Raw genomic sequence first — 68512 nt, 5'->3', positions numbered from 1 at the left:
CATTTTTCACCACCAGTGTCCTCAGTCAACCCCCCCTTTCCCACCTGCCCCCTGCCTCCATGGCAGACAATTTCCCCCATACTCTCTAATTTGGGGCATTATGGTCTGCAGTATAGCTGCTGAGGTTTTCATGTTTGGTCCTTTATCTACTTTCAGCACACATCTGTCATCCTGAACGATTCCTCCAGCCATCTTTAACTTAGTGATTCCCTTATTTATTATAGATGTCTTCTCTCCCAGCTCATGAGACAGGCTTCCAACTATGGGGGAATACATTCCTGGCCCTTGTGTCGACTGTCCTTGGATGTCCATCTCATATTATGTTATTTTATATTTCACAAATGAGTGTAGTCCTTCTATGTCTGTCCCTCTCCTTCTGACTCATTTCAGTTAGCATGATACTCTCCATGTCCATCCACTTATAAGCAAATTTCATGACTTCGTCTCTCCTAAAGCTGCATAATATTCCATTGTGTAGATGTACCAAAGTTTCTTTAACCAGCCATCTGTTCCTGGGCACTCGGGTTGTTTCCAGATTCTGGCTATTGTGAACAGTGCTACAAGGAACATATAGGTACAGATGTCATTTCTACTGTGCCTGTTTTGCACCCTCAGGAAATATTCCCAGAATTGGTATAGCAGGGTCATATGAAAGCTCAATTTCTAGTTTTTGAAGGAATGTCCATATTGTTTTCCAGAAAGGCTGGACCAGTTGGCATTCCCACCAACAGTGAAAGAGCATCCCTTTTTCCCCACATCTACATCAGCACTGGTTGCTTTTGTTCTTTTGAATGTATGCCAGTCTCTGTGGTATGAGATGATATCTCATTGTTATTTTGATTTGTATCTCCCTGATGATTAGCGATGTGGAGCATATTTTCATGTGCCTTTTGACCATTTGTATTTCTTTTTTGTGGAAGCTCCTGTTCATTTCTTCTCCCCATTTTTTTTCTTTTTGGGTCACACCTGGCAATGCACAGGGTTTACTCCTGGCTCTGAACTCAGGAATTACTCCTGGCAGTGCTCAGGGGATCATATGGGATGCTGAGAATCGAACCCAAGTCGGCCGTGTGCAAGGCAAATGGCCTACCCGTTGTGCTATTGCTCCGGCCCTTCTTCTCCCCATTTTTTATAGGGTTGGAGGTTTTTTCTTGTACAGTTCTACTAGTGTCTTGTTTATCCTGGATATTAATCCCTTATCAGATGGGTATTGAGTAAATATTCTTATAGTCTGTATTTTGGTGACTGTTTCCTTTGAATTCCAGGAGCTTCTTGTTTTGATGTAATCCAATTTGTGTGTGTTTGTTTCCATTTGCTTGGTCAGTGGTATTCATCCTTAAAGATGCTTTTAACTTTGATGTCATGGAAGGTTCTGCCTACATTTTCCTCCATGTACATTATGGATTCATGTCTGATATTGAGGTCTTTAATCCACTTTGATCTGACTTTTGTGCCTGTACTGCCTCATTCCTCTTTTTTTTTTTTTGGTGGGGGGTCAAACCTGGTGATGCACAGGGGTTCCTCCTGGCTCTGCACTCGGTAATTACTCCTGGCAGTGCTCAGGGGACCCTATGGGATGCTGGGAATTGAACCCAGGCTGGCCTTGTGCAAGGTAAACACCCTACCCGCTGTGCTATTACTCCAGCCCTGTACTGTGTCATTCTTAATACAACTTTGTTTTGTATCGTTTTGGGGTTCAGGCTGTTGGTAAGAGTACCGCATAGCCTTTTGCAGGTAAAATCATGCATAGCCCTCTGTGTATCCTTCATCTGAAGTGCTCTTATTCTGTTACTGTAGGCTTTAAGCACCTGGCAATTTGTATTTTCCCCTCTTCTGTCTTAATTGTGTCATTTTTACTGAAAAGTGCTGAACTGCAATAAATCATGTAATGCTCGCAAAAATCACCATTTCTTGTCCATTATGTCCAAAGGGACACCCACATGTAAGCCACCGGTGTATCATGCCTATGTGAACATGCTGATTGCATGTTTCTCTCATGGTTGCATCATCTGTGTAACAGTGTCTTTTGAAACCAGTAGTTTGCATGTGAAAGGACTTTTTTGTTGTTTAATTGCAAAGTACTTCACTATCAGTATATTGAATAATGAGGGGTTTTTTTATTGTTTTTTAGTACTACGAGTAGTGAAATTTAAAAGTTACTAAAATCTCAAATAATTCAGTTTTTACTTAATTCTTTTAGTGTTTCTTTTTTAAAAAAATATCTGTTCAAGTAGACTTGGATTTCAGGAACTGTCATACTAAATAATATTATCCAAATAAGCATTTTGAAAACTAAAACTTTTTTTTGTTTGAAAGACCATTTTTTTTTAATTATTTTTTTATTGAGTCACTGTGAGATACAGAGTTACAAAGCTGATCATGGTCGGGTTTTAGTCATACAGGGTTCCAACACCCATCCCTCCACCAATGTCCCCAGATTCCCTCCTACCACCCTCCCCACAGCCTGTCTATGGCAGGCACTTTCCTTCTCTCTCTCTCTCTCTCTCTCTCTCCCCCTCCCTCTGTCCCTTCCTTCCCCCCCCCCCTTTTGGACGTTATGGTTTGCAGTTAACGTACTGAGAGGTTATGTTTGTTCCTTTACCTGTTTTCAGCATGCAGAAGAACATTTTACATGAAAGTTTTTGTTCCTTTGTTTATATTCCTTTCTGTCCCACTCTTCCAGATCTTGGGCATTTCTGATTTGCTATCTCCCCTTCTTTGCTATATATACTTTTTTTCAGTGGAGGAGGAGGCATACCCACCTGTGCTCAGGGAACCCTTTGTGGCACTGGGGATCAAACAGGGATGGACCACAGGCAAGCAATCCCCAAACCTCTTTACTACCTCTCTGGCCCCCATTTCTGCATTTTTTAATTACTAAAACTTTGGATGGTATGGGGATACGGTGCTTGCCTTGCGTGCAACAATCCCTGGTATCCCATAAAGTCCCCCGAACACTGCCAGGATTAATTTCTGAGTGCAGACCCAGGAGTAAAATCACAAGCATTGCCAGGTGTGACCCCAAAACCTAAATAAATAAATATTTTTTTTAGTTCCTTTTAATATATTTGTTGCTGTTGGATACTATTTGTGTGTTCTTCCCCAAAACTGTGGAGGGGCCTGAGTGATAGTACAGCAGGGAGGGCATTTGCCTTGCATGCAGCCAACCCATGTTCAATCCCCAGCATCCCATATGGTCCCCCGAACATCACCAGGAGTAATTCCAAGTGCAGAGCCAGGGGTAAACCCTGAGCATCGCCATGTGTGACCCAAAAAGCCAAAAGAAACAAAAGTTACTGTGGAAAGAATTTTTGCTTTTTTGTGAACCATACCTGATGGTGCTTTCGGGGGTCACTCCTGCTGAGTTATTCCTAATCCTCAAGGGACAGATGCGTGGAAATCTGTGGCCCTATGTTTCAGCAGTTTTGTGACATTAGGCTCGGCCCCTGGAAACCCACCACCACATCCTGAACATTAATTCCTGCATCAACACAGACCACAGACCCTCTGCTTGCAGGTTCCCATGGAGTCTTGCATTTTCCTGCAGCTCCTTAGAGGCTACCAGGCCACTTCCTCAGCTTCCTGCTGGGAATTGCCTCACCCGCATGTCCCTACATCCCCAGCATTTCTAAAGACATGGTGACATGTCTATTTTTTAGAAAATGTGCTACCTCGAGTTACAAATGTCTCTATGAGTGTTATCTATTATATTTAACAGGGAAAGTGTATAAAGATAGCTCATTCTAGAGAACTTTCACCTGTTATTATGTCAAGTTTATTCTGGGATTTAAGTACTAAAGATCATATCCTGGGGCTGGAGCAGTAGCACAGTGGGTAGGCTTGCACGCGGCTGACCCAGGTTCGATTCCCAGCATCCCATATGGTCCCCCGAGCACCGCCAGGAGTGATCCCTGAGTGCATAAATCAGGAGTAACTCCTGTGCATCGCCAGGTGTGACCCAAAAAGAAAAAAAATCATATCCTTTAGCTCTTTTGTCGCCAGTGTCTTCTCTTTTTAAATTCAAGTATCTTATTCCTAGGCCAGAACAATAGTCCAGCAGGGAGGGTATTTACCTTGCAAGCAGCCAATCCAGGCTCGATCCCCAAAACCCAGAGGGTCCTCTGAGCACTGCCAGATAAGATTCTTGACCGCAAAGCCTGGAGTAAGCACTGAGCAATGCTGGGTGTGACCCAAAAGTCAAAAACATTTTTAAAAATTCTAATAAATTTCAAATATCTTCAAATAAATTTCAAACATAAACCTTATGTCAGGGATCGCCAAGCAGAGAGCAAGGTAGTGAGCCTCTGTGTGGAAGTGGGAAATCCATGTGGATCTCCTTGCGCTGGGGTGTATAACTGCATTTTAGGGGAGGCAAATGCTTTTGTGACTGGAATGAAGGTGAGAGGGAGCACCAGTTTGTAGGCCTCGCTGTATTGAGAGGACTTGACTCATTACTGGCAATGCTGCTTCTGCATGTTCCTTTTATTCTTCTTTCTTCAGAGCAATAGGCAGAGTTTACTATTCTAGAAAAATTAAGTCCATCATACACATTAAAAAATAGAAAGTTCCAAAAGGGCAGGGGGGGGGGATGGGGGGGATGGGGGTGGGAGGGATATTATCCATGGTGGTGGAAAATGGGCACTGGTGGAAGGATGGGTATTTGATCATTGTATAATTGAAACCCAAGCACAAAAAAATTGTAAATCTACAACTGTACCTCATGGTGTTTCACTAATAAAAATTAAAAAAAAAATAGAAAGTTCCATGCAGACATGAAACTTCTAATCCAGCCTTTGTGGCACCTGTTGAGAATTTATCTATAAATACATTTTATAGACCAAACTTCATTATTTTATACCATGATTTATATAGCTTCTCTGTATTTTACATATCTCACCTCGCTTACTTGATTAACAAACCCTTGTCTGCACCATTTCCCATTATTGGAAGGGGGTAAAAAAGACAATACAATGACTTGACTTTTCCTGCTTTATGAAAATAAATGAAGACATTTGTGTATACAGCTAATTTAAGGGAAAAAAAGTTAAGGCTTACATACTTTAGTACTAGGACTACACATAATACAGAATTTAATCTCACAGTGACACCTCTAAATTGAGCTACGTGCTTTTTTCTTTTGTGTGTGTGTGTGTGTGTGTGTGTGTTTCGGCTTTTGGGTCATGCCAGTGATGCTCAGGGGTTACTTCTGGCTCTGCACTCAGGAATTATTCCTGGTGACGCTCAGGAGACCATAAGAGATCAGTCGTGTGCAAGGCAAATGCCCTACCTACAGTACTATCACTCCGACCCCATGTGCTTCTTTCCTTTTTTTCGCTTTTTGGGCCACACCTGCGGTGCTCAGGGCTTACTGGGTGTGCCCCCCCCAAAAAAATAGGTACATCAAGAATTAACATGGGACCTGGGCCAAAGTGATAATACAGTTAGCAGGGTGCTTGCCTTGCATGTAGCTGACCCGCGTCTGATATCCAACATCTGATATGGTCCCCAGCACCACCAAGAGTAATCCCTGAGTGCAGAGTAAGGAATAAGCACTGAGCATTTCTGGGTGTGGCACTCCCCCCCAAAAAAAATTGGGATCAGAGTGATAGTACAGTGGGTAGGGCACTTGCCTCGCTTGTGACCAACCCGGGTTTAATTTCCAGCACCCTATATTGTCCCCCAAACCTACCAGGAGTGATCGCTAAGGGCAGAGCCAGGAGAAAGCCCTGAGCACTGTTGGGGTTGTTCAAAAAATGAAAGAATTAATAGGTCCATTAAGGGCAAAGTATAGCATTAAAGTCAAGGTCATTCATTTCTGGCCTAGGCACACATTTGCAACCCTGATTACTTGAGCTAACTCAGGCAATTTTACCCAGGGGACTATCCCAGCCTTGAGAGGTTTCCCCCAAAATAATCATGTTCAGTGATATTCTCTTGAGCTGTTGCTGCCGAAAGTAAAATAAGCTAGTCTGGTTTTGTTCTCTAATGAAAGGTAATGAAATTTTGGGCACCAAGACAAAATCGCTCTTTCAGTGTGTGGATATGGGGCCTGGAGGTTGTACAGCAGATAGAGGTGCAGACCTAGCAAGGGTTTGATCCCCAGCACCACATGGCCACCAAGTACTTCAGAGCACTAGCACTGAGCATTTTGGCCCATCACAGCCCCGAGCACTGCTTGGGAGACCCCCTCCCCCAGAGCATGGATATTGATGACTGTAGTGCAGAATGGGGCAGCATAAGTCCCCCGGGTGGGATATGGGACATGGTCCATCCATTCTCCTCAGGGTTGCTAATTTCCATAGCGGTGGAGGCTTGGCCTGCGCTTGGTTGTCAAAGGCATGTTTAAACTCGGAGGACCACCAGGGGTAGGGAGTGCCATCGATCTCATCTCATGTCTAGGCTTAGGCCAATATTCTGAAAGTTAATCCAGTGTTCCAAATCGCTGTTAGGAACTTTCAACACAAAAGCCGAATCATTCCCGCACAATAACTGAATCCTTTCTGATCATTGATGCAGAAAACATTTCCAAGCCGTCTGGGATTCTAGCCCGTTCATTCCCTTGGTGACCAGTGCCTTCACTGCCAGAATTTGACATTCTCCTACAAACGTTCACTTGGAGAAGAGAGCTTTCAAGGGCACTTCCTGTGGCTGCCCACCATTGTCGTGGCCTCACATCAAAGGACACGTCCTTCCAGAGGGTGGAGCCCTCTGTACTGACAACCCAGCTACGAGGCCAGGTGGCCCCAAGAATTTAGACCATACAGATCACACATCCACTGTGACTCTGCCCTGACCCTTCCTAGGTGGTGTCCTGGGCCTCTAGTCCATTTCTGGCCACATAAAAAGGACTCCTAGCGACCTGATGAGTCCATTTCGGGGTTCTGATCCGTTCTGGCACAGGGCTGTGCTCGGTGGCTTGCTGCAATTAGGAACTTGGAGAAACACGTGCAATAGGGTGCAGGGACCAGCAACCCTGTCCAATCAGGTGAAGGCGGGATTCCTCACTGTCCAATCAAGGTGCAGTTCTCACCACACCGCCCAATCAGTAAGAGGACGGGCAGAGGATGGGGCTGGGTTCTGACTCCTCCCCCTGTCAGCCCCCTTTTGTGCAGGTCCCTGTCACTTGCGTGCCTGCGAGGACCCTGTGGCAGGACTGGACTGAGGGGCAGCTTCTCCGCAGCTGGAAAGGGCCGTGCTGGTGCAAGTCCTGCATTTTGGATGTGGTTCTCAACTCCCATCCGGAAGGCAGAGGTGGTCAAGGGAAAGGAGGAGTAACTTGTCATTGTGCAGCAGGCGAAGCTGGGAGCTCACATTTGGGGTGGGGGAGCCAGGGAGCGGGGAGCTGGGGCTGCAGAGACCAGCCCCCCCAGACTCGACTCCAGTACGCCTCCCTTCCTTCCCAGGAGGAGCCTGAGTCTGCAGAAATCACTCCTGGCAGTACTCTGACCTCTTTTTAAAATTTATCAGTTGCTCTAGTCTTGTTCTTCAAGCCTTAAACATTTATCTCACTTGTTTGTCTCTGCTTTGTGCTTATTCTTTTTCTCTCTTTCTCTCTCTCCCTTTCTCTTTCTTGCTTTCTCCCTCCCTCCCTCTTTCTCCTCTTTTTCTCTTCTCTCTCTCTCTCTCTCTGTCTATCTCTCTCTTTTTCTCTCTTTTGGCCACACCCAGCAAAAGCTCAGGGATTACTCCTGTCTCTGCACTCAGAAATTACTCCTGGTGGTGCTCAAGGGATCTTATGGGATGCTGAGGAGCAAACTTGAGTCTGCCGGGAGAATCACCCTACCTGCTGTACTATCGCTCCGGGCCCTCTCTTTGTTTTGTTTTGTTTTGTTTTTTTGTTTTGTTTTATTTTGTTTTGAGTTCATACCCAGCAGTGCTCGAGTTTTCAGGGTTCACTCCTGCTGGGCTCAGGATGCTAGGAATGGAACCGGGGTCGGCAGCATGCAAGGCCAAGTGCCCTCCCTCCTGTCCCTTCTCTGCGGCCCCAGCCTGTGTTGGGATTGAACTACATTTCCCCTCTTTTTCTCACACATCTTTCTAAGCAATAGCCCTGTTGGGTGGGCTCTGGGGACTCAGGGTCAAAAGGGACCTTGAAACCACTAGTGAGTACCTGCAGACGGGGCTCCTGAAGCCACCAGCGATGATTTCAACCCATTGGAATTTCTGGCACTTGCACAGAAGCTCCAAGCTGGCAACAGCAGGCCCTGGCGCCAGCCAATCCCTATCTGGCAGTGACAGAACCTGCTACCAAGAATAGACTGAGTTGCTCAAACTACTCCCACATCCCATTCCACCCCTTCCCCCACAGCAAGTCGTCCTCTAAGATGCCCCTTGCAGGCTGGAGAGACAGTACAGTGGGTTGGGAGCTTTCCTTGCAGGCCTCCAACCTGGGTCCCATCCCTAGCATCCTGTCAGGCCCCCTGAGTACCACCTGGAATGGTAAAATGCTTTTTTTTTATCACACCTGGCACTGCTCAGGGGTTATTCCTGGCTTTGCACTCAGGAATTAGTCTGGCAGTGCTCAGGGGACCATATGGGATGCTGGGAATGGAACCCGGGTCAGCCGCATGCAAGGCAAATGCCCTACCCACTGTACTATTGCTCCAGTCCCCTGGAATGATTTCTGAGTGCAGAGGAGTAACCCTTAAGCATTGTCGGGTGTGCCCCCCCCCAAAAAAAGATAAATTCCTTCCTTCGACTAAAAAAAAATTAGGTGGTATTTGAATATTAAATGTAATCAAATATTGTGACCTACTTTATAAAATTTTAAAATTAAAAAAATGTTAATAAAAAATTTATAAACAGAGATGCCCGTACAGTCCCACATCGGACACAACTTCACTGGCCTCTTTAGAGACCCTTGAACCTTACCAGAAGCACCCCCAATAAACCTGCTTTGGGCTTATTTGGGGTTTGGAGGGTATTTATTTGGGGGAGCCACACCCACTGATGCTCAGGAGTTACTCTTGACTTTGCATTCAGGAATTACTCCTGGAAGAGCTTGGGAGATCCTAGGGGATGCCAGGGATCAAACCCGGGTCCACCGCGTGCAAGGAAAACACCCTCCTCACTGTCCTGTCTCTCCAGCCCCATGCCCATTCTCTTGTTAGAGAACATCCTTTGAGTTCATGCCTTTCAATTGTAATTTATTCTTATCTGACTCCTTATTTAGGATCAAATAATTTTATCATTAAAGGCAGAGTATTCAGAAACATCGAAATCCTTTTTTGTTAGATGAGTTATTTAAAAATCTCATCTTAATCACACATTTAGAAGAGACCAGAATTCTAGATAATTGTGTCTAACTTGATGGCACACAAATCTTCTGGATTTGGGTTTCCCCAGCAACCCATATGGTCCCCTGAGCACCGCCAGGAGTAGTCCTTGAGCGCAGAGTCAGGAGTAATCCCCGAGCACTGCCAAGTCTGGCTCAAAACAGAACAAAAAATCAAAACTGGGGTCAGAGGGATAGGAGAGAGGATAGTGGGGAGGGCACTTGCTTTGCATGTGCCTGGCCCAGGTTTGATCCCAGTACCCCATCTGGTCCCTTGAGCCCCACCAGGAATGATCCCTGAGCAGAGTCAGGAGTAACCCCTGAGCACAGCAGAGGGCGAGGTGGTCAGCAAAAAAGCAACAAAGATAGCACAAGGGAGCTTTATTCTTCAGTACTTGATGAGAGGTGGCAAGTGGGGGACAGTTCTTCCTATCAAGAGCCCCACCAGACACAAACGCAGGGGGACATGACACCTAAGGGGAGAAGGGAAGGGGGCATAGGATGGACATGTTTGGGTGAGTGACTCAAGAGCCCTGGGGAGGGGCCCCAAAGGGCCTTGTGGCCCAGGAAGTTAGAGCTCCAGGGACCATCCTGTTTATAGCCAGCAGCTGTTGGATAGGTCTATGGAAACGGAAAGCCAGAATGACTTAAAGCTCTAACTGACTTGAAGTGCGCTTTATTTTTGTTTTGTTTTGATTCTGGTTGTTGGACCACACCCAGTGATGCTCAGGGCTTACTCTTGGTTCTGCACTCAGGGATTACTCCTGGCAGTGCTCAGGGGACCCTACAGGACAAAGGGATCGAACCCAGATTGGCTGTGTGCAAGGCAACTGCTCTCCCTGCTGGACTATTGCTCCAGCCCCATGAAATGTTCTCTCAGGGGCCAGAGCGATAGTCCAGCAGGGAGGGCACTTGCCCTGCATGCAGTCAACCTGGATTTGATCCCCAGCATCCCATTGGGTCCCCTGAGCCTGCCAGGAGTGATCTTTGAGTTCAGAGCCAGGAGTCAGCCCTGAGCACCGCTGGGAGTGCCCAAAATAAAAGGAAAAGAAATTAAAAGCCAGAGAAATAGTACAAGGGTTAAGCCTCCTGCCTTGCCTGCATTTATACCCAGACTGATCCCCAGTATTGCTTATTGTCCCCCAAGCCCTGCCAGAAGTGACCCCTCAGCATAGAGCCAAGAGTCTTGCCTTTGGCCAACCAAAACACTGCTCGATATGGCCCCCAAGCCCCAAAAGTTTTCAAACTAACAAGAAAAAAAATTGTTTTTTAGGTCACTGGGCCATACCCATGATGCTCAGGGGTTAGTCCTGGCTTTGTGCTCAAGAATCATTTCTGAGGCTTAGAGCGATAGCACAACAGGCAGGGCGTTTGCCTTGCACACAGCCGACCCGGGTTTGATTCCCAGGATCCCATAGGGTCCCCCAAGCACTGCAAGGAGTAATTCCTGAGTGCATGAGCCAGGAGGAACCCCTGTGCATCACTGGGTGTGACCCAAAAAGCAAAAAAAAAAAAAAATCACTCCTGGCAAGCTCTGGGGCAAGGACAGAGTTGGGGTACAACATACAGACCTGACAGGATGCTGGAGATTGAACCCAGGTCAGTCGCTTACAAGGCAAATGCTCCACCCACTGAACTATCTCTCTGGTTCCAAGAAAATGTCTTAAGTTTTAAAAAAAAAATTTTTTTTTAAACATGTCCAGTCACCCAACAATCTGGAAATGAAACTTTTATTGCCTAAGGTCTGAGAGAAAAAAAAAAATCTACATACAATTGCGAAATGTGTGTTCTACAGCTACAAGTGCTCAGAGAGCTGTGTGGCCCCGAAAATTCTATTTGCCAAAGAACTGCCAAGGCCTCCTCTGTAGGTGGCCTTCGCTGCTGGGGGACTCAGAAAGTCAAGGCCAGATCTACAGCTCTGAGGAGCTTCCCTCCCGGGCACAGATATCCCGTGCCTCTAAGCAGGGCAAGCTCCCTGGTGCTGTCATTCCATTTCTGCTTTTTTGTTTTGTTTTATTTGGGGGAGGCCACTCGTGGCAATGCTTAGGGCTGACTCCTTAGGACTCTGCGCCCAGGAATTACTCCTGGCGGTGCTTGGGGGACCCAAAGAGATGCCGGGGATCGAACCGGGGTCGGCCACGTGCCAGGCCGGCGCTCTCCCGGCTGTGCTCTCACAGCTCCTGCCCCCGGCGTGTGGTTCTGGCGCGTGTGTTTTTGCGTGTCTCCGGAGGGACGAGGAGCAGCTGAAGGCTTTGTCGCACTGCCCACAGGGGTAGGGCCTCTCTCCGGTGTGCAGGCGCATGTGGACAGGGAGCGAGGATGGCCACTTGAAGACCTTGCCGCACTCCTGGCACTCGGAGGGCTTCTCGGCGGCGGTGGTGGCGGCGGCGGCGGCAGCTGCGGGCGCCCTCGCGCGCTGTGGCAGCAGCTCGGGCCAGAGGAACGCCTGGCCGCACTGATGACACGCCTGGGGCCTGTCCACCGCGGGCCCCCTCAGGTGCTTCTGCAAGGCCCCGTGGCCGCGGCAGCCCGGCCCGCAGAGCGGGCACTCGTAAGGCTGCTCCCCGGGCTGCGGCCTCACGGGGTCCTGGCGGAAGGCGCCCCCCAACAGCTCCCACGCGGGGGGCTGCTCCCCGGCGGCGCGGGGCTGCAGGTGCCTCCGCAGGGAGAGGGGCCAGCCGAGGGGCTGCCCACACGGGGCGGCCACGTGCGGCTGCTCCCCCGGGGACGCCCCCGCGGCGGGGCCCACAAAGGCCGCGGGCGGGCTGATCGCCGTCCCGCACCGGTGGCACTCGAAGGGCTTTTGCCCGCCGTCGTCGTCGTCCTCGTGGGTCCGCTCGTGCCTGCGGAACGACTGCAGGTGGACGAACGTCTTGCCGCAGTGGCCGCAGGCGTAGGGCTTCTCCCCGGTGTGGATGCGCTGGTGGCGGCGGAACGACTGCAGGTAGATGAAGGTCTTGCCGCAGTGCTCGCAGGCGTGCGGCGTCCGGCCGGTGTGGGCCATGCGGTGCCTGCGGAAGGCGGCGGGGAAGCTGAAGGCCTCGCCGCACTCCTGGCACGCGTACGGCTTCTCCCCGGTGTGGGTGACGCGGTGGCGGCGGAAGGTGGACGAGTAGCTGAAGGCCTCGCCGCACTCCTGGCACCGGTACGGCTTCTCCCCGGTGTGGATGATGCGGTGGCGGCGGAAGGTGGACGAGTAGCCGAAGGCCTTCCCGCACTGCGGACACTCGTAGGGCTTCTCGCCCGTGTGGGTCCGCGCGTGGCTGCTCAGGCTGGACATGTCGATGAAGCCTTTCCCGCACTGCGGGCAGGCGAAGGGCTTCTCGGCCGTGTGGATCTTCCGGTGCCGGTTCAGGGACGACGTGTGCGGGAAGGTGCGGCCGCAGGTGACGCACGCGTAGGGCCGCTCGCCCCGGTGGATGCGCAGGTGCCGTCGCAGGACCGACGGGCAGCTGCAGCCCAGCCCACACTCCGGGCACCGGTGGAGTCGGCGAACCCGGCGGCCCGGGGCGTCAGTCGGGGGCAGCGGGGGATGCATGGAGTCGGTCCCGTGCACGCCGGAGTCACCATCGTGTTTGAGGCCAGTGAGCGTTTTCTGGTAGGAGTGAAAGTCTAGAATCTGGCTGAGGCCCGGCTCGGCGCACAGATCCTTCACTTCAGGGAAGCTCTGCGCCCAGTGATTTCTGTTCAAAATAAGAGTGTGGTTATCTGTGGTTTCACTAACAAGACTTTTTTTGTGTGGGGCCAGAGAGGCGACCCAGGTTTGATCCCCAGCATCATCCCATAGGGTCCCCAGAGTACCGCCAGGGTGATTACTGAGTGCAGAGGCAGGAGGAACCACTGAGTATCGCTGGATGTGACCCAAAACAAAAAAATAGAATGAAATGAATGCCACAAAAGGGACTTTGATCACAGCTATTATGAAGACTGGACTTCATAAATGGGGGCTTTCTTCCTATTTCCAACTGAATTATGTTTCCAACACTAGGTCACATTTCAAGGAAACCATTCTGTAAAAAAAAATCTCTGAAAGCACAAATCTGTTCTTGGCTTACGTGGATTTTTTCATTTGCTTTCATCTTTTCACTTTTTTTTTTTATTTATTTTTTCCAGTTTTCCCCTCACACTTTATTATAGAAACACTGGTTTACAAAGTTGTGCATGATGATTTGTTACAGGTATTCAATATTTCAACACCAAACCCACCACCATTACATCTTCCCTCCATCACTGTCTCCAATTTTCCCAATCACCCATTAAGCCTGCCCCATAGCATTGCCTGCTTTGTAAGCATGGTGACATGCTAACATTCTTTCAGGGAATAGCACTTTCTTTTCTCCTTTTCTTTCTTCTTTTTTTGCTTTTTTTTTTTGGGTCACACCCGGCGATGCTCAGGTTATTCCTGGCTCTGCACTAAGGAATTACTCCTGACAATGCTTAGGAGACCATATAGGATGCTGGGGATCAAACCCGGGTCAGCTGCGTGCAAGGCAAACACCCTCCCCGCTCTCCTATAGCTCTGGCCTCTCTTCTATTATCTTTTTGTTTGTTTGGGGGCCATGCCCAGAGATGCTCAGGGGTTCCTTCTGACTCTGCCCTCAGGGATCACTCCTGATGGTGCTCAGGGGACCATATGGAATGCCGGGGATAGAACTCGTGTCAGCTGCATGCCAGGTAGGTGCCCTCCCCACTGCACTATCACCCTGGCCCCAGAATACCACTTTCTTGTGATGTAACTCACCTGGGATGCCAGGCCTGGGTTGTGTGATAATCTTCAGTGTTATCTTTTCCACAAGTTTTTCCAAAAACTGGAGCCCAGGAGTTGTCTCTGTTCCACTCTGCTGTTTCATATTCCTTGGCACTTTCGTCCTCATAAATATCTTGCTGAGAAACAGTCCCACCAGCAAAGCTATAAACATCATCTGAAAGCAGAAAGGAAATTTTTAAAAATAGGACAAAAGGGTTGGATAGTACAGCGGGTAGGGTGTTTGCCTTGCACATGGTCGACCCGGGTTTGATCTACTAGGAGTAGTTCCTGAGTGCAGAGCAAGGAAGAACCCCTGTGCATTGCCGGGTGTGACCCAAAAAGCAAAAACATAAATTTTTTTAAATAAAATAAAAATAAAAACAGGACAAGAATGTGCCTATGGGTCCAACTAACCACCAAGAAGTTAGGCCAGAGCGATAGTACAGCAGGGAGGGCATTTGCCCTGCACACAACCAACCTGGATTTTTCCCTGGCATCCCATAGGGTCCCCCAAGGACTGCCAAGGAGTAATTCCTTAGTGCAGAGCCAGGAGTAAGCCCTGAGCATCACCAGGTGTGGCCGGCCCAAAAATAAAAACAAACAAAAAGTATAATGCTTCTTGCAAAGTTGCTTTCAAGGCTCAGAATGAGTAAGACTATGTGTACTTTACAAATCATTGCATTTTCTCCCCAAATTCCAACACTGGGGGCTGAAGAAAGAGTACAACAGGTAGGGTGTGCGCTCTGATTGCAACTGACCCAAGTTCTATTGCTGGCACCCCCTACGATCCCCAAAGCACAGCCAGGAGTGATCCCAGAGCTCAAAGCCAGAAGTCAGCCACACATCGCTGGAGGTGTGACCCAAACACAAATAAAATGCTGTGGCATAATCGGGACCAGAGAAACAGTACACTGGGAAGGGCATTTGCCTTGCACAACGTGGCCAGCCTGGGTTTGATTCCATAGGATCCCCTGAGCACCACCAGGAATGATCCCTGATCACAGAGCCAGGAGTAAGCCCTGAGCATGGCCAGGTGTAGCCCAAAACACGAAAAATGAACAAACGGGCTGGAGTGATAGCACAGAGGGTAGGGCATTTGCCTTGCATGAGGCCGACCGGGGTTCAATCCCCAGCATCCCATATGGTCCCCCAAGCACCGCCAGGAGTAATTCCTGAGTGCAGAGCCAGGAGTAACCCCTGAGCATCACCAGGTGTGACCTAAAAAGGAAAAAAACACACTCAAATACTATTGGCAGGGGCTGGAGTACAACGGGTAGGGCGTTTGCCTTGCATGCAGTCGACCCAGGTTCGATTCCCAGCATCCTATATGTTCCCCCGATCACTGCCAGGAGTAATTCCTGAGTGCAGAGCCAGGAGGAACCCCTATGCATTGTCAGGTGTGACCCAAAACGCAAAAAAAAAACCCACTATTGGCGTACTGGGTGCCAGAAGATTACTGCTCAATGCCAGCCCTGGCACTGCTCAGTGTGTCAGACAGAACAGGGGCAGCTCTTACCCATGGACGCCAGGTGCTCGCAGATGTCCAGCATCACTGCTCGATAGAGCTCCTTCTGGGAAGAATCCAGCAGGGCCCACTCCTCCGGGGAGAAGGTCACGGCCACGTCCTCAAAGACCACCAGGTCCTGAAATGCCCAACGAATAAAGCAGGAGGTGGAGGGGTGAAATTCAAAACCATGAGCAACACCCAATAGGAAGTTGAAACAACCTTCTGAAAGGGGCTGCTGAAGCCGTAGGACAGCGGGGAGGGTGCTTGCCTTGCATGTGGCCGACCCAGCTTCAAATGCCCATATCCCCTAGGGTCCCCTGAGCCCCGCCAGGGGTGATCCCTGAGTGCAGACCCACAAATAATCCTGAGCATCGCCGAGTATGGCCCCAAAACAAAACAAAAAATCTGGCCCTCTGATTCTTTTTGTCTGGACGAGAGGGGCCATATCCAGCTAAGGTCAGGAGTTACTCCTGGCTCTGCACTCAGGAAATCACTCCTAGGGGAATCAGGGGACCCTCTGGGGTGCCAGGGATGGAACCCGGGTCTGCCGCATGCAAGGCAAGTGCCCTCCCTGCCCTCCAGCCATCCCCCCTCCCCCTGGGTCTTTAGGTCTCTGTCCTCTCTCCTGGCCCCTAAATGAAGCAGTGACCCCCTTAACTTACTGCTACACTTGAATTGTGATGCATGAGGTCTCGCTATCTATTTCTGTTTGTTTGTGGGCCATACACAGAGATGCACAATTATTCCTGACTCTGCATTCAGGAAATTACTCCTGGTGGTGCGCAGGGAACTCTATGGGATGCCAGGGATCGAACCTGGGTTCGCTGCATATAAGGCAAATGCCTGTTTGGGTTGTTTTTGTTTTTGCTTTGTTTTTTGGTTTTGGGATCACACCAACAGTTGTTTGGGAGGGTCACTCCGGGCGTTGCACAGGGGTTACTCCTGGCTCATCCACTCAGAAATTACTCTGGCAGTGCTCGGGGGACCATATGGGATGCTGGGAATCGAACCCAGGTCGGCCGCGTGCAAGGCAAACACCCTACCTGCTGTGCTATTGCTCCAGCCCCACAACAGCAATTCTTAAGGATTATTCCTGGCTCTGCACTCAGGAATTACTCCTGGCGGTGCTCGGGGGACTATCTGGGGTGCCAGGGATCGAACCCGGGACCGCCACGTGCAAGGTGAAAGCCCTCCCTGCTGTACTATCGATGTAGCAAGGTCTGGCTCTTCTCTAATCTGAGTTCAGGCCACATTTGGGAAACCAGAGCAAGAATTATGCAAATATTTGCATCTGATGACTGCCCAGCCCTGTGTGCCCCAAACCCTTTCAGCACCTTCACTCATTATTCACACCTCCAAGAAGCACCAGGTCAAACCCAGGCAAGGTGGTGAGTACGATGCGCCTGAGAGAGAGCACAGCAGGAAGAGCATTTCCTTGCATGCAGATTACCCAGGTTCGATCCCCGACACCCTATCACGTCCCCTGAGCTCCCAACACATAGTTGGAGGGAATAAGTCCTGAGCACTGCAAAGTGTGGCACTCCCCCCCAAAAAAAAAAACAAAAGGAAAAATAACAGTCTTTGCAGTCCGAGCCTAGTACTTAGCCTGTAGAAAATCAGGAACCCGGGGCCGGAATGATAGAAGAGGTAGTGAGGGCCAGGTGGGGCACTTGCCTTGAACTCAGCTGACCAGGGTTCAATCCCTGGCACCATATAGGGTCCCTGGAGTGATCCCTGAGTGTAGTGCCAGGAGTCAGCCTGGAGCACAATTGTGTGTAGCCAAAAAAAGAAAAACAAAAAAAACTACTCCTTTAATCCCCAAACCAGCATCTTTTGTTGTTGTTAAGATTTGGCAAATACTACAGCAGGGAGGGCGTTTGCCTTGCATGCACTGACTGAGTCCAATCCCTGGAACCCCATATGGTCCCCGGAGCAATGCCAGGAGTGATTCCTGAGTGCAGAGCCAAGAGTAAACCCTGAGTGCCAGTTGTGCCCCCCCCCAAAAAAAATAAAATAAAGGATTTGGCAAATACTAATTTAAAAAACCTCACAGGAAGCATAAATGTCTCCAACCATTTGAAGAACAAGGTGCTGGATTTGCACTCAGCCCATCCCAGTTGGGTCCCCAGCCTCACTCCCAAATCCCTCCAGCAGTGACTCCCTGGTCACTGAGTCAGGATTCAGCCCTGAGCACCTGCAGGTGCGCCCCCCCCCCGAAAAAACTAGCCCAAATCGATGCCGATTAGGCTGTGAGGGTTTTTTTCTTCCCCATTTTGCAGAAAGATCCCTTTGGGAAGAATTTCTCTTATGTCTCTAGGAATTCGAGGGGCTCCTACTCGGGGCCAACCGAGTTGAGGACGCTGCAGGCCAGAATGAGGCCATCAGGCCTGGATAAGGCAGGTGAGGGGCGGCCAAGCCCGCAGGAACGACCCGCTCCCCGAACAAAGGACCGCGGTCCCCGCGTGTCCCCTTGTCCCCGGCCCCGCGGCTTTGCAGGCTGCGGCCCCACCGCGCCGCGGGGCGCTCCCATCCCTTGGCCTCCCCTTTCTCCTGCACTGTGGGAACCCCGGGGTGCAAGGAGTCACTCCTGACTGCACCCCTCCATCCCCGATCCCCAACATCGCTGCAGGGAGTGACAAGCTGAGGGCCCGGGGGCGTGACCCTTGAGGTGGGGCAGCCGGTGGCGGATCCTCGGAGGGCAGCGGCGAACATCTGGGTCCGCCCTTCCCGCGCCAAAGTGATGCTAAGAGCCGGGGCATGCCCTGATCGTGCAGACCCTGGTCAGGACCCCCCTGAGAAGCCCCCGCCCCCACCGTCCCAAAGCGAACAGGGCAGACCCCAGGGGACCCTCCAGCCATCCAGGGCTCAGAGCACTCACCATCTCTGGTTTCGTGGTGGTTTATTTTCGCGGGCGCCCACCCACCGATCTGAGTAGCTGAGACAACGGGACCAACCCCCCCACCAACACCTGAGGCTGTAAAGCGGCCGACGCGCGCTGGAGACTTGCCCCGCGAGAGCTGGGTCCACGCGAGTTTCCCCGCGACGTCCCTGCCCCGCTGATTGGTCGAAGCCCTTAACCCCGCCCCTGAAGAGTCATTGATTGGATAGTCCTCGGAGCTGATTTGAGTGTTGCGCGTCGGGCTCCTCTGATTGGGCAGTTTACGCAGATGCACCGCCCCTGCATAATTGGCAGGCGGAGGGGGACGGCCACGCCGGGCGGAAGTGTGGGTTTTTCGGCTTCAGTGGGATTTGGACCTGTCTGTTCCTGCCCTCACTCTCTCTCCAGGGCTCGGAGCCCACCAGGGTCGCACCTGGACTGCCTTAGTCCCGCTCCTGGATGGGACAGGTCAGACCCATTTTCTTCCCGGAGCTCCTCCGGCGTAGACAAGAGACAGGACAAAGCAGGAGAGGACGGGGACTGGAGAGTGGTCTGGCCTCTGGGGTTAGGGGTCGGCTGGGTCCTGGTCGCAGTGCACCTGTGCCCTTTTTACATAAGCTTGCTGGGGCCAGAGCACAGGACAACAGGGAAGGGGTCTTTGGCTTCAGGCGGCTAACCCGGGGTCCATCCCCAGTACCCTATATGGTGCTCACTCATCCCCTCCAGGAGTGATCCCTGAACAGAGTCAGAAGTAAGCCCTGAGCTCTGCTGGGTGTCACGTGTACCCCGCCACCTCCCCCGCACATTAAAAAAAAAAGGTCATTTGTTCACTAAATTAATAAACCTCTGAAATATCAAATATTAGGACTAGGGATGGGGGAAGCCCATCCCTAGTTTCATCTCTCTACCACATGCTTCCCCACACTCAAGCATCACCGGGGGTGGGGGGGGGTGATCACAAACCCCCACTAATTTTAGAAATCAAATATTTTGACGGTACAGCGGATAGGGCGCTTTCCTTGCATGCCGCAGACTCGGATTTGATCCCTCACGTTCCATATGTTCCCCCAAGCACCACCAGGAGTGATTCCTAAGAGCAGAATCAGGAGTAATCCCTGAGCATTGCCAGGTGTGGCCCAAAATACAAAAGAAAAAATAAATATTTTGAGATTCTTTGGGGGGGTTGGACCTCAACCTGCAGTGCTCGGGGTCTTTCCTTGGCTCTGCATTCAGGGGCATCATTCTTAAGTACCACATGCATTGCGGGGGACTAGTTGGGGTCAGCCTGCTCACAAGCCAACTGCATCATCCTTCTGGACTATCTCTCTGACCCTTAAAATGCTCTTAAGGACTTAGAACAATAGGACAAGTGAAGAGGGTGTTAGCCTTGCACCCCATAGGTCCCCATAGGGTCTCTGGAGCCTGCCAGAAGTAATCTCTCAGCACAGGGCTAGGAGTAAGTCCTGAGCACTGCCAGGTATGGCCCCAAACTGAAAAATTTAAAAAAAAAAAAAACCTTCTGAAAGCTATAAATCATCTGAACACTGGATCCTGGTGTGACCGCTCCTCTGTGCTTGCCAAGGTGTACGCAGGCCAGAGCAGAGTTCGAGAACAGATGTGCACATGAACCAGCGTTCTGGCACCACATCACACCCCCGGCAACACGTGGGTCAAGCAGCCCTGCCGTTGCTAGGTTCCAAGCACTGAATCACCCAACCAGGTTGGCTCATGTGCTGGGAGTAAACCTGAGTCCCCGGGGTTCTGCCCCAGGGAGAGGGGGCAGAAAGGGAGGGAGGGAGTTCAGGAGGCGGGAGTCAGAGAGGTAGAAGGGAAAGAGAGGGAGGGAGAGAGAGGAAGAGGGAAAGAGAGAAGGCTGGTTTTACACCACCCTTCATGGCCACAAGAGGGCATCACATTCCGTGATGACAGCGGGTGGTGTTTGAAGACCAGAGCAGACTTTCTCAAACGTGGTAACTCAGGGTGCCAATCCCTTCGCCCCTCCACAGCCCCCCCATCCTGTCCCAAAGCCTCAGGTCTTCCGGTCTGCAAAGCCCAATGGGGAATCGCTGGCAGATGAGAAACATGCTTTGCTGCGTCTCTTAAGGGACACACACACACACACACACACACACACTTCAAAAAGCTGGGTGTGGGTCAGAGTGAACAGGCCCTGAATGAGATGCATGTCCTAATTCCGGGCATGGGGACACATCTCCCATGTGCTGAAGGAACTGTGCAGGTGGGATGTGGGGAGGTCCCAGGCTAAAGAGGATCTGGGGTTCAAGGGCCCAGCCTTGATTTTGAACTACTTTCTCGGCCACAGCAACAGCATTGTGAAGGGCCCTTTGCCTTACACATGGCAGACCAGGGTTCAACCCCCAGCATCCCATATGGGATCCCCCAAGCATCCCCTAAGCCCTGTCAGGAGTGGTTCCCGAGTAGTCAGGAGTAACCCCTCAGCATCACTGGGTGTAGCCCAGAAGCAAAAAAAAATAAAAATAAACCCTTTCAGGGTTGTAGTTAAGAATCACTTGGGTGATCTTTTTTTCCTGGTTTTGTTTTGGAGGGACCTGGAAGGAGAGCTCCATGCAGTGCTCTGGGGGCGCCACTTCCGGTGATAACCAACCCATATGGAGGTTTTGGTTCTGGGCTGCTCTGGCTGTTTGCTGGGGACCACCAGGTGCTCAGGGGGCATAGGAGGCAGTGGGCTCTGGTGTGGGCTGCGTAGTACAAATGGGCTGTTCTAAATCACAACTGCATGGGGCAGGGGGCGGGGGGAGGAGGGCACACCACACCCCATGGTGCTCAGAGATCACCCCTGGTGGGGCACCGGAGATCCTACATTGTACAAAGGATAGAACCCAGGTCAGCTGTGTGCAAGGTCATCACTTTAGCTCTTGAACCATCTCTGGCACCTCAGTTCTTACTCAAGGATCACTCCTGGGAGGGCTCAGGGGCCCTGTGGAATGCTGGGGATTGAACCCAATTGGCGAGCACCCTCCTCTCTGTCCTATGGCTTCGACCCCAAGAGCAGCAAAATTCTGAAAAACGCCATCAGCAAATTCAATGAAAGGGCCACTCCTTTTATTGTTGGAGTCCCTCCAACCAATATGGGGGCCATGCGTTCACAGGCACTCTCCAGCCCTTTGATATCTCCCTGGGCCCCAAAGGACAATTTTAAGATTTGCTCAGTTAAAACTGGAACTCAAATTCTCGTCCACAAACGTTCACAGCAGCACAGCGGCCAGGAGTCTTAAGGCTGGACCCAAGGGGGTGAGGAGATATGACAGGATGAGGCTCTGGCCTTGCACGTGACTAACCCGAGTTTTGGCACCCCCATAGTTTCCCGAGTCCCGCCAGGAGTGACCCCTGAGCACAGAGCCAGGAGTCAGCCTGAGCACCGCCATGTGGCCCTAAATCAAAACCAACAAAGGGAGGAGGCAGCCCAAGTGTATCTCACAGATGAACAAACACACCGCCATCACCCCAACCTGGGATGCCCCATACCACATGGATATACCCAGGACACTCAGGTCCCCCAGGTAGGACCCCAAGGATGGAAACATCCAGAACAGGCCCCTCCAGTTGAGAGTAATGAAGACAAGATAGTTTCACACAAGTCAAGGAATTCGATGCCACAGAAGTGCTGGCTTCAAAACTTTAATGCTTCTGGGGCCGAAGCGATGATACAGCAGGGAGTGCTGGCCTTGCACAAGGCCAGCCAGGGTTCAATCCCCAGCACCCCAATGGCACCCCAGAGACCTGCCAGGAGCCCTGATTGCAGAGTCAGGATTCAGCCCTGATCGCTGCCGTGTGTGGCCCCAAAACTAAATTTCAATGTGGGGCCAGAGACCGTGACCACTTGATGGACTGTGGGCCTCAAAACCTAATTCAACCCCCAGCCTGCAGAGGTTCCCAGGCACTGCTGGGTGCACACCTGACCCCCCGCCACCAAGAGGAGTAGGCCCTTAAAAAAAAAATGGGGCAGAGAAATAGTACAGGCTGAGGAGCCTGCCTTGCACATGGCCAACCCTGGGTTTGAATCTGGATACCACACAGGGTCCCCTGAGCATGGCCCAGAGCGACCCCTGAGCACACAGCCAAGAGTCAGCCCTGCACACCACTGGAGTGTGGCCAAAAAAACAAAAACAGACCTAGAGGAAATCCTTTTAGTCCCCTACCTAGTGGGTGGCCCTCTGGGAGAGAGGAGGGATGGGGCCACACCTGCAGGAACATTCTGGACAAAGTGCAGGAAACGGCATGAGTGATGCTCAGGGCACAGGATTCAGGGACCCAAAAAATACTCAAGCCTGCGGTCCCTGGGACTGAGTCTAGGGGCTTGATGGCCACCACAGGAGCCCCCCATCCCCCACTGGCCAGGGTCAAGGCACCACGTCACTGAGGAAGCCATCAGGGCACACAGCTGCCCCCCACACCCCTCACTGGTCAGTCTGACACCTGAACCCGATTCAGGCTGGATCAGTACCCACTCCTAACCAGCTCGGAGCCCTCTTCCACAGGCAGCCCTGGTATTCATTCGGGGTGGAGGGATGAGGGGGGGTGGAGAGAGGGGGAGTGGAGGAAGGGAGAGTTGGGACCCTCCGGCCTGCGACATGGATGACAACCAACGATCAAAACTGCCTCACACTAGCCCCGCATGCGCTAGGTTGGAACTTCACCTTCTCTAAGGGTACAGGGGGTGCCCCCTGGCCCACACGCCCCCCAACCCCTGGGTACCAGAAACACCCACTTTCTCGGGGCCAAGAACTGATCCTAGGGGACACCGGCCGCCCCATCGCACCCACCAGTGACCTTCCAGCTGTGGTGATGTCCATCACCCCCCAGAACCCATAATGCTGGTCTCTGGGGGTAAGGGGCCTCAGAGGCCAGGCTGGGAGAGAACTGGGGTGTGGTCTGAGAATGTGGGGAGGGACCAGTACTCCTAGGTGAGCCCCAAGCCTCAGGCATCTGGGATCCCATCCCCACCCCCTCTTTCTGCAATCCCCCGACCCCACTGGACGAGAGGACACTGAGCCCTGGACCCAGAGTTTAGGAACCAAGTCTGCACCAGGGCACCCCGCAGCTGAGATGAGCAGGTATGGGTTGAGGGGGAACATGGACACAGCCTGGGCCTCAGAAGCAGCGCTGGGATTTGGGGGAACAAGGTCAAGGGAGACTGAAGAGAGATCTGCCAGGTTTGCCAAGCATTAGGCCAATCCTGCTTTGAGCCCTGACACCACCGAGGGTTCCCGAAGCTCGGCCAGGATTGACCCTTGAACAGAGCCGGGAACAGATCCTGAGCACAGGTGGGTATGGCCCAATTTCCTGACCACCCCGTCCCCCACAAAAAAGGGGCAAGGAGAGCACAATGCAAAGGTAGGTCAAAGAAACAGCTCGCTGGGCTGTGCAGACCCCACAAAGGGGAGAGAGAGGCCCCCCACCCTCCCAGTTAGAGGGGCACTCCTGGTCTCCCCACCACCCAAGCATCACTGAGCACCCGAGGAGAATAAGGCCCCAGGAGGGAGTCACAGCCCTTGGGGCATGTTACCCCCACCCCAATCCCGCTAAACCAGGGCTGGGGACAGAGTAGTGGCTGATGCTGGTGGTGGTGGCGGGGGGGAGGGGCCAGGGGGAAGTTGTCTAGGGGAGTGGAACATTCTAGATCCGTACAGGACTGATACTTGCAGGCCTGAGGTCTGGGCCATAAGAGCTCCAGGGAGTGGAACTCACTGAGAGCAGCAGAAGGTTCTAGTGCAGCAAGAGCATGAACCCCGGCTGGTGGCCCCAGCCAGAACTGACCCTGATGGAGGGCGGAAGAGCACTGAGGAGTCAGGCGCTGAGCTGGGGTTTTTAATGCCACGTTGCAAAGAAGGTGCCCAGTCTCTGCACCGGGACAACTTCCCGCAAGCAGCTTAGTTAGTGCAACAAAGATAGTGCCGGGCGGCCCAGCCCCAGCCCGACCCTCCCTCACCGGGAGGGCAAGACCTGTGCCCCCGCCACTCCAGCACCTCAGTGTGGTGGGGGGAGACAGGGAGCCCCGCCCAGTTGCCCCAGGCTGAGCGGGCGTCAGCAGGCTGCCGGCTGGCTGCCGTCCACCCGCAGCCCCTTGCTCAGGAGGAAGGCGTCCTGCGTGGGCTCGCGGCCCAAGAAGAGCTTCAGCATGGCGCTGGCGTCCTGGGAGCCGCCGGGCCGCAGGATGCAGCTGCGGTAATCCATGCCGACCTGCGGGCAAGCACGAGGGATCGGGGCTGCCGCTGAGGCCGGCCTGGGGGCCAACTCCCAGCCGCCCACCCAGCGGCCTGCCGGCCCCGCTCACCTTGCCGTTGAGCACGCCCTCGGCCTTGAAGCGCGTGTGGAACATGTCCGTGGAGAAGACTTCGCTCCACAGGTAGCCGTAGTACTGCGCGTCGTAGCCACCCGCCAGGTGCCCAAAGGTGGCGGGCATGTTGGTCCCTGGGACACAACAAGGGCCAGACTCAGACTCGGCCCGGGGCTCTCAAGGGGCCTCAGAGCATCCCTGTCGGCCACCTGCACCCCCACCCCCCCGGAGAGGGAACTGGCCTGAGGCTTCTAGAAGACAGGAGGGGCAGGAGGAGGCAGGATGAAGCCCAGGGCAGGAGACCCCACGTTACCCACTGCCCATCCAGACCAGGGAAAATCAGGGCTTAGCCCTGCCCCCTGAGCCTGTTCTGACCACACCACTGGCCGACACCCCAACTCCCCCAGGGTCCCCTCTCAGGTCCTTTTCTGACCTCACTGAAGGGCTCCTCTCTTACCCCGCCCCCCAGCCTGTTCTACTGGAGGAGGGTCAGCGCCTTCACCCTGTTCGACCTGACCCTCTGCCCCGCCCTCTCTGGGGTCCCAGCTCCACATAGCTACCTGGCGTGGCAGGGACCCCCAGGATGTCCTGGCAGAGGCGGGCGTACTCCTCGGCCGGGTCGGCATCCGTCTGCGTGTGCAGGGCCTGGTCCACCTTGGCCAGCACGATCTGGCGCAGGTTGAAGAGCCCTGTGGGGCGAGGGGGGAGGGGGCGGTTGGCCGAGGGGGGGCGGGTGGGGGGGTGGGGAGCAGGCCCGGGAAGCAGAGCGGGGCGCACCAGTGTTGGCCTGCCGCGACTTGATGAGCTTGTCCAGCAGCTCCTGGGGAATGGGGCTGCCCCGCCGGTAGTGCTGGGACATGCGCAGCAGCGGCTCCGGCTCCCACACCCAGTTCTCCAGCATCTGCGACGGTGCCTCCACGAAGTCCCGCTCCACATGCGTCCCGCTGAACATGGCGAACTCTGCCTGCAGTGGGACACGGGGGAACCCAGAGGCACTCGGACCTTGCTGTACCTGCCCCGGAACACCTGGGCCAGTTGGGGGGGGGGGGCACTGAGAATGGCAACCCCACTCCCCTCCCCTCCCTGACTTTCAGCATATCCCGTGGGCAACAAGAGCGACAAGGCGGGGACCTCGAGGCGCCTCATTCCGGGGATCACTGAACCTTCCCAAGAGCTCTGTAGGAGGGGGTCACGGGCCCTGACTGGCATAAAAGAGGCATGACAGGGCGGGACAACAGCACAGCGGGGAGGGCACTTGCCTTGTATGTGGCTGACCCAAGTTTGATCCCTGGCACCCCTTAGGGTCCCCCGAACCCCATTAGGAGTGATTCCCAAGCATAGAGCCAAGAGTCAGTCCTAAGCATCACCCAGAGTGACCCCCCCCAAAAAAAAATGGAGTTGACATGCACCCTCAGAAAGGCCTAGATCCAGTGGGCCTTCAAGGGGATGGTCCTGGGGGCGGGTGGGGGGGTCCTGGTAGGGGGTCCTGGCTGGCCCACCTGCGAGCAGAGCTGATGCATCACGTGACCAAACTCATGGAAGTAGGTCTCCACCTCGTCATGCTGCAGCAGTGAGGGCGCGTCGGGGGTGGGCTTGGTGAAGTTGGCGACCATGGCGGCAATGGCAATCTGGCGGCTGCCATCGGGCCGCAGGCAGCCGGGCTGCAGGCCAAAGCAGGCGGCGTGGCCATATTTCCCTTCCCTGGGAAGCAGGGATCGAGGTGGGGAAGACAGGCTCAGGGTCCCCGCTGTGCCACATCCGGCCCTCCCACCCCCCCCCCCCCCCGCCAGCCCTGCCCGGCGTGCTGGGCACGCACCGTGGGTAGAGGTCCAGGTAGAACTTGCCGATCACCGCGCCCGAGGCGGCGTCCCGCACGCAGTAGAGGCGCACGTCTTCGTGCCACACGGCCGCGTCGGGCTCCAGGTGGAAGGTGAGGCCCAGCAGCTCCTGGTAGATGCCCAGCAGCCCGCGGGTGACCACCTCCATGGGGAAATACTCCTTGAGCAGGTTCTGGTCCACGTGGTAGCGCGTCTCCTCCACGCGGTTCATGTAGTAGCGCATGTCCCAGGCATTGACGCGCCCGTCGAAGGGCAGGCCCCGCTGCTCGCACTCGGCCTTCTTCAGCTCCAGGATCACCGCCCGCTCCTGCTCCCCCAGGGGCATCAGCTTCTGGGCCAGCTCATCTGGGGGCGGGGGGCCAAGGTGGGAGGGTCACAAGGTCCTGCAGGAGGCCTCCCGAGTCCCCTCGCGCACCAAACCAGGGACCCTCCCCTCGGGCCCATCTGCAGGCTGAGCCTCCCCCGCCAACCTGGACCTCACCCAGACCCTCAGGAGAGGGACCCCGGGGTGGAACTGAGTGGGACACGGGCAGAGGAGCCCCCCCACCCTGAGCCTGTCCCCAAGCCCGGGTTACCAAGGAAAGTCGCCACGGCCTGGCCATTCTGAGCCATGTTCATCTCCAGCACATAATCGGCGTGAGTACGGAAGCCCAGCAGGCTGCTCTTCTGTGCCCGCAGGGCCACCAGCTCCCGGAGGATGGCGCAGTTCTCCTGGCAGACAGAGAGTGGCTTGGGTGCAGACGCCCCGCTCTCCCTTTTCCTCCCCTCCTGGGGTGCCCAGCCTACGTCACCCCACCTCCACCACAGACTCAGCAGCTCTAAGAGGGCAGAAAGACCCAACGAGCCACGTCAGGCTTCCCTCCTGGCCTGCTTCCTGTGGCCACCACCCTCCCACTTGCTCCCGCCTTCACGGGAGAGCGGGGGACACTCTGAGGCCCCCAATGAAGGGTTGTGAGCCCCAACGTTCCAGGCGTGCACGAAAAGCATGGGGAAGGCCCAGCAGAGGCTGTGCCCCCGACTCAGGAGCCGAAGCGACAGCAACTGCGAGTGGGAGAGACGCCTACCTTGCACATGGCTAACCTGGGTTCAACCCCCGGCACCCCATAGGGTCCCCGGAACCCAGTAGTGATCCCTGAGCACTGCTGCATGTGGACACTCCGAAAAACAAAACAAAACAAAAAACAGACTTGTCTGGGCCGGAGCAATAGTACAGCAGGCAGGGCGTTTGTTGTGCACGACAGATCTGGGTGGGACTTCTGGCACCCCAAAGGGTCCCTTCCAGGAGTGAGTCCTGAGCATCTTCAGGTGTCGCCCAGAACCAAAAAACAAGCCCAGGCGGCGCCCCATAGGGCAGGACCTGGCACAGCAGCCCCCAGATGCTGCCAGCACTTGGCCCAGGTCTCAGGCCGCTGGTGCATGGCCCGGCACTCACGCTGCATGCTGGGAAGGTGCCCCCCACCCCACACACCTCCTTGCAGCGACAGTTGAAAGCCGCCTCCACCTTTCTACGGGTCTCAGGCACGTGGCATTTCTTCAGAAGGGGAAAGTAATGCGGGTATTTGAGCGTGACCTTTAGCTTCTCGTCTTCCGTCTTCTCCAATGAGTTCAGAAAGTCGTCCGGGAGACCCCCTAGATGAACGAACGAAATGAGGGGCTTCTAAGGGACTGCCCAGCTGCCAGGCCTGTGCCCAGGCAAAGCGGAAAGAATAAGTGGTTGCCCCTGGCTGAGAGCACAAGCACATGCTCCAGCTACATGGGGAGGCCCAGAGGCACCCCTCATGGTGTTGGGGGGCTCCGTCCAGCGCAGGAGGCAGGGAGCCATCAACAGGGCAACTTCTCTAGGCTTATTACTAGCACTGCACTGTAGCGCTGTCCTCCCGTTGTTCATCTATTTGCTCGAGCGGGCCCAGTAACGTCTCCATTGGAGACTTTGTTGTTACTGTGTTTGGCATATCGAATACGTCACGGGGAGCTTGCCAGGCTCTGCCGTGCGGGCAGGATACTCTCCGTAGCTTGCCGGGCTCTCCGAGAGGGGTGGAGGAATCCAAACGAGGTCGGCCAGGTCGGCCATGTGCAAGGCAAGGTATGACCCAAAATTGGGGGTGGGGAAGAAATAAAAATGAATAGGGAGTTGGAGCCCTGAAACCTTCCTCAAAAGTGAGCAGAGAGGGGCTGGAGCGAAAGCACAGCGGGTAGGGAGTTTGCCTTGCATGCGGCCAATTGGGGTTCGATTCCCAGAATCCCATATGGTCCCCTGAGCACCGCCAGGGGTAATTCCTGAGTGAAGAGCCAGGAGGAACCCCTGTGCACTGCCGGGTGTGACCCCAAAAAGCAAAAAAAAAGAAGTGAGCTGAGAGGGGCCAGAGCCTTGCATTCGGCCAACCCGGGTTCGATTCCCAGCATCTCATATGGTCCCCTCGCATTGCCAGGAGTAATTCCTGAGTGCAGAGCCAGGAGTAACCCCTGAGCATCACTGGGTGTGACCCAAAAAACAAAATAAATTAATTAAAAAATAATTTAAAAGATTAGGCTTATTACTAAAATATCAGAAATCCAAATTCGTGTGGCCGCATCATATGTTCGTCATAATCAGCAACAGAAAACAAATTATCTAATGATGTCTTTTTTGGCAGGTCTGAATGTTGGGGAAAATTCCAAATAATAATGTGGGGGTCTCTTGTCGTAATATTGAATGTGATCAACGCAGAGAGAGTTAAGTAAAAATCTGCCACACAGCTGGGGCATGGGTGGGAGGGGGGTATACTGGGGTTCTTGATGGTGGAAAATGTGCACTGGTGAAGGGACAGGGTATTTGGTCATTGCATGACCGACCGAGACTTAAACTGAAAGAATTTGTGACTGTTCTCACAGTGATTCAATAAATAAAAAAATAATTTAAAAAAGTTAAAATTAAAAAAAACCTAAACTTTAAAAAAAAAATAGGGGCAACTCTACCATCCTGGGCTACACTCACAGGGGGTGGGCATGCACACAGGGGCCTTGCACCCACAACCCTGGCAGGAAGACACCCTAGATTTTGTCTGCATGAGGGGTGGCTGGTTGGGGCAGCGCTTAGGGGACCGTACACAGCGCTGGGCAAGACCTTATCCCGGGCCCTGTCTATGACTTTTGAAGGTTCAGACATTGGAAACCACCAACAGGCTTCCCCCAGGTCATCAGCCCCCACCCGGCATATGTGCGTTCCTGGAACCTGAAGCCCCAAACACCTGCCAAGCTCCTCCGCACCCCGCCCCCCAGCTCTTGGGGCCTCCAGCCCGCCCCCTCTCCCCCGCCCACCCTACACCCAGACCCGCACCTAGCTCTTCGCGGGTGAAGGGCAGGAACGTAGTGTCCTCGTTCAGGTTTTTGTTGAAGTCGATGCAGAGGAGACTCAGTTTCTTCTTGATGCTCTTGATTTTCTGCAGGAGAAATGGGCCGTGTGAAGGGGCCATGGAGGGGAGTAACCAGGGATGCCCACAGGGCTGGGGGGGAGTAGGTTCCGGAGCAAGGGAGGTCAGAGCTAGCAGAGGGAGGGGAGTGGAGCCCAGCCCACACCATAGGGCCACCCGGTACAGTCTGCCCAGAGTTTCCCAGACCCTCACCCCACCCGCAGCCACCTCCGGCTTCCAGATTAGTGCCAGAGAGAGCGCTCAGCAGTCAGAAGCCCATGCCGGGCCCTGGGTTTTAAGACCAACACTGTGTTTGTTGGTGCCCTAAGCACCTGGGGGTGAGGCCTGGAGACCAGAGCAAGGAACCACATGGGCCATCCAACAAGCACTGCCAGGCGTGTTGCCTGGGAAAATCTCAACCCTGCCAGTGGGGAGCCGAAAACAGACCTGTGTCAGGGGGCGGGGTTGACATGAAGGGACAGCTCTGTGACCCCTGTCCCAGAGGGCCAGTGGTGCGACAGGGGCCCCGGGTCTCCTGGGTGTCTATAGCAGCTGCTCCTGCCCAGAACCTTCTGATAGGCGCAAGATAGGAAGACCAGGAGGAGAGGGGCTCACCCTCACATTGAGACACCACCTCCCAGGGGCCCCTATGTCCCTGCACCCCAAAACCAGGCAGCAGAAGAATGAGAAATGGGCGAGCAAAGTGCTCAGATGGGGTGCAGGTGCTCTGGGGACCCCGTGTCTGTCCATCCTCCCCCCCTCCCCACGCACCTCCTGGGTCTCCTCAGGCAGGTGGAGCCCATTCCTCCGGCCCAGCTTGATCAGCCGCTCCAAGTACCGCATGGCCTCGGGTCTCAGGGAGTCCTTGGGGGTCTTCTCCTAGATGTTCCATCCACACAGACCAAAGGTCGCAGAGGGCAGCGGGAGACGGGTCCCGGGGCACTCTGCAGGGAGGGGAGCTGGGTTTCCTGCCCGCCGCCCACTGCCCACCCTCCAGACCCTGCCAATGTGGACAAGTGGTACGAACACCACTGAGCTGCCCTGCCCCAGAGATGGGTCCGAACCAACACATGGGCACCCCAACGCACCCAGCAGGCCCCCAGGTGACCCGCATAGAGACCGACCCCTGTTCTGAGGACACCACCAAGAACTGGGCAGAGAAACACCCTCCATACGCACAAAGATCACCCCCTTAGGCCCCCATGCACCTGCAGACACCCCAACAGGAGCAGCCAGGAGAGGCCCCACCTGTCCCAGAAACATGAGCCCGTGGCTCTGCGCCAGCTGACAGCAACCCATCCCCTGTCACGGGAAGTGGGGGGAGGAGGGGGACGGACAGAGCCTCCTCTCTCGGGGGCCCTGGCACTGGCCACATGGAGTTCCTGTGTCAGGGCAGTAAGAGAGCCATGCCCGCCCATGTCAGCTGCCCCAGCTCTAAGCACACAACCCAGGGGTGTCAGTCCATGGGACTCCACCCACAAGCACCCCCTCCTTTTCCACTCGTTGGCTCTGAGGAGGGATTGTGGGGGGTCCTGGAGACCCCCTCACCTCCAGGCTGCCAGAGCTCCTCACCTGCAGCCAAACAATCCTCTGGTATACATCCTGCCTCATGCTCATCTCCACGTCAAACTCTGACAGCTTCTTGTCCGCTTCGGTGCTGGCCGTCCGAATGTCCTTGGACGGAGACACATGCTGGGGGAAGTCCAGAATGTTCCTCTGGACTGGAGCAGGGAGACAAGGGCACAGTGAGGCCACGGGGCCCAGGCATGCCCACAGCTGTGCTGAGGGACTCGTCCAGTGACCACTGTCACCCCAAGACGTTGAGACAGAAGGGAGCGTTGCCATCAGGCCAACCCGACTCACTCCTCCTGGCCAAGCCGGGTTGGGGGTCGGGAAGCGTGACACAACCCAGAGGGGCAAAGGGACACAGTGCCCAAAAGAGCACCTGGGCCACAGCAGCTCCAGGGGCCACCCCCAGCAGTGCTCAGAGCTGACTCCTGGCTCTGCACTCAGGGGTCACTCTGGGACGGCTCGGGGGATAGGGTGGGGGACCCTACGGGATGCACGGCTCAAACCTGGGTTAATTTGTGTGCAGAGCAAATGCCCTCCCCACACTGTCTTACTCCTCAGCCCCAGGTAGTGGAAGCTTTAACCTGAGTCACCCACTTTCCTGGCATGGCCCCACAGAAGCTGCGTGCATGAGGACCAGAGGCCCACTGACTTATGTCATGTGTCCTCCCATGAGACACCTTGACGGGCAGGAAGCTTTGACACATGCACCACGTGGGCGCCCCTGAGCACAGGACGACCCAAGAACCAGACCTCCCCCACCCCACTTGCGCTGGCCCCTTCGTTGGAGAGATCCCAGGAATGAGAAAACCTTGAACAAACAGGTCCGTCCACAGGCAAGAAGCGAGTGCATGGGGGCAGAGCTTGTGTTTGAGATCACGGAATGTTCTGAAATCAGACTGTGGCGATGGGTGTGGAGCACAGTGGAGGTACCAACCACTGATCTCAAGGGCTTGATTTTTGGGTGGGTCAGACTCCACCGCGGGCCACGCATGCCACAGCAGCTCAATGCTGAGGTGCAGGCTTTGCACCCAGGAGGCCAGTGTTCAAATGGCAGAGCTCGCGGTCCCTGGCTGGGTGACTGAAGCGTCCCCGTGCCAGGGGTCAGCCACCCCTGCTGACCTCTGCAGGGCGCTGACCGGAAGTAGCACAGCCCGCTGAGTCAGCACATGCCGGCTGCCCACAGGGGAAGACAGAGGCAGTGTGCCCATTAGGGCTAACAAATGGGCAGTACCAGGGCAGTGACCTGCGGTCAGTGGGAGCTACCGAGACTGAGGCCACAAAGAGCGAGGGGCTGGGAGAGGAGGCAGAGAAGGGCTCCAGACCTCAGAAGCTCAGGCAGGAGGCTGGCCAGACTTCCTGTCCTCCTCGTTCTTGAGAACTGAGAAAAGGAAAGGCTGTGGGAGCGAGGGGCAGGCTGTGGAACCCTCAGCCTTCCCCCCAAGCCAGGGAGCAAAGTGCCTCCCTGCCCCCACTCCTGCAGTTCTCCTGGTGTTGGGAGGAAGTAAGGGAGGGAGGACAGGGTCCCCAAACCCGCCCCAGATGCCTCAGGAGCACAGGAGACCCCACAGTCGGAATCCAGGATTTCTGCAAAATCACTTTTCTGGAGCTAGAACGATAGCACAGCAGGTAGGGCGTTGGCTTTTCATGCAGCCAACCCGGGTTCGATCCCCAGCATCCCACAGGATCTCCCAAACACTGCCAGGAATAATTCCTGAGCACAGAGCCAGTCGTAACCCTTTAGTATCATCAGGTGTGATCCAAAACGCCAAAAAAATCTCTTTCTGCCTGGGGTCAGGCTGGAGATATAGTACAGCAGGGAGGGTATTTGCCTTGAACACAGCTGACCCGGGTTCACTTCCCAGCATCCCAAGCTGGGAGTGATCCCTGAGCACAGAGCCAGGAGTACAGCTAGCAAGAGCTGCTAGAGAGGGTGTGTGTGCGTGTGTGTGCTATGTGTGTTGATCCCTGAGCACAGACCCAGGAGTACAGCTACCAAGAGCTGCTGGAGAGGGGCGTGTGTGTGTGTGTGTGTGTGTGTGTGTGTGTGTTATGTGTGTTTTGCCAGGGAGGAACCCAGCGTCTCACAGAAGCCTGGCTTAGTCCTTCCAGGGGCATATCTGTGGTATACACTCAGTCAAGCACACAGGAAAATTCAGGGAGCAGAGGTCAGGCTGGGGGCTCAGAGAAAAGTAAACATGAATCAATCACTGGGAGTTGCTCCCTGCCATCAAACACAGTCCCAGCTGGGTGCTCAGCCCACTAAGACCCAAGGGCTGACCCTGGCAGAAACCAAGTGGAAGAGGGGACATATAGGCATCTGCCAGACACCCCTGCTCCACCAGAGCCCCTAGGACTGACGGTCACACACACACACACACACACACACACACACACACACACGCACACACACACACATACACACGCACACATACTCGTACTCGAGGCCTGGCGTTACCTGTGTAGGCCACTTCCACGTCAGCCAGCGCCTTCAACGTGCTCTCGTAGGACACATCCTCCCTGTGCTGGGCGCCCACCTGGTCATACACGCGCTTGGTCTGCTCGATGAGCTGCTCAGTGAGCTCCCCGATCTGTTTCGCGTTCAGGTCCCAGCGCAGGAAGTTGACAGCATCGGCATCTGGGGTGTCTCCCGTGCATGCTGTGGACAGACCCATACAACTGTCAGGTGGAACCAGGGTGAGGGTCGGGGTGGGGGGGAAGCTGATGAGATCTGCCAAGTCTCTCATATCTGATTTAAGATCAAGGATTGGGGGCTGGAGCGATAGCACAGTCGATAGGGTGTTTGCCTTGCACATGGCCAACCCAGGTTCGATTCCCAGCATCCCATATGGTCCCCTGAGCACGGCCAGAAGTGATTCCTAAGTGCAGAGCCAGGAGTACCCCCTGAGCATCGCCGGGTGTGACCAAAAAAACAAAAATAAATAAAGGTAAAGGTAAAAGGTACAGGCCCTCCCGTTGATCGTTGATCGTGGATTTGCTCGGGCCCAGTAACGTCTCCATTGGATACTTTGTTGTTACTGTGTTTGGCATATCAAATACTCTCGGTAGCTTGCTGGGCTCTCCGAGAGGGACGGAGGAATCGAACTCGGGTAAAGCCTTATTTGCTCTGGGGGCTGGAGCGATAGCACAGCGGGTAGGGCGTTCGCCTTACAAGCGGCCAACATGGCCCACCCGAGTTCACAGGAATGAACCTAAACCAAAATAATTATTTTTGGGTCACATCCAGCAATGCTCAAGGGTCACTCCCGGCTCCCAGTGTGACTCAGGGAACCTATGGAATGCCAGGGCTCGAACCTGGGTCGGCCAGGCAAACGCCCTCCTGGCTGTTCTATTACTCAGGCCCCTCAACAAACATAACTGTAGGGGTAAATGGAATGCCACAGGGGTCCCAGCACCCCATCCTGGGCTACTCTGAGGAAATTGCGTATAGACAAGGGAGGCCCCTCAGCAGAGAGGATCACAGAAATCCTGTAAGGGAGATTTGGAAGAAGAAAACCAGGGAGGTGGGGGCCGAGACGTTGGCAAATGCCAGCAGCCAAACCTGCCAGGCAGGCTACAAGAGGGCCTACACCAGGTGTTCTTCGGCCTCCAGATGCCTGCCCTGCACGCTAGGCCCAGGGGCAGTGGGCGGCAGAGCTGTGCCTCCCAATCACAGATGCACGGGCCAGAGGAGTCATCAGAGAGTGGAGAAGGCACTTGCGCCACATGCCCCTGACATGGATTTGGGCCCTTAGAACCCCACAGGTCCCCTAAGACCCACCAGGAATACAATCAGGAGTCAGCCCTGAGCACCAGCAGGTGTAGCCCCAAAGCCCAAATATAAATCAATAAATGAGGCCCACTGATCCTGACCGTGTGGCCCAAAGGCCAGCAAATCGGTATGAAAAAGGACACACCACCTGGGTGGGTGGCACTGGGCTAGGGCTGGCTTGACCGGGCAGGCCGGAGGAGCTGGTCATGCAGGGTGCAGGGGCCACAGGCTCCAGAGTGCAGGGAGGAGCCCCAGAATGGACACTGGCAGATCTACCAGTCCAATGGGCCACCTTTCAGGGGTGCGGATCTTAATCCCACCTCTGCCCAGGGACAACCCCGGCAACCCAGGGTGAGGGAGGACGCTGAGCAGGAGTGGCAGTGTGCCACTGTACAGTCCTGGAACATGAGCCTGTGTGTGGCAAACACCCTCAGACTCCACGGGGTACCCCCGATGTGGACTCAGCCCCGCCAAAAGATGGTAACAGGGCCCAGATGCCACAGATTATGTGACAGCAGAGGTGGATATGTGGCCAGGCCACCAACCCGCAACACTGATTCACCAAGCATCAGTGCAGGATCTGGGGATGGGACGGATTGTCCTCAGTAGGGTCCGAGTGGGGGAACCCCAGGGCATCACTGAACCCCTACAACCAGAGGCACCCCATAATTCCACAGTTATCTCCCTGGTAGAAAGGAGGGGGGACAAGAAGTGAGCCAGGGTAAGAGGGCAGTGGGGCAGGCACTCGCCTTGTATACAGCCAGCCTAGGCTCAGCAGACCACTGGGTGCCCTGAGCCCTGCCAGGAGTGATCTCTGAGAATCACTGGGTGTGCCCACTCCGCCCCCACAAAAAAAAAAAGGGAAAAATAAAGAAATTTCGCGTCTGTTAGGGTCACTTTCACTGTGGAGGTCCAGGAAGTAGGTCTGTGTGCAGAGTTGGAGATTTCAGGCCTGTGGGAAAAACACAGGGCTCCAAGTAGATGGGACTGAGGGAACAGAGCTGGGGTTGGGGTGAAAATCGGGTCACGGGCTGGAGCAGTAACACAATGAGGAGGGTGTTGTTTGCCTTGCAAGCGGTCAACCAGGGTTTGATCCTCGGCATCCCATAGGGTGGTCCCCTGAGCACCGCCAGGAGTAATCCCTGCACAGAGCCAGAAGTAAGCCCTGAGCATCACGGGGTGTGACCCAAAAAACAAAACAAAAAAAAAAAATAGAAAATCGGGGTCAGTAGTCGCAGGGATGAACCCACTCGGGGCTGCCACCGCCTAGAGGTCCCCTGGCAAACAATCCTGAGGCCAGTGAGGCAGAGGACAAGGACATGCCGGCGGCGGGCGACCCTCCTCCTAGTGCTCATGGATAACGCAACAGTCACCGTCATCCAAGTAGCAGGTGGCCGGTCACAGGATGATGAAGTGGGTGGGTGAGGCATGAGAAAGGCCTTGGGAGGGGCACCCCAACCACAGGGGTGGAGGGCCTGAAACACAGGACACAGGTCACTGAGCTCCCCTCGAGGGAGAACAAGATAAAAATCCTGGAACTGGGCGGGAGGTGGGGAATACAAAATCGGGGGCCAGAAACGATCGCACAGCACCGATGGTGTTTGCCTCGCACACGGGTTCCATCCCCGGCACCACCAGGAGTCAGCCCTGAGCACTGAGCCAAGAGTCAGACCTGAGGATCGCAGGGTGTGGCCCCAAAAAAACAAGCAAAATGGGGAAGAAATTTAAACAACAACAACAACAAAAAAAAAGGCCGGGAGTCAGAAAGACGATGACAGGGATGATGACTCTGATTCGGCCCCAGGCACCATCCCTGGCACCCGGCTCCACCAGGAATCACCCCTGGGTACCGCGGAGTGTGCCCCAAAGGCTCCTCCACACCCCGCGCGCGCGCGTACACACACACACACACACACACACACACACACACACACAAACCACAAGGGGAAAAAAAAATTCCCTCCGGGGCCCGACTGTGCTGTGTCGCCACATCGACTTTGCTCCGCAAACCGGTCACACGAGTGGCAGCGAGAGGCCGCGCCACCGCCGGGTCTCTCCGCAGGACGGCCGACCCCCCAACTCGGACCACCAACTCGGGGTCTCTCGTCAGCTGGTCCGCTGCTCCCGGACCCTCTAAGTCCGTCGGGGGCTGGGGGAGGCTCATCCCGAACGCCCCCGGCACACAAAAAGTCCATCCCGCGGGCCCCACGCCCGCTATCTGCGGCTGAAGGGAGGTGGCAGCCGGCGCGAGCGACGCGCTGCTGAGGAAAAGTGCTTCATTCGTTCACTCATTCATTCATTCATTCGGCCGCCAGCCCCGCATCCCCCTCCGGGCCGCCCCCCCACCAAGTCCCTCGACGGGCGTCTCTCGTGAGGCCCAAGTCGCGACCCCCGTGACGAGGGGGGCGCCTGAGGGCGGCTAGCCGAGCCCTCGTCGAAGGGCAGCTGGTACCTGCGGGGGGCTTCATGGCGGGCACAGGGGCGCTCGGCCAGTCCGTCCCTCCCGCCACCGAGTCCGCGTCGCTCCGACTCCGACTCCGCCGCCTCAGCCCGTCAGCCCCGGCCACCACGTCGACTCCGTCCACTCCCCGGCCCGCGTCAGCCGCGACTGAGGCGCTCGCGGCGCGCGCGCCCAAGGCATGCTGGGAGGGCGCATGCGTGCCGGGGCTGCACCGCCTCCCTTCCCTATCATTGGCTACCGGCGGCAGGGGGTGGGGCTTCCTATGCTGTTTCCATGGAAACGCACACCGCTGCTGGCTGAGGCGCGCGCGGACCTAGATATATATATATATATATGCGCGCGCGCGCGCACACACACACACACACACACACACACACACACACACACACACACAACACCTGCATGCCGCCGTGTGTAGCTTTCCTCCTCCGACTTAGGCTTTGCTGCCCTTTACGTGTGTTTTTCCTTACTTGCATATCCCAGCATCCTGCTCCGTTTATAGCAGCTAATGAGGAGAGGTTTTCCACTTAACTTCAGTACACACGGGCACTAGCTATCAAGGATAACCCGGAAAGCTTTAATATATGGATCCGGGACTTCAAATCACAGGTGTTTGGGAACAGAGCAGTCACCTGAGTGATATCAGGTAGTGGAGATAAAGAAAAAATAATAATGATGATAAATATATATATATTCTTTTTTTTTATTGTTTTGGGAATACGCTTGGTGGTGCTTAAAGCTGACTTCTTTTTCTGCGTTCAGGGATAACTCCTGCCAAGGTTTAGGGAAGTCTATGAAGTGCTGGGGATCGAACCTAGGTGGACTGCATTCAAGACAAAACACTTCCTGGCCTCCCACCTCAACAGCTAGATCTATAGAACCCAGGAAGTAAAAGATGAGTTTAACAGGTCAAATAGTCCGCACCTTGGGCCAGAGTGATAATATGCTGGGTAGAATCCTTGACTGCTATGCGACACCACCTGGATTCAACCACTGGCACCACGTATGGTTCTTCAAGTCCCGTCAGGAGGGATTCCTGAACATAAAGCAAGGAGTAAGCCCTAAGCACCTCCATCCCTCCCTATCACCCGGCGAAAAATATCCATGCCTATTATTTCAGGGAAAGTCTTGAAAAGGACAAATGACTAAATGTGCATGTGATTTAAGTAAGATAAATATGTGTTGAGAGCTATATAAACTCTGTCTTCCACAGGGATATCCAGGTTCGATCCCTGGCATCCCACAGGGTTCCCTGAGCACAATTAGGTATAATTCCTAATTCCATCACCAGGTGTTGCTCAAAAACCATTAAAAAAAAAAACTTTAAAGTGTGTTGGAAGATTATTGGTAGCAATTTCTGGGAGGTGGGGACCACACCTAGCAATGCTCATTATTCCTGACTCTGCGCTCGGAAATTTATTCCTGGCAGTGCTTAGAGGACCACTTGGGACATGAGAGATCGAACCCATATTAGCCTCATACAAGGCAAGTGTCCTACCCACTGTATTATCTCTCTGACCTCGGCCATGCTGGTTGCAATTTTTTTTTCACTTAAATTCCTTTTATTGAATCACCGTGAGAGAAACTGGGGACATAGGTGGTGGGAAATGTACACTGGTGGAGACATGGGTGTTGGAATATTGTATGACTGAAACCCGATCATGAACAGCTTTGTAATGATGTATATCAGTGCAGTCATGTCCATACCCCAAAGCTGCCATCCAGTTAAAAATATCAACTCCCGCCTTACCTTCCCGATAAAAATGCTAAACTTCCTGACATCTCAAACTCTACAACTCTGATAAACCAGTAGTAGTACCTGCACTGTAGCACTGTTCTCCCGTTATTCATCGATTTGCTCGAGCAGGCACCAGTAACGTCTCTGTTGTGAGACTTGGTGTTACTGTTTTTGGCATATAGAATATTCCACGGGGAGCTTGCCCAGGCTCTGCTGTGCGGGGGAGGTACTCTCAGTAGCTTGCTGGGCTGTTTGCCCTGCACGCAGCCGACCCAGGTTCGATTCCCAGCATCCCATATGGTCCCCTAAGTACCGTCAGGAGTAATTCCTGAGTGCAGAGCCAGGAGTAACCCCTGTGCGTCACCTGCTGTGACCCAAAAAGCAAAAACAAAAAAAAAAAAAAGAGAGAGCCTAGTTGGTTTGCAACGAGGATTTGTTAAATGCATGCTAGGCATATGCTGTAAACAAACGTCTCAATTCCTCGTCCTGGACTGGGAATGAATAAAAGAACGCATTGGTGGATGTGTGGGTAGATGGGTGGGTGAGCATAAAAGCCAAGACGTGCAGCAGGGAACAAGGCGTGGCTATTCACAGGGCATCCCACAGAGCATCCCGGCTGGACCAAAAGCCTGAAACCCAAACGGAATTACACCACGTGGCCGACCGGGACCCACGTGGCCGGTAGAGCCGACCTGCAGGAATCCCCCACTGTCCCACCATGCACCGCTCCAGGAACGCTCTTAAGTACCAGAAAGTCCTGATTTCCGGTCTCTGTTAGGTCGCAGAGGTCAGTTGCCCTAACGACCAGCTCGGCCCCGCCCCTCAACGCGTCACTTCCTGACACGCCCGCCTCGGGAAGCATCGCGCTTGCGCAGAGTTAAAATCAGCCGGGAGCCGGTTGCTTCCGCGCAGGCGTGGTGGACGGAGGGGGCGGGGCCTGGCCGCGCCGCCATGCGCAGGCGCAGCCGTCGGTGGGCCGGGGTTCGGCAGCCCGAGAGGTGAGTCGGGGGCTTTGCAGCTGTGCGGGGGGGCTCCTCGGCATGGCGATGCTGGGCTTCTCGGGGTTCCCGGGCCTGTAAGAGGGGCTCCCTCTGTGACCGGCATCTCCGTGGTCCGCGGGCTCCCTTAAGTGGGCGGCGCGGAGGAGAAACTGAGGCAGGCGGCGTCGGGCCGGCCCTGTCGACCCGGGTCACCCGCGCCCGCACCCGCCGGCCCAGAGATGCGGGTTCGCAGCCCCCAGAGTGGACCCCCTGAGAGGTGGGACACCTCCGCCCCCCACCCCCGCACGGAGTGGCTGCTGGCCGGCGGCCCCCTCCCCCCTCCCCCCGCTGCCCGAATCACGGACACTTTGAATGGGGGGCTTGGAGCGGGATGACCCCGTTCCTAGGACTCGGGCGGGACGCTGGTGACCTGCTCCACTCTCGGGACCTCGGTCTCCCCGTCTGTGGAAACGGGCGTCGTGACTGTCGCTCCCTGGAAGGGGAGGGGGCGGGCCCTCAAAGTCAGGCCCGGGATGCTCCCCCCTCCCCCCCCCCCAAAAAAAAAGTAGCTCAGAAAGGTCTGGCTTTGTGTCTTCCCACGCTCGGGGACTTGTGGTGGGGGTCTGGGGACGGGGGCGGGGGGGGGGAAACCTGTCAGCCCTGGTGGAATCTCCCCGCGCCCGCCGCCCCCCCCCCATCTCCCCCCCCCCTAATCTCGAGCATCTGTTTCTTTCCTGCAACCGGCGTTGTGAGGTGAACCCGGGGCATTGTGAGGTGAACGCATCCCCCGTTTTCTCTCACTTGCTGCACCGAGTTTGCGGCCAAGTGGCTGTTTGGGGAGGGGGGGCACACACCCCGCGGTGCTCAGGGTCTACCCCGGGCTCTTGCACTCAGGGATCCCCTCCTGGCAGTGTTTGGGGAATGGGATGCCGGGGGTCCGGGAGGTCCGGGATTTGAACCTGGGGTTGACTGTGCATGAACCCCAAGAATCACAAGTAAGCTTTTTTTTTCTCTCTCTCTCTCATGTGGGGATGCTGCACCCGGTGGTGCTCAGGGGTTACTCCCAGCTCTGCGCTCAGGAATTACTCCTGGCTTGCTAAGGGATCCACATGGGATGCGGGTCGCTGGGATGCAAGGCGTATGCCCTCCCCCCTCCGCTGGACTATCGCTCTGGCCCCAACCACTGAGTTTTTTTTTTTTTCTGTGAGTGCTTTCTGTTTGCTTGTTTTTGTTCTTGGTTTTTTGTTTTTTGGGGGGGCACGCCCGACAGTGCTCGCGGACCCTCTGCAGCGCTGGGGATGGAATCCGGGTCGACCACCTGCAAGGCAAGTGCCTTCCCCACTGTATGATAACTCTGTCCCCTGGAGATCGATCTCTCTCTCTTTCTCTCTCTCTCTCTCTCTCTCTCTCTCTCTCAACTAAGGCATGAGGAGGTTACGCTGAGTATAGACTCCGAGTGCAGGTCCTGTTGGTTCAGAGTGACACATTTGTATCTTTGCATGTATGATGCATGTGTGTGCGCACACACATGCGTGCATGCACGTATGTGTTGGTGTGCGTTGCACACAGGAGTCCAGGGCCCCCAGACCTGAGGATCCTTTTGCTCTTGTTGTTGGGGGCCGCTCCCAGTAGCCTGCGTGTCCGGGATGCGGGGTGGAACCCGGAGCTCCAGCCCTGAAAGGTTTTCAGGGGTCCGAGGGACAAAAAAGGGATTAAGGTGCTGACCTGGCACGTGACCAACCCCAGGTGTCACCGCAGCACCACTTAGTGCCCCCTGAGCACCGCCAGGAGAGGACCCTGAGCACTATCCGGTGCAGGAGAGAAATGGTTTGCTTGTAAGCCAGGGCCCCAGACTGGGGAGCTGCCAGGGCTTTCTCCTTCCCTCTGCCGAGACTCACTGGTGGGTGCACCATGGATGAGACTGGAGCGGATGGGGGGACCGGACTTGCTGGTGGATTTGTTCGTCTGAGACAAAGATATAAGACCCCCTGGAGGGGCTGAAGCAGTAGCAGAGCGGGCAGGGCGTTTGCCCTGCACCCAGCCGACCCGGATTCGATTCCCAGCATCCCATAGGGTCCCCCGAGCACCGCCAGGAGTATTTGCTGAGTGCAGAGCCAGGAGTAAACCCCTGTGCATCGCCGGGTGTGACCCCCAAAAGAAAAAATAAAGACCCCTGGAGAAGTGCTGGGCCGTGTAGCTCTGGACCCCACCAAGCCCCGAGGGAGACAGGATGAGGGAGCCACAGGCCACTGGAGAGGCCCTGGTCCCCTAGGAAAGGGGGTCCCCTCAGTCTGGGGATGTCCTTACTAGAAAAGGAGGCATCTGCTGTCTGGGGGTATGGCCCTGCTGGAAAGGGGTCTTGGCCACTGTCTCCCGGTCTAGCCTTGCTGGATGAGGGGGTGTCCGCTGTCTGGGGGTATGTCCCCCCTGAGAAGTAGGGTGCCCTGCTGTCTGGGGGTGTGGCCCTGCTACCTCGGAGCGTGACCCCTCTGGAAAAGCGCCTGTCCCCCTATCTGGGGGTGTGGCTTCACTGGAAAGGGGGCTGCCCCCCTCTCTGGGGGTATGGCCTTGCTGTTCGAGAACAGTTGGTGACAAGTGAGCACTGGGGGGCCAGCAGAGGGGGTCAGCTGGTGACTCCGGAGGCCAGTGGACCCATATGTGTTCACTCATGTCCCCACCTGGCCCAGCCAGTGGCTTCAGAAGGACGGGGGTGAGGGGTGGGGCTGAGCTGGGGACGCAGCTAGAACCAAGGCAGGTCGCTGGGTACAAGCCCTCCCTGGGGCCCCTGAGCAATCCTGCCTGATTTTTTTTTGGGGGGGGTCCCACCCAGCGATGCTCAGGAGTTCCTCCTGGCTCTGCACTCAGAAATGATTCCTGGTGGTGCTCAGGGGACCATATGGGATGCCGGGGATCGAACTCGGTCGGCCACATGCAAGGCAAATGCCCTACCCGCTGTGCTATCACTCCGGCCCCCAAACAGTCCTGCCCGGGGACTAGGGTGCCAGCTGGAGGGGGACGGTCCCGCAGAAGGTGGGTCGTGACCTCAGGTGCCAGTCTTGCAGAAAGGGGGGGATGTCTCCCTGGGAGACGGTCCTGCAGAGGGGACTGATCTTGCCCTCGGGGTGACCCAGGAACTCGGGGCGGGCTCTTTGTGGGATGCAGGGCCCCAGGGCCCCCCTGAGGGAGACTAACCACCGGGGTCACCACCGCCCTGTGTGGCTGCGCCTCGCACCCCACGACACTAGGGCAGCCCCCAGTGCCGCCTGGATAAAGCCCTCCCTGTTGGAGCCTGGCTGCTGCGGGGGTGGGGTGACAAGGCGTGATTGTCCCCGCGAGCAGGGGACACAGACCAGGAGGGGGGCTCGCCTTGGTCACTTGGTGCTGAAGACCCATCTGTGCACAAGGTGGGGACCCCTGCCCCCTTTCTGCGCTGTGTATGCATGGAGGGTTCTGGGAGAAATTGACCTGTCAGGTGGGGGCCGGTGCTCTCGGGGACCCCTGTGACCCCACCACTGTGTCCTGGACACCTGACAGCAGAGGGCACCTGCCTTGCTCCCAACCCAGGTTTGATCCCTGGCATCCATAGAGCCTCTCAGCCTGCCAGGAATCTCTGAGCCAGGAGTGATCCCTGAGCACTGCCAGGAGTGCCCCCCCAAAAAATACACTTGCCTGAGACACCTCAACCTCCAGGAGTTAGTCATGTACCCCCTGAATGTGTGTGTCTGTGTGAAAGTGTATGTGAGAGAAAATGAACCATATGAGACCAAACTCTGTGTGTGTGTGTGTGTGTGTGTTTTATTTGGTGTGTATTGTGTGAGACTTTGTGTATGTGTGGGTATGTGTGTGTTTTATTTGATGGGTGAGTGTGTCTGATTTGAGTGTGTGAGTGTGTGCTTTATTTGGTGTGAGTGTGCTTTCTTTGGTGTGTGAGTGTGTGTTTAATGTGTGTGAGTGCTTTATTTGGTGTGTGTTTTATTTGGTGTGAGTTTGTGTGCTTTATATGGTGTGTTACTTGGTGGGTGTGTGTGTGTTTTATTTGGTGTGAGCGTGTGTAAGTCTGTGTGTGTGTGTGTGTGTGTGTGTGTGTCCTAAGATAGACGCAGCCCCCTCACCCCCCATGGTCTGTGAAGTTCATTTCTGTCACTGCAATTCCTAGGACGGTCCTGGTTCCCTCCGTGTATGTTTAAGCGGGTGCAGTGCTCCAGGATCCTGAGGAACAGGATGATGGGGTCCGTGAGACCCACAGGGTAGTGCCCAGGCTGGCAAACGGGGCCACACCCCCACCTGGCACCCTGAGCCAGCTCTGACGGCGGGCCATGGAACGTCCCCCAGCCCCGGTCACCCCACAAGTGGTGGCCTTGGAACTGGGCAGGACCAAGGTTGGGTTTGGCTCTAGGACACGGGGCACTGGCCCCAGCCATGCGCGTGGCCTCCCCAAGTTGAGGTTCCTCTCCCCCCACCCCCGGGGAAGGACGTGGGGTGCCGGCCCCCCACCTGAGTGAGAGAGGTGGGTGTGAGCTGGGCCCACAATGGTGGGGGCCCCTTGCTTCTTCCGGGAGCAGCTCCCCGAATCGGGGTTGGGGTGAGGGCTCCGGCCAGTGTTGACTCTGAGAGGTGTCGAGGCCCGGGGGAGAAGCTGGGGTGTGTTTGTGGCCCGGAATCTGCCCTCAGGGCCGAGCTCCGGCCCCTGTGTTTGGGCTGGTTCCCCTCGCGGTCCCCACAGGGCCCCTGGAGGACTTGGGGATGGGGGACCCTGACCTGCCTCCACTGGGGCAGCGCGAAGGGCAGGAAATGTCACTCGGCAAACAGGCCGCGTGGGGCCTGGGCCCGTGCCCGTGCCAGAGCCAGGCAGGAGTCCAGCAGCTCAGACCCGCCCTTTCTTGTCGCCCCAGGGAGCAGCTTGTGCCCAGCCACTGACACTGATGTCCTTCCCGCTGTCCCCTAGTGCAGGGTGGCACTGAGGGACAGTGACATCAGCTGGGAAGGCTTCTGGCAGGAGCCAGGGTAGGGCGGGAATTCTCACGTTTGAGCAGCCTGTACAAAGGTCCTGGGGTCAGAGGGTTGGACCTGAGAGTGACCCCAGTGAGGTGTGGGAGCACCATAGGGGTTGTCCGAGTGGGCATTGCAGGGGGCTTGAACCCGGGACTCCCGCATACCAGGCATTCCCTCCCCAGCAAGTTCGCCTGCAGGCAGGATTCCCTGATGGGGCCAGGAGCGCACAGGCTGTCGATCCCGGGCATGAAATGTTGGGGACAAGATGCTGTGCTTGCGAGCTATGGGCCCGGCCATCTTGTGTAGTGCTCGCCTGTGATCTGGGGTGTGTGTGTGTGTGTGTGTGTGTGTGTGTGTGTGTGTGTGTGTGTGTGTACACACACATACAGCCCAGCCCCCACACACACGATGCAGGTCAGACACAGCCAATGGCTCCCTCCACCCTCCCTTTATTGGAAGTGACTCTGACCCGGCTGTCCTGTGACCTGGGGTGCAGCTCCCAGCACCCCATCATGGGGATATTCTGGCCGCAGCACCCCAGCCTGGGTTCGTAAAGCCGACAGGGTGCGGGGGTCCAGGCTCGCCCCCTCTCAGTCCCTTTTCCCGCCTTTGGCTTCCCAGAAGCAGGGGAGGCTCTCAGGAGACAGCTCTCCGTGCACCCCGTAAGAGGCGTTTCAGGGTACCTGGGCCTGCTGTGCTCAGCTCCCGGGGAGGGGGCAGGGTGGCTGGGATGGGCAGCGTGGCCCACGAGTGTCCCCTGTGCGGGTTGTCGCCCCAAACGTGACACACTGTCCCCTGCCTGTCACTCGCACCTGTCTGCGGCCCCCCGCGGGGTCCCCTGGTGCGTGGGGGTCGTGACTGTGACCATCCCGCAGACGCTGAGCCGGGCGCGGCGCCCTCCCGTCCGTCTGTCCAGATGGAGAACAAGAAGCGCCTGGCCTATGCCATCATCCGCTTCCTGCACGACCAGCTGCTTCACGGGGGGCTCTCGTCTGACGCCCAGGAGAGCCTGGAAGGTGCAGGGACCCCTCCCCCCCCCCCCACACACACACCCCCCCCCAGGAGGGTGCAGCGGGGATGGCGCTCAGAGACTTCCCCCCCATCTGGGAACCTGCAGGGCTTCTCAGGAGCTTCCATCTGGGCAGGGGCGGGGGGCAGCTTTCGGGGCGGGGGGTGGGGACAGCCTTGCTTCCAGAGCAGCCCCAGCCAGGCAGCTCCTGCTGAGGGTCACATCTGAGCTCTGCTGGGGTCCCGCTCTCGGCGTTCCCAGGCGCGAGTGGAGAACCCGGGCCTTGGAACCCCACGGCCCCCGAGAGAGGAAGGGCTGCGTCCCCGGCCCCGCCTTGACTACCCCCCTCATATCTCCCCAGTGGCCATCCAATGCCTGGAGACTGCCTTTGGGGTGACACTGGATGACAATGACCTCGCGCTCCCCCAGACCCTTCCAGAAATATTTAACGCAGCTGCTGAGGGCAAGGTGAGCCCCTGCTACACCCCCCACCACCACCCCCTGGGGGAGCAGTGGGCGTCCAGGTCACCCCAAGTGGGCTCATCTCTGCTCTGGGACCAGGAGATGCCGCCGGAGCTGAGGAGCCCCCAGTGCAGCCCCCCATCGGAGGAGGACTTCGCCGAGGCCGAGCGCCTCAAAACTGAGGGTGAGCACAAGCGCGGGGAGGGGGCGCAGGCCCGGTCAGCCCTCCCCCCCCCCCCCGCCCCCCCGGAGGGCTGCAAGCGTGTGTGGGTCGGGTTGGAGTGATAGCACAGCGGGTAGGGCATATGCCTTGCATGCAGCCGACCCGGGTTCGATTCCCAGCATCCCACAGGGTCCCCCGAGCACCGCCAGGGGTAACTCTTGAGTGTAGAGCCAGGAGGAACCCCTGTGCATCGCCAAGTGTGACCCAAAAGAAAGAGCAAAAGAGAAAAAAAAATGTGTGGGTCACTGGACCAGCAGTGGGGGCGGGGGGGGGGAATCCTTTGGAGTGATGGAACATTCTGGAACTAGAAGACCATGCGGCCCAGCCTGACTGCGGGTTGGGGCAGGACCACAGGGGGCCTTCGGTGTGGCTGCAGTGTCTGGGGCCATAGTACAGCAGGGAGGGTGTTGGCCTGGCTCACGGCCTACTCAGGTTCCATCCCCGGCATTTCTTCGGGTCCCCTGAGCCCCGCTGGGTGTGACCCCAAAAGCATAAAGAAGCAAAGTGGCTGCAGGGGCCCCTCGGAGGGCGGGTCCCGACCCCAGAGCCAGAGCTGAGATGGTGGAGGCTGCCCTGGGCCTCCCTGAGAAGACCCCTTTCCCTTCCTGGCCCCCTCCTGCCTCCGGCCGAACCTCTGAAAGCTGCTCAGGCCTCGGAGCGGAAACCCCAGGGCAGGGGGTGGGGGGTGGTGAGGGGCCCCAAGGTCACCTGCTGGCATCTCTCTAGGGAACGAGCAGATGAAGGTGGAGAACTTTGAGGCCGCCATACACTTCTACGGCAAAGCCATCGAGCTGAACCCCGCCAACGCTGTCTACTTCTGCAACAGGTGCCCGCCCGTGGGGTCCCCCAACTCCGTCAGGGGCGCCAGGCTGTGCTTCCGCTTCTCTTCCACGTCTATTCCCTCCTGGTGTGCCCAGGGGTGCCAGGATGGGACTCGGGGGTCACCCCAGGGAGGGGGGGGGCAGCTCTACACGCGGGAGCCCTGGGCCCCTTCCTGAGCGCCACCAGGAGGGTACCCCCGCCAGGGGCAGTACCCCGAGGGAGTCCCCATGACCTCCTGGAGCGTCTCTGCCCTGAGCGTGGAGCAGCTTGTCCTGAGGGTCCAAGGTTTGGGGGATCTGCGCTGTTCCCGTCTGCATGGCCTACCCAGTCCCCCTTTTCTGCACCTTGGTGGCCCAGGGCGGCATAGGGTGGGTGTCGTCCAGGCACTGTGTGGCACCCCTAGAAGGGGTGGGATCACGCCTGGCCAGCCCTCAAACACCGCCATGCAGCGATGTGTCCTGAGACACAGGTCTGAGTGTCCCTGCCTGGAAGGTTCCAGAAGGCCCCCCTCCCGCATCTCATGGCCACCCCTTGTGTCCGCTGCCCTCGCAGGGCCGCCGCCTACAGCAAACTGGGGAACTACACAGGGGCCGTGCAGGACTGCGAGCGCGCCATCCGCATCGACCCGGCCTACAGCAAGGCCTACGGCAGGATGGGGTGAGCAGGGCACCCCACCCCCCTGGGCCCCACGCAGCCACTGGGGCGCCATCTCCCAACTTGGAGGCTTTGAGGTCTCGGACCTCGGGGTGGGGGGGTTCCCAACCTCTGCTCCCTGGCGACCGGCCTTCCTGTGGCTCCTGTGTCCCCTTGCCCCATGGGCTCCGGGTGCACCCCCACCAGACCCCATGGACATTAGAACCCCCCCTCCGGACCTGTCCCCCCGCTGTCCCCCCAGCTTGGCGCTGTCCAGCCTGAACAAGCACACGGAGGCCGTGGTCTACTACAAGAAGGCGCTGGAACTGGACCCCGAGAACGACACGTACAAATCGAACCTCAAGATCGCAGAGTTGAAGCTACGGGAGGCGCCGAGTCCTGTGAGGGTTGGGGCGGGGGGGGGGGGTGGCGGTGGCAGGGAGTCAGCAGGCCAGGCTGGGGGGGAGGGGCAGGGGGGTCAGCGGGCGGGCCGGGCAGCCGGGACTGGGGGCAGGAGGCGGACTCTTCCTCTTCCTTTTTTGTTCCCGTTCGAGGCCACACCCGCTGGTGCTCAGGGGCCAGCGCCATCTCAGTCCGTGTCTTAGGGTGGGCAGGGTGGGTCGTTGGGCATGGCAGGATGTTGGGGGGGACACAGCGACATGACTCTGGCCGGCTCCAGAGCGGGGTCCCCCCTCATCGAGCCTGGGCGGGGGGATGGGGACGTGGGGCCAGTTCTGGGCAGTGGCCATCGCCGCAGGGTGGGCCCAGCCTCCTCCGACATGGGTGGGGTCCCTGGCCCCCCTGACCGCTGTCCCCTCCCCTCCGCAGACGGGCGGCGCGGGCAGCTTTGACATCGCCGGCCTGTTGAACAACCCGAGTTTCATGAGCATGGTAAGGCCTGGTCACAGATGTCAGGGGTTTCAGCGGGTGGGGCACCCCCCCCCCCCACTCTGGCTTTCTGAGAACGGGAATGGGCCTTGCCTGGCCCTCGGGTAAGCCTGCCCCGTCATCAGGGGCTCTGCAGTCTCAGGGACACTCTGAGCACCCTTAGGTGCTGGGACAGGCCTCGCATGTAACTTTGATGGGAAGACACGCCTCTGAGCATACTTGGCCTGAGTGGGACCTGAGTGGCTGAGAGGCCTGGAACCTTCCAGAACTCAGTGACGAGAGCAGCGACTTCAGTCGCGGCCATTGAACCCGCAGGGGTGCTGGTTGGTTCCTCTCTGGTGCAGGGGTCCGCCCCGCACCCCTGCCCTGACTCGTCTCTCTCCCCCCACTCCACAGGCATCCAACCTCATGAACAACCCCCAAGTCCAGCAGCTGTGAGTGACCCCGTCCTGGGCTGGGACCCCGTTTCCTGGCACGCAAACGCCCCCTCTCCCAGTGCTGCCAAGCAGTGTCCAGCACCATTGAGTGGAACTGTGGGGGGGGGGGGGGTCATGGATTCTGGAATGTTCCAGAAAGGGCCCTCGCCCCACGGGGCCTGGGGAGGGAGGTGTCTGACATCACCCAGTGACTCTTGGGGCGGCCTTGGGTGGGAGCCAAGCGGGAGCGTGGGTGGGGTGAGGGGCTCTGCGCCTGGTGCCAGCGGCCTCTTCCCCCTCCCCCCTTCCCACAGCATGTCCGGCATGATCTCAGGGGGCCACAACCCCCTGGGGAACCCCAGCACCAGCCCCTCCCAAAACGACCTGGCCAGCCTCATCCAGGCGTGAGTAGCGGCATGGAAGGGGGGGGAGGCAGGGCGGGGGGGCGGGTCCCCACCCTGTAAGGCGCCCCTGAACCCGCGCCGTCCCGTCCCCCCCCTCCCCGTGTCCCCCCAGGGGCCAGCAGTTCGCCCAGCAGATGCAGCAGCAGAACCCCGAGCTGATCGAGCAGCTGCGCAGCCAGATCCGGAGCCGGGCGCCCAGTGCCAGCAACGACGAGCAGCAGGAATGACCCCCGGGGGGGCCCAGCTCGCCCGCGCCAGGTGGGTTGGGGGTGGGGGGCAACTCGGACCACCTCCCACCACCCCGGTCACACCCAGGGGTCCCCAGGGAGGTGCGGCAGGAGCTCTATCCGCCAGGGTCCTCAGGCGGCCCTGACGCCCGACTGATGCCCGGCCTGTGCCCGTGTTCTCCCTGCAGCCGCCTGCCACCCTCGGGGCCTCTGGCCCACCAGAAGCCACACCCTCGGGGCTGCCCAAGGGAAAAAGAAAGACTCGGGCCTGCATGCCCGCCGGCTCTCGTGATTTTTCTGTTTCCCTTTGGCCTCGCCCCACTCCCCCCCCCCCCCAGCCCCCACCTCCTCATCCTTTTTGTAGTTCCACGGCCCCCAGCGGGCACAGACCAGCACCCCCCCTGCCCCACCATCCCCTTCCCCCCACCCCCGCCCCAAAGCCTTTTCTAGAATTACGGGTGAGGACGCCCTGGCCAGCAGCAGCGTCAGGCAGGCGTCGCCCCACGCCCCCCCGACCCCTGCCTGTCCGCAGGGGACCTCGTGGTGGCCCCGCGCCCAGGCCGCTGGAGGGACTCGCTGGTGTCCAGTTCCTGCGGCTCCTCGGGTCGGCCCAGCCACGGGACTGTGACCTGGGGGAGCCCCGGGGCGGGCTCTGGTGCCACCCGCCGCCTCCAGGTGGGCCAGCGGAGGGTCCCCACCGGGGACAGACCCGCAGCCCCTCCCCGAGCCCCGCAGAGGGCAGGCCGCGAGCGTGGTCAGAGCCGTTGGGGGGGCGCCCCTGCCGGCCCCCGCACCCCGTCAGCACCGGTGCCCAAGCCGCGGCGCGTGTCATGGTGGGGAATAAACGCGAGACTCTGCTCTGCCCGTGTCCCCTCTGCCGCGCCGCCCTCCGGGGCTCACCACCCCGCCTTCTCCCCATCCACTCCAGTGAACGCACCGGAAACAGCAGCTGCCCACCTGGTGTCCCCAACTGACCCCCAGGGTGGACAGCAGGGGTGGGAGTGCTGTGTCCCCTCCCCCCCATGGCCTCAGTCCACTCTGGGCTGACTCCAGGAACCCACAGCGGGTCGGGGTGCTGCCGCCTCTCCTCTCCAGTGCCCCCAGAGTGTCCCCTGAGCCTCCTGATGACACACACGCGCCTGCTCTGGGAATCCACCCCCTGCCAGCCTGGAGAGAGAAACGGCTTCCCTGAGCCTATCTCATCACCCCCCAGGTCTCAGCCTTTCTCATCACCCCCTCGTGTCCCCTGGGGACACGAGGCCACCTTGGGGTACTGCTCTGGCCCCACAGAGCTGGGACCTGCCATGGGCTGGCTGCTGGGGGAGCGTTTTCTTGGGAACGCGGCCGAGAGGTCAGCATCACAGCTAGGACAGTGGGGTGGGAGCAGGGGCTGCGGCAGCCCAGGATCCTGACCATCCCGCAGGTGGGCCTCGGCCTTGACCTGATGCAGAAGGCATTTCCCCGCATGCTGGTCCCCACGTTGGCTCATGACCTTTTGGGGAGATTCCCCTGTCAGAGGAATTTGGCATCAAGTCTGTCATTTTGCGTTTGGAGGCTGCCCCCCGCCCAGCCACACACGCAATACGCATGCACGCACACGCACACGCACGCACACCAGGTCTGTATCCCAGGCCAGGCCAAAGGCATGAGCATCCAGAGAATCTATGGGGTGGCCCCAAGGCCAGTGGGTTGCTGACTGAGACAGCTGCTTCTGGAGGCCGAGACCCTCTGTCAATACCACTCAGCCCCTTTTGTTCTCAATAACCTACCGCAGATGAGATGTGACCCACCCACTCTGGGGCAGACCCTTTGCCTTGCTTTACTGGCCCAGTGACCATTAGCTGAGCATCACTCAGCAGCCCAGCCAGATGATGCAGAGTCCCATCACAGGTGACAAGTAATCTGGGGGCTCCCAGGAGCCAGCCTGGTCAGGGGAACGTGGGCAGAGCAGGCCCACCTTCCTCTGGTATGTCCCCATGCTGAGGTCCCCAGGACAGCCAAAACTTACAGGCGGCCTGTGCTTTTCAACGTATAATGGATTTTTTTTTCTTTTTTGGGTCACACCCGGTGATGCACAGGGGTTACTCCTGGCTCCACACTCAGGAATTATTCCTGGCGGTGCTCAGGGGACCATATGGGATGCCGGGCATCGAACCCGGGTTGGCCGCGTGCAAGGCAAACGCCCTACCCGCTGTGCTATCGCTCCAGCCCCTCAACATATAATGAAATTTTAAAGCCCTGTGTTGATTTGTTTGTTTCGTTTTGGGGCCTCACCCAACAATTCTTAGGGCCGACTCCTGGCTCTGTGCTCAGAGATCACTCCGGGCAGAGCTTGGGAGGCCCTGTGCAGTTCCCATGGTTAAACCTGGGTTGGCTGAATGCAACGAAAGAGTCCTACTGAGTGTTAAGGCTTCTCGGGGGTCCCCCTCACCTGACACGAGGTGGCACTAACCGGCCAACCCACCCAGATTCGCCGGGGAAGAAATAGTGGAGCGTCTCTTGCTTCAGCATAAATGACATTCTCAGCCCAGTGATTCTGGACATATCACAGGAGTCACTGGACATGCTTGGGGACATCTGTGGTGGTCACAACCGAGGAAGCAGGCTCCTGGTATCACGGGGCGGGGGGGTTAGGGAGACCCCCCACAGAGCTCAGGATGCCCCTGCATAAGTCAGCAGTGCCGAGGACGGGGGTCCCACAGCAAATCCCCACATACACACACAAAGCCGATGATTGTTTTGTTCACTGGTTTTCAAAGGCTGCTGTGTCTCTGCAGGGACGCTCCCTGGCCCTATCCTAGTCACTTGGAAACCCAGCATTAAATGTGGATTCCCTCTCCCTCTCCTCCAGCAAGACAAGACAACCTAGATTGTTCCAAAGCCAGAGCATGACGTGGGGGGCGATCTCGCACCCGGCCACCAGGGGGCGCGTCGGCTCCCTGTTCAACCCAGGGAGCGGAAACGCCTTCAAAATCTCACCTTGGAACAGCCACCTGGGTCCCCGGGAAAGCTTGTGCGTCTGGAACCGTCTCTCCTTGCAGGATCGTAAGGGATTAAGGATATTCTGGGGGTCTCTAGGATCCGATGAAATGTCCTTCCATAAGAAATGGGGGAGGAAAAAAACGTCACAAATTCCACTCAGCAGGAGAGCTGTTGTAAATTTTGGTTTTGGATTTTTTTTGTTGTTCTGGGGTTACACCTGACGATGCTCTAGGGGTTACTCCTGGATGAGCTCAGGAATTACTCCTGGTGGGGGTTGGGGGACCCTATGGGATGCCAAGGATGGATCCTGAGTCAGCCATGTGCAAGGCCAAGTCCCTCCTACTATTGCTCTGACCCTTTTGTACTTTTTATTTGGAGACCACACCCGGTGGCATGTGGGGGCTACTTCTGGCTCTGTGCTCAGGGTACTATGCGTTCCGGGTAAGAACCTGCACTTCCTGCATGTAAAGTCTGCATTCAGGGAAGAGAGAAATAGCGGTTTGCAAGACAGGCCGTCATCCCGGGCTTGATCCCCAACACCCATAGGGTCCCCTGGACCCTTCCACGAGTGATCCCTGATCACAGAGCTATGAGTCAACCCTGACCACTGCTGGGTATGGCCCAACACCACACACACGCACAAGATTCTTGGGTTAACAGCCATGCTTGTGTATCGCTCCAGGAACTGTGACAAGCATCCGCCCCACCCTGTTGTAAAAAGTAGATGAGGAACCGGAAGAGGGATCTGCTCTGGGTTCTTTCCCAATAGTTCCAGAGCGAAAAGTAATTCTGGAACCGGAAGTGTCTCTGAGACAATACTGCGTTCTACTTGAGCTGCCTGGCGCGAGGCCACACATCACTGTGCTTAGCAAACATCCTATATGCCTACTATCACCTCAGCACTCAAAATCGGCTTAATTTTTTTTTTTTAATTTCTGGGCCATAATTTGGTGGTGCTCAGGGCTTCCTCCTGACTCTGCACTTAGAAATTACTCCTGGCAGTGTTCAGAGGAACATATAGGATGCTGGGGGTGGAAAATGGGGATGGCCACGTGCAAGGCAAATGCCCCACCTGCAGTCCTGTTGCTCTAGTGACAAAAATAAATCTTGAATGGTTAAAGAACCCAGAGGCCACAGAACTCTGCATAACCTTGTGCTCTAAATTAGTGCTTGTCAACCTTTTCCTTGCCTTGTTTCCTTCCTGTGCCTCCTCCCACTTCCGACTTACTAATGGACCCCTCCAGTCTCATGCTTTAGCTCTCCAATGACATGATTTGCACCTCTGGCCTCCTTGAAATAACCTGGGAGTGGCATCCGGAGAGAGAGCACAGCGCCAGGGGTGTTTGCCTTGGACACGGTCGACCCCGGGTTCAATCCTCAGCATCCTATAGGGTCCTCTAAACACCGCCAGGAGTAATTCCTGAGTCCAGAGCCAGGAATAACCCTTGAGCATTTACAGGTGTGACCCAAAAAAGAAAAAAAAAATGGTGCTCTGAATCTTCATGAATGGGGCCGGAGAGATGTGCAGTAGGTAGGGCATTTATATCTTACATATGGCCAACCTGGGTTCGATCCTCAGCACCCAATATGGTTCCCCAAGGTCTGACAGGACTGATCCCTGAGCACAGAGCCAGGAGTAAGCCCTGACGACTGCCGGGTGTGTCCTCCCCCCAAAAAAAGACCCATTGTGAGTAAATATTTCACTGATGAATCCTCTTCTAGAAAGGGTGCATCTCGTGTTTTTTTTTTGTTTTTTTTTTTTTGTTGTTGTTGTTTTTCTGTTTGTTTTGCTTTTGGGGTCACACCCAGTGGTGCTCAGGGCTTGCTCCTGGCTCTGCACTCAGGAATTACTCTTGGCAGTGTTTGGGGGACCTTAGCACTGGGGATGCTGGGGATCGAACTCGGGTCAGCCACATACAAGGCAAACACCCTACCCACTGTCCTATTGCTCTGGCCCAGTCATATGTTCTTTAGCTAATGTGCAACTATGGCAAATGGCTTATATTAGGGCTTCGAGATTGTACAGTGGGTAAGGCGTTTGCCTAGCAAATGACTTACCAGGGTTTGATCTCCAGCACCGCATAGTATCATCCTCTGCCAGAAGTGACCCCTGAGCACTGAGCTGGGAGTAGGCACTGAACACTGCTGGGTATGGCCCCAAAACTGAAAAAAAAAAAAGTAATAGCACAGAGGGTAAGGCGTTTGCCTTGCATGCAGCCATCATGGCCAACCCTGGTTCGATTACTCTGCCCTTCTAAGAGAGCCCGGCAAGCTACCGAGAGTATATCACTCGCTCGGCAAAGCCTGGCAAGCTCCCCGTGATGTATTCAGTATGCCAAAAATGGTAACAACAAGTCTTGAGACGTTACTGATGCCCACTCGAGCAAATCGATGAACAAGGGGAGGATAGTGACAGTGAATTTAAGATCTGGAGAGATAGTTCAAGGGTCAGGGTGTTTGCCTTGCACACAGCTAACCTGATTGGATCCCCCATACCATGTACAGTCCTCTGAGTACAGAGTCAGGAGTAACCCCTGAGCACAGCTGAGCACCCCACTCCCGCCCCCCACAATACTGGAAACACGATCTCTTTCTCTCTCTCTCTCTCTCTCTCTCTCTCTCTCTCTCTCTCTCTCTGACTTTTTGGGTCCCACCGGGCGATGCACAGGGGTTATTCCTGGTACTGGCTTTGGCTTTGTACTCAAGAATTACTCCTGGCGGTGCTCAGGGGACCATATGGGATGCTGGAAATCAAATCTGGGTCAGCCGCGTGCAAAGCAAACGCCCTACCCACTGTACTATCGCTCCAGCCCCAACATGATCTCTCTTAAAGTGACCGTGGGGCCGAGTGATAAGACAGCGAGGAGGGCATTTGCCTTGCATACAGCCAACCTGGGTTTAATCCCCAGAATCCCATAGGGTCCCCAGGGCAGTAAACCCTGGGTTTACACATCAACCAGGTGTGGCCCCCAAAACAACAACATCAAAATGAACTTAGATTCCTCCAGTAGCTAAACCTTCTCCAGTCTTTCCTATTTTTGTGCACAACTCTGTGCATACTCAGGCCAGGAACAGGAGGAGTCCTCTGCACGCCCTCAGTTCCCACAGCCCAAACAGACAAGCCAACGACGGGTCCTGCCAACCCCCCCCTGAGACATTTCGGCTTCCCCGCTCCTACGTCCTGCCCAGATGCCAAACTCAGCTTGATTTCTGCTGCTTCACTTGCCCCCATGCCCTACTATCTTCCCTTCACAAGAATGTAAAGTCAGGGCGGGTGAGAGAGCACAGGGGTGGGGTGGGGGCTAAGATACTTCCTTTGCCTGTAAAAGACCTTGATTCCGTCTCAGAAGCGTGGGGGAGAAATCCCTGGGTACCACCAGGGGGCGGACCTGAGCCCAGAGCCAGGAACGCTCTTGCACGCAGCGGGCAGGGCTAACCCGCGTTCGATTCCTCCACCCCTCTCTGAGAGCCCGGCAAGGTAACTGAGAGTATCTCGCCCGCTCGGCAAAACAAAGCCTGGCAAGCTCCCCGTGACGTATTGGATATGCCAAACACAGTAATAACAAGTCTCACAATGGAGACGTTACTGGGCCCGCTAGAGCTGATCGATGAACAACAGGACAGTGCAGTGCAGTGCTACCACCACCAGTGATTCAAACACCCCTTCACCCCCTCCACCAAAAAAAAAAAAAAGTAAGGTCAGAAGAATCACGCCCTCACCTTCTTAAAACCCTCAATGAGCATAACGAAAACGAAAAACAAACAAAAAATCCGTTGAAATGATAATACAGTGGGTAGGGTTTGCACGTGGCTGACCCAGATTCAAATCCTGACACCCCGCCAGGAGTGACCCCTGAACGCAGAGCCAGTAGAAAGCCCTGAGCACTGCCTGGTGTGGCCCCCAACTGGTGTGGCCCCCAAACCAATATATAAATAAAATGAAAACCCAGGCCAGAAAAGTGGCTCAAAGGGCTGGGCCACAGGCTTTGAATGTGGGAGCCCTGGGTTCGATTCCTGGTGCCACAGGGTGTCCCCAAAGCACCTTGTCAGTGTAGTTCCTGAGCCCTGTTGGCTGTGACCCCCACCCCCAAACTGGCGATGCTCAGGTCTGTCTCCTGGCTCTGCACGCAAGGGTCACTCCTGCAAGGCTTGGGGGGGCCTCTGGAATACCGAGGATACAAACCTGGGTCAGCCGCATGCAAAAAAAGCGCCCTCCCTGCTGTGCAATCTCTCTGCCCCTCACATATTGGTCTTTCTAGGGCACTGTCACATTTTGACAAAATTCCCCTTATTACTGTATTTATTATTTTCCTAGAATGCAAAAGAACTCCACCGAGTTTTTCTCAGTTCACAGACGTTGTTCTAGAATAGATACTGGCACAGAGTAGACAGAGATGTTGAGCCGAAGGGGTCTCCGAAAGCTGTAGGCCATCCCTTCTCTTCCCGGCCCCTGAAACCATCCCCCGCGGGATTCAGCACCAGAAGCCCCTGGACAGCTCTAGAAAAGCCAACAACCCTCCTCCCGGAACTCTTCCTCCACCTGAGCGAGTTTCCGCCCGAGCCCCCTGGTAGCTGCACCCACCGCTCCGCGGGAGGAAACCACCTTCCCGTGCCGGCAGAAGGGGGTGGAGTCTCCACAATGAGTGACGGCTCCGGCAGCCACTAAGCCGGCGCCTCCTGCCCTCCGGGAGTCGGCGTGGCCAATAGGAATGGACGTGGGCGGGGCGTGGGGGCACCGGCGCGCCGAGCCGGGGGCCGCGGTCGGGACGGCGGCCGTGGGGTGGACACCGCGCGGCCGTTGAGCGGCGCCGGCGGGCAGCGGAGGGGTCCGGCGGGGCATCCGTGCGAGCCGGGTCGGGGCCGTCCGCAGAGGTCCGGCCGGGCCCTGGCCCCCCGTTTACCCGCGAGACCCGGGCAATCGAGGTCCGCTTGCTGCAGGGTGCGACCTTCCCGCCCGGACCCCCGTGCGGCGCGGGGCACACGGAGCAGCCCCCGTAAGTGCGGGGTGGATGAATGAGCGAACGTGCCCGCCCCGGCGGCCTCTAGGGACCTCCCCTCCCCGGCATCTCCACGCACACCCGGAGCCCCCCAGGAGACCCCGGCTGCATCCTGGGCTGTCCGTGGCGGGGGGGTACCTCTGGCCACCTCCAGCGAGTGAAGACATTGGGGGACTCAAGGTTCCCGGGGTCACATGCAGTGCCCCAAAAGAATGGCAAAGGGTGGGGGCCGGGGCAAAGAGTAGGCTCTAACCAGCGGGGGTGGGCGAAGGAATTTAGATCTGGGAGCATCTAAAGACAGGAAATAGCCGAAGCTCCCACCCGGTTTTTTTTTTGGGGGGGGGTGCCACATTCTGCATTGCTCAGGGCTTCTGCCTCTGCTCAGGGATCGCTCCTAGGGAGCCCCAAGGAGGCCGTGTGGGGATCGAACCCAGGTTGGGCTCCTGTAAGGCATGCTCCTTCCCCACTGGGATTCTTCCTCAATCCCCCCTTGGCCCTTTTTTTGGTGATGGGGGGGCCACACCTGGCAATGCTCAGGGCTAACTCCTGGCTCTGCATTCAAGGATCACATGTTCGGGGGACCCTTTGGGGTGCCGGGGATCGAACCTGGGTCAGGCTAACGTCCTCCCCACTGTCCTGTCTCTCTACCCAGTCCAGTCCTTGTATGTGTGTGTGTGTGTCACTGTGGTACCCTGAGCACCCCCCTCAGACCTTCCCTAGCAGTGCCCCGGGGACAAGCAGTGCCGGGGATGGAACTGAGGGCCCCCTCGCATGTGTGGGCCCTTTGCACCCACGTCCCCAGTCCTCACGGTCCTTCTGTCGTTGGTGGCACTGGCAGGTCCGGGGCTGGATGTCTCCGAGTCATGTAAGGACCCACACTTGCTCCGATTCGCCTGGGAGCTCAGCCCACACTTCCCGAGTGTCTCTCCTGCGCCAGGTGTCACGGTGGGTACCAGGGGTGCAGTTTAGGGCGCGAAGGGGGCCACTCACCCAGGGGAGAGCCAGAGGCCGGAGCAGCTGAGGAGGGAGCAGGAGTCAGAGCTGAGCTGAGGAACCCCTGTACCGGGCTGAGAGAACGGTCAGGTTGTGCAAAGGCCCGCAGGCAGGTGCAGACTGAGCACTCCAGAGCACCTTATGCCAGGGCGGGGCGGAGCTGGCACCTGAGCCTTAGCCTCAGGCCTTGCACTTGGACGTTTTCCCAGCAGGAAATAGGCTGTTCCTGCTGGGGAAAAAAAAAACCCACAGACTCATACAGAGGCAAGGGGCAGCTGGGGGGTGAGGAAGGGCTGGCACCATCATCTTTTGTTTGGGGGCCACGCCCAGCAGTGCTCAGGGCTGACTCCTGGCTCTGCGCCCAGGGCTCACTCCTGGTGGTGCTTGTGAGACCCTAAAGGATGCCAGGGAATGACCCCGGGTTGGCTGAATGCAAGGCAAACACCCCACCTGCTGTATGATCAGTTGGTCAGGCCCCTGTTTGTTTGTTTGGGGGGGGGCTGCATCTAACAGTGCTCAGGGCTGACTCCTGGCTCTGTGCTCAGGGATCACTCCCGGCGGGGCTTAGGAAAACCCATATGGGGTGCCGGGCCGGGGATCCAACATGGGTCAGCAGTGTGCAAGGCGAGCGCCTTCCCCACTGTCCTGTCACTCCGGCCCCTACTGGCTCAGCCTTGGCTTTTGGTTTGGGATTTTTATGTTTTGTTTTGTTTTGGGACCACACCCAGAGATGATCAGGGATCACTCCTGCCTCTGTGCTCAGGGATCACGCCTGGCTCTGGACTCAGGGCTCTCTCCTGCCTCTGTGTAGGGATCACTCTTGCCCCGGTGCTCAGGGCTGACTCCTGCCTCTGTTGTCAGGGATCACTCCTGCCTCTGTGCTCAGGGATCACTCCTGCTACGGTGCTCAGGGATCACTCCTGCCTCTGTGCTGAGGGATCACGCCTGGCTCTGGACTCAGGGCTCTCTCCTGCCTCTGTGTAGGGATCACTCTTGCCCCAGTGCTCAGGGATGACTCCTGCCTCTGTTGTCAGGACTGACTCCTGCCTCTGTGCTCAGGGATCACTCCTGCTACGGTGCTCAGGGATCACTCCTGCCTCTGTGCTCAGGGATCACTCCTGGCTCTGGACTCAGGGCTCACTCCTGCCTCTGTGTAGGGATCACTCTTGCCCCAGTGCTCAGGGATGACTCCTACCTCTGTTGTCAGGGATCACTCCTGCTACGGTGCTCAGGGATCACTCCTGCCTCTGTGCTCAGGGATCACGCCTGGCTCTGGACTCAGGGCTCTCTCCTGCCTCTGTGTAGGGATCACTCTTGCCCCAGTGCTCAGGGCTGACTCCTGCCTCTGTTGTCAGGGATCACTCCTGCCTGTGTGCTCAGGGATCACTCCTGCTACGGTGCTCAGGGATCACTCCTGCCTCTGTGCTCAGGGATCACGCCTGGCTCTGGACTCAGGGCTCTCTCCTGCCTCTGTGTAGGGATCACTCTTGCCCCGGTGCTCAGGGCTGACTCCTGCCTCTGTTGTCAGGGATCACTCCTGCTGGCACCCAGGGGCCCTGGGAGGCCGAGGATTGACCCTGGGTCAGCCGCATGCAAAGCAAATGCCCTCCCCACTGTGGTACTGCTCCAGCCCTGCTGGCTGGACTTTCGGCTTCCTTGGGCACAGGGCTGGTGTCACCCCCAAAGGGCGGCCAGACTCTTCTCTTTCAGGGTGGGAGTGTGTGTGCCAGGCCCAGCGCAGGGTGCAGGGGCGAGGGGCGTTACCTGTGGCTGATGTGACTGTCCCTGCCGCTCACAGAGGCTGGGTTGAGGCATGAGCCGAAGGCCACGGGGCTGGGCCCGGTAGCGCGGCGTGGGACTGGCCTGGGGGCCCGCCGGGACGGCCGCCACGATGAAGCTGCTGGTGGCCAAGATCCTGTGCATGGTGGGCGTGTTCTTCTTCATGCTGCTCGGCTCGCTGCTGCCCGTGAAGGTCATCGAGGCCGACTACGAGAAGGCCCACCGCTCCAAGAAGATCCTGTCCCTGTGCAACGCCTTTGGCGGCGGCGTCTTCCTGGCCACGTGCTTCAACGCGCTCCTGCCGGCCGTGCGGGATAAGGTGAGGGCTGCAGGGGAGCCCCGGCTTCCTCCTGGGCCAGTGATGGGCAGGAACCGGCTGTGTGACTGTGGGTTGGTGGCTGGGCCTCTCTGAGCCTTCTCGGGTCCACAAGAGGCTGGAACCAGATGGGAACTTTTTTCAGGAATGACTTCTGGCGGTGCTTGGGGGACCGTATGGGATGCTGGGAATCGAACCCGGGTCGGCCACGTGTAAGGCAAACAGCCTCCCCGCTGTGCCATCGCTCCAGCCCCGGGAACTAACCCAATTTGAGATTCATTTGGGAGTCTCTGGACCCCAGATGGGAACTCGCAGCTGGTGCATCCATCAGCCAGCCCCTGCCCAGGCCCCCACCCTGCTGACCTCTGCCTTGCCCAGACGCTGTCCAGTTGTCCTGTGTCCCTTACTTGTGGCTAATGGTAAAGAAAGGAGCTTTTTATTTTTCTCCTTTTTTGGGTCACACCGGCCGATGCTCAGGGATTTCTCCTGGCTCTGCACTCAGGAATGACTCCTGGCGGTGCTCGGGGGACCCTATGCGATGCTGGGAATCGAACCCGGGTTGGCCGCGAGCAAGACCAACGCCCTCCCCTCTGTGCTACCACTCCAGCCCAGGAAAGGAGCATCTGTCGGTCTCTGCCGCTGGGCCTGCGCAGCATCCAGGATGGCTAGCTGCCATCCGGGTTCGATCCCCGCCATCCCATAGGCTCCCCTGAGCAGTGCCACGTGTGACCTCCAAACAAGGCAAAGCAAACTGCGTCTTTTCCTTCTCCATTTCTGTGCTCCCGGCCCGGCCTGGGCTCGGGCCATGCTGGGGGCGCTCGCCAGACCGTCTGCTAGCCACTGCTCAGCTCGTCTGCGGGCCCAGCCAGGCCAGAGAGGCTCTGCTGGGGCCTCCTTCCCGCCTCCCTCCAGTCCCTCCTGGGACGCCTGTTCTGGCCATTTCCTGTTGTCCTTCCTGGAAGCTGTTGGACCGGGGAAGTCCTTTCTCATGTGAGACTGGCTAGGAGGGACAGTCCATCCCCTTGGCTCCCCGCCCAGGAGAAGGGCTATGTGGGGATGTCAGCGGCTGGGTACTGGGGGGCCCCACGTCACCCACCTGGGGCTCTTGAGTGCTTCTGGCCCAGGCTGTACCCCGCTTGTGTCCATGGGTCCCGTGAGAGGGGCCACGGCGGTGGGGGACCATGTGGTGTGACTCTCTGCTTGTCCTGTTTCGTCTGTTTGCCTCAGGGCTGGCTCCTGGCCCTGCACTCAGGAATCACTCCTGGCTGTGCCCAGGGGATCGAACCTGGGTCGGCCGCCCGCAAGGCCAGCGCCCTCCCCGCTGTCCCGTCTCTCCGGCCCTTGGGTCTTGCTCTTCTTACACCGTAGATCCCAAAGGCCTGACTACCCCCCTTTTTTTGTTTTTAGTTTGGGGGCCACTACTGACAGTGCTCAGGGCTTGCTTACTTCTGGCTCTGTGCTTGGGGGATCCCTCCTTGTGGGGCTTGGGGGGAATTTATTGGGTGCTGAGGATTGGACCCAGACTGGCCGTTCGCAGCACCCTCCCCACCATCCTACGGCTCCCACAGTCCAGCCTGCCCTGCCTCTCCATCAGGGACCTCCAGCCCCATGTGTGAGGGTGGGCCTGGGACACAATGGGTCACGCACCCCCCCCACCTTTGGGGCTTGGGGTCCTGCCAAAGGCATCACCCCCTGTGTAGAAGGAGGGATTGGAGTTGAGGTGAACTAGGGCTATGTCTGGGTGGGTCAGGTCTAATCAGGTGAGCCTCGGTAAGATCAGAGACTTCAGCAGAACGGACACTTGCTCACCTCTGGGAAGTGGGGGTGGAGGGGAGGAGGCAGAGTCAGGCAGTGCCCATGGCAGCAGGGAGCCAGGGACCCCAGCTCTGCTGACACCAGGAAGTGGATCCCACCTGTGCCAGGGGCCGCTGTGATTTCTCAGGGGGGAGGAGCCGAGGAGCGCCCCGTGTGAGGTGGAGTCCGCCCCTCCCCCTCCCTGGTGTCATCAGTCAGGTCGCAGCAGTGCTGAGGGTACCCTCTGGGGCCCTCCCTGACAGCTGCACCCCAATCTCCCAGCACCCGCACAGCATCAGCCCTGATGCCGCTCTGCAAGGCCCAGGGCCCCCGCCAGCCCCCAGCCCCCCTCACAGACACAGAGACCCAAGTGGCTGTGTCTATCGCAGGCTCCTGGCCCATGCCTGTCGCTCAGGGATCCACAGGTGTTTGCGCTGAGCCCGGGCTCCCCGGGGACCGTCTGGTCTCCCTGGGCCCGGCCATAAGGGAGGGACACGGCCAGCAACGGCTGGTGTGGCCACGGGGCTCTCCAAAGCCACGGCACCAGGGGTGGCCAGGCAGGAGGGCTGGGTGTGTGTGTGTGTGTGTGTGTGTGAGAGAGAGAGAGAGAGAGAAAGAGAGCGTGCATGTGTGTGTGTATCCAATCCAGACAGGAAGGAGAGGGAGTGTGTGTGTGTGTGTGTGTGTGTGTGTGTGTACCCACTTGTGTGGGTACATGCATGTATGAGAACCCTTGTCTGCTCCAGGGAAACCAGGGGGAATATGGCACCCGCTGGCCACTCCCAGAGTCTGCCCCTCATCCAGAAAGTTCTATAGTAGAGCCCTGAGGGGCAGGTGTGGGAGTGACAGGAAGAGGCAGGTGTGCAGGAATCACACCCCGCAGGCCCTCCCCATGTGATGCTCTTGGGGGCACTGTTTCTGGTCACAAACTGTTCCCTCCTTGTGCCTGGTCTCACCAGCTGTTTCCGGCATCTCTAGGTTGCTTTTTGGGGGCGGGGCCTCCTCTGATGGTGCTCAGGCTTCCTCCTGGCTCTGCGCTCAGGGATCACTCCTGGTGGTGCTTGGGGGACCCTGTGGGATGCCAGAGATGGAACCTGGGTGAGCCACGTGCAAGGCAAATGCCCTTCCTGCTGTCCTCTTTATTGCTCTGACCCCTTGTTCTGGTTTTGATCTTTTGGAGGGGTGGTTTGGGCCGATGTTGACTCCTGACTCTGTGCTCGGGGATCACTCCTGGCAGGCTCCAGAGACCATATGGGGTGCTGGGGACCAAACCTGGGTAAGCCTGTGCACTGGCCTCTTGTTTTGTTTTTGAATCGTGTATTCAGCCCTTTGAACTGTCTCACACACATCACACACACACACACACACACACACACACACACACACTCCCCACTCGCTCTCTGCCCTCAGCTCTGAGGGAGATGAAGCAAAGGGCTGGAGCACACCATTGGCACATGGGAGCCCCGGGTTTAATCCCTGGCATCGCTGAGGGTACGAAATCCTAACCCGGGGGCTGGAGCGGTAGCACAGCGGGTGGGGCGTTTGCCTTGCACACAGCCAACCCGGGTTCGGTTCCCAGCATCCCATAGGGTCCCCCGAGCACCGCCAGGAGTGATTCCTGTGCATGGCCGGGCGTGACACACACAAAAAAAACAAAACAATTCTGAAGCCCCCGGCGTGGGGGCTTCAGACCGTGCTGGGATGGGGGTGAGGGGCGCAGGTGGGCGCTGACCCCGCCGCCGCCGTCTCTCCCGCCCCCCACGCCCAGCTGCAGAAAGTCCTGAGCCTCGGCCACATCAGCACCGACTACCCGCTGGCCGAGACCGTCATGCTGCTGGGCTTCTTCCTGACCGTCTTCCTGGAGCAGCTGGTGCTGACCTTCCGCAAGGAGAAGCCGTCCTTCATCGACCTGGAGACCTTCAACGCGGGCTCGGACGCGGGCAGCGACTCGGAGTACGAGAGCCCCTTCATGGGCACGGCGGGCGCCGCGGGCCGCGGCCACCCGCTCTACGCCGAGCCGGGCCCGCACGGCCACCACGGGCTGAGCGTGCAGGAGCTGTCGCGGGCCCGGCCCCTGCGCCTGCTCAGCCTGGCCTTCGCGCTGTCGGCCCACTCGGTCTTCGAGGGCCTGGCGCTGGGCCTGCAGGAGGAGGGCCAGAAGGTGGTGAGCCTCTTCGTGGGCGTGGCCGTGCACGAGACGCTGGTGGCCGTGGCCCTGGGCATCAACATGGCCCGCAGCACGCTGGCCCTGCGGGACGCGGCCAAGCTGGCCGTCACCGTGAGCGCCATGATCCCCCTGGGCATCGGCCTGGGCCTGGGCATCGAGAGCGCCCAGGGCGTGGCCAGCAGCGTGGCCTCCGTGCTCCTGCAGGGCCTGGCGGGGGGCACCTTCCTGTTCGTCACCTTCTTCGAGATCCTGGCCAGGGAGCTGGAGGACAAGAGTGACCGGCTGCTCAAGGTGCTCTTCCTGGTGCTGGGCTACGCCGTGCTGGCCGCCATGGTCTTCCTGAAGTGGTGACCCCCCGGCGGGGCGCCCTCCCCCCTCCCCCCACCCCTGCACCCCCCCGGCCACGCCTCTTCCCTGCGCGCGCGCACGCACGCATGCACGCACGCACACGGACACACGCTCACGCAGACACACACACACACACACACACTCTCCGGGACCAGGTCACACTCCAGACCCTCCGGCCCGAGCTGCTTCGGGGCCCGCTCCCTCCGACTCTGAAAGATACTTCTCTTAAAAGACCCAAGTGTGTGGCCTTGTCAAGCGCTTGTGGGGGGGTGGGGGCTCTGGACACGCCCAGGGGTCGGACCAAGACACCCCTCACCCCACCGTGGGGGGCAGGGATTCAGCCCTTCTGACCCTTTTTTATTTATTTATTTATTTTTGCTTTTTGGGTCACACCCAGCATTGCAGAGGGGTTATTCCTGGCTCATGCACTCAGGAGTTACTCCTGGCGGTGCTCAGGGGACCCTATGGGATGCTGGGAATTGAACCCGGGTCAGCCGTGTGCAAGGCAAACACCCTACCCACTGTGCTATTGCTCCAGCCCCTGTTGATTTTTCTTCTTTTGGTTTGGGGGCCACAACCTGCTCAGGGCTGACTCCTGGCGGGTTCAGGGTGCTGGGGATTGAGCCTGGGTCAGCCGTGTGCTCGGCAAGCACCTTGCCTGCTATTCTGGCACTTCCCCCACCTTTTGAAATTTTTTGTTGTTTTTGGTCTGTTTTGGGGGGGGGCTACTCTCCGCAGTGCTCAGGGCTGGCTTCTGGCTCTGCACTCAGAGATTGCTCCTGGTGGGGTTTGGGGGATCCTAAGGGGAATCAGGAATCAAAGTCAACGTCAGCTGCATGCGGGGTAAGCATGTGCTCTCTCTGTGCTGTGCTCTCTCTGGCCCCCAGCTGTCGGATCTTGAAAGAGGTTTGGGGGCTGGCCTTGCACAATGCCGACCCGGGTTCGATTCCCGGTATCCCATAGGGTCCCCCAGTATCCCCAGGAGTGATCCCTGAGCACAGACCGGAGTCAGCCCCAAGCACCACCAGGTGTGGCCCAAACCAACCAAAACATGAGGTTGGCGTCTGCCCCAGCTGCGTCTCCACTCTGAGGTGCCAGTACTGGGCCTCCCTTCGGGCCTGGCAGCCCCCTGGGCACCCCCTCGTGCTTCTAGGATGGGGGGGAGCCCAGGGACCTCAGCACCCCGTTCTCGTCCTTCCTTGCCATCTGGTGCCGTTCCCTGGAAGATTCTCTCCTCTGAGGCTCGGGCTCCCATCGCCAAGCATCAGCAACTCCGGGGGGACGCGGGCTCCCCGCCAGCCAGCGACAGAGCCCTGTGCACACGGGTTGACCCAGGGGACTCACAACCCTCCCCAGGGCCCCAAATCCATAGTCGTCCCGGCAACCAGCTGTGTCTTCCAGCAGAGCTAAGAGCTGGGCGGAGCCAGGAGGCTGCCGGTGGCTGGGGGAGCCCCTCTGTCTTCCGGCTACCCTCAGCCCTCCCCCCGCCACTGCTGCCCGCTATCTCGGGGCGCCTCCCTGTCCTCCTCCTGGCCACCAGGGGCCTGGCAACCACTAGGGCCTTTTCTTTTGGGGGAGTGGGTTTGGGGGGCCACACCCAGAGGTGCTCAGGTTGTTCCTGGCGGAACTGAGCTGTGTTTGGTGCCTGGGCTAGAACCCTAGTCCAGCATATGCAAAGCCTTCCCCGCTTCACTGTCTCTCCAGCTCCTGGGGTCCGTTTAAATGAGGCCCTAGGACAGCAGGGAGGGCTGCCTTGAGCAGACCCAGGTCCGATCCCCAGCACCCCATTGGGTCCCCTCAAATCCCTGCTATAGTAGTGATCCCTGTGCACAGTCCTGTGTGGCCCCAAAAGCAAAAATGAAAAATTTTTTAAAAATTTCCACCTTGACAGGCCCCCGAGAGCCACCGAAGGGGGTGCGTCCCCACTTCTGGCCCCTCAGGAAGCCCCAGGGACAGCGGGTGGCTTTAAGGTGGGCACCCCGGGGGCCTCGCTCACGCTCCAGTGCCCTCGTCACAGAAGGCCAGATCCAGGACGTGGCTCTGAGACACCCGCTTCTTTGGATCCGCCGTACCCCGACTCTCCCACCAGTCCCCTGGGGGGGGGCGGGCCACAATCCCATGCACCCCTGGGTCCCCCATTAAAGCTTTCTTTTGGGGGGCACATCCAGCAATGCTCAGGGGTTACTCCTAGTGGGGCTCCTCGGGGGACCCTTTGGGATGCCGGGAATCGATTTGAGACGGCTGCGTGCCAGGCAGGCGAGCACCTTACCTGCTGTACTGTCTCTCTAGCCCCCCGGTTAAATTTCTGCTGCCAGTCTCACCCACCCTGCAGACCAGCTTGGGGGCTCCACGAAGGGCTGTGTCCACCCAGCCCCATCTGTTGGGCCAGTCCTGGCCACCCCAGTGGAACTGCTTCCAGGAACCACATCCTGTGCATGGACCAAAGAGAAGTCGGGGCAGGGGGCACACCGGTGCCCCTCTTGCCTGTCGTGTCCCCCTCCTGCAGGGGGCTTGTCGAGGGGGGCTGTGGTCAGTGGGTGGGCTGATGCTGTGGTGCTCACCCTTCCCTCCCAACCCCCCCTCCCCCG

General features: G+C 57.2%; 4 protein-coding genes across 4 annotated transcripts; 2 read left to right on the top strand and 2 right to left on the bottom strand.

Annotated features, from left to right (window-relative positions):
- Positions 1-11258: 11258 nt before the first annotated feature.
- Positions 11259-18512, bottom strand: ZNF555 (zinc finger protein 555). The gene is made up of 4 exons (XM_056112996.1): positions 18407-18512; positions 15538-15664; positions 14016-14196; positions 11259-12957 (listed from the first exon to the last, which is right to left on the bottom strand). The coding sequence occupies exons 1-4, from the start codon at positions 18407-18409 to the stop codon at positions 11259-11261; spliced, it is 2010 nt and encodes a 669-aa protein (XP_055968971.1). The 5' UTR covers positions 18410-18512.
- A 5652-nt stretch (positions 18513-24164) lies between these two features.
- Positions 24165-37880, bottom strand: THOP1 (thimet oligopeptidase 1). Its single transcript, XM_056112888.1, has 13 exons — positions 37746-37880; positions 33980-34180; positions 31525-31673; positions 30724-30831; positions 29880-29982; positions 28032-28192; positions 27139-27274; positions 26542-26908; positions 26225-26426; positions 25503-25689; positions 25286-25414; positions 24723-24859; positions 24165-24628 (listed from the first exon to the last, which is right to left on the bottom strand). Exons 1-13 carry the CDS (start codon positions 37759-37761, stop codon positions 24473-24475), a joined length of 2052 nt encoding a protein of 683 aa, XP_055968863.1. The 5' UTR covers positions 37762-37880; the 3' UTR covers positions 24165-24472.
- Positions 37881-40391: 2511 nt separating this feature from the next.
- Positions 40392-50893, top strand: SGTA (small glutamine rich tetratricopeptide repeat co-chaperone alpha). Its single transcript, XM_056113065.1, has 12 exons — positions 40392-40490; positions 46340-46480; positions 46835-46941; positions 47035-47119; positions 47885-47984; positions 48533-48637; positions 48876-49014; positions 49442-49504; positions 49898-49935; positions 50232-50321; positions 50434-50579; positions 50737-50893. The coding sequence occupies exons 2-11, from the start codon at positions 46381-46383 to the stop codon at positions 50546-50548; spliced, it is 942 nt and encodes a 313-aa protein (XP_055969040.1). The 5' UTR covers positions 40392-40490; positions 46340-46380; the 3' UTR covers positions 50549-50579; positions 50737-50893.
- A 10425-nt stretch (positions 50894-61318) lies between these two features.
- Positions 61319-65992, top strand: SLC39A3 (solute carrier family 39 member 3). The gene is made up of 2 exons (XM_056112929.1): positions 61319-61618; positions 65178-65992. Exons 1-2 carry the CDS (start codon positions 61412-61414, stop codon positions 65925-65927), a joined length of 957 nt encoding a protein of 318 aa, XP_055968904.1. The 5' UTR covers positions 61319-61411; the 3' UTR covers positions 65928-65992.
- Positions 65993-68512: the final 2520 nt, after the last annotated feature.

Source organism: Sorex fumeus, unplaced genomic scaffold, assembly GCF_029834395.1.
Source record: "Sorex fumeus unplaced genomic scaffold, SorFum_2.1 ptg000019l, whole genome shotgun sequence".
Classification (NCBI taxonomy): domain Eukaryota; kingdom Metazoa; phylum Chordata; class Mammalia; order Eulipotyphla; family Soricidae; genus Sorex; species Sorex fumeus.
Note: the sequence above shows the minus strand (reverse complement) of the source record. Positions and strands in the feature narration are given on the sequence as shown.

Excerpts from the sequence above, each read along its gene's own strand:
- ZNF555 (XM_056112996.1), bottom strand. Across the intron at positions 14,197-15,537 it reads CGAGCACCTGGCGTCCATGG|ATGATGTTTATAGCTTTGCT; the intron begins GTAAGAGCTGCC and ends TTCTGCTTTCAG. Across the intron at positions 12,958-14,015 it reads ACCCAGGCCTGGCATCCCAG|AAATCACTGGGCGCAGAGCT; the intron begins GTGAGTTACATC and ends TATTTTGAACAG.
- THOP1 (XM_056112888.1), bottom strand. Across the intron at positions 29,983-30,723 it reads TGCCTGAGGAGACCCAGGAG|AAAATCAAGAGCATCAAGAA; the intron begins GTGCGTGGGGAG and ends TTTCTCCTGCAG. Across the intron at positions 24,860-25,285 it reads GGGGGTCCCTGCCACGCCAG|GGACCAACATGCCCGCCACC; the intron begins GTAGCTATGTGG and ends GTTGTGTCCCAG.
- SGTA (XM_056113065.1), top strand. The coding sequence starts at position 46,381 with ATGGAGAACAAGAAGCGCCTGGCCTATGCCATCATCCGCTTCCTGCAC. Across the intron at positions 47,120-47,884 it reads CGAGCGCCTCAAAACTGAGG|GGAACGAGCAGATGAAGGTG; the intron begins GTGAGCACAAGC and ends GCATCTCTCTAG. Across the intron at positions 49,505-49,897 it reads ACCCGAGTTTCATGAGCATG|GCATCCAACCTCATGAACAA; the intron begins GTAAGGCCTGGT and ends CCCACTCCACAG.
- SLC39A3 (XM_056112929.1), top strand. The coding sequence starts at position 61,412 with ATGAAGCTGCTGGTGGCCAAGATCCTGTGCATGGTGGGCGTGTTCTTC. Across the intron at positions 61,619-65,177 it reads TGCCGGCCGTGCGGGATAAG|CTGCAGAAAGTCCTGAGCCT; the intron begins GTGAGGGCTGCA and ends CCCCACGCCCAG.